Source organism: Nelumbo nucifera, chromosome 1, assembly GCF_055504915.1.
Source record: "Nelumbo nucifera cultivar China Antique chromosome 1, China Antique-T2T, whole genome shotgun sequence".
In the NCBI taxonomy this organism is placed as follows: Eukaryota; Viridiplantae; Streptophyta; class Magnoliopsida; order Proteales; family Nelumbonaceae; genus Nelumbo; species Nelumbo nucifera.
In genome coordinates, this window is record NC_142649.1 from 179,392,424 (window position 1) to 179,464,512 (window position 72,089).

Consider the following 72,089-nt stretch of genomic DNA (forward strand, 5'->3'; position numbering starts at 1 on the left):
TCTGATAGACCCCAGTTAACATTGATGCATATTGCTTCTCCTGTTCCCGGGATGTGGAAGGATTTTGTGTTGGGAGAATCACGAAATCAAGCAAACTCTAACCAAGTTCCAAAAACAGCGAAAATAATATTTTTTTCCCTCTTTGTATGAATCTATTAGGAAACAATTTAGTAGAGCTTAAAACCAAAAACAAGCACACAAGAACACAACCAAATTTACGTGGAAAAACCTTCCCGGTGTGGGAAGATAAAAAAACCACGATCACCAAAAACTTCCACTATCAAGAAAGTGATTGTACAAGTGTTCTCTCTAGATAAAACTAGAGGCATACAATCAGCAAATCATCAAAAAAATACATTCATTGGAAACTAACAAATATCTCAAGATAATGGAGAAATCTCACCCAAAATAGAGGTACTGTTTACGAACTCATATCTCACAAACCAGTGAGCCAAACCAGATCTTCACCGTTCATATTGAATAACCTTAAGTCTCGAACATGCCAGCAAAATTTCAGCTCAATCGGACCACAAACGACCTTCGATCGATGCATAAGATGAAAACTGTGCAGGCTGGAATTTGAAAAGTCTGCTCCTTTTCTCTCTCTGTTTTTACACAGGATTCTCTTCCTCTCTAATCTTTTAGCAGCCAACACCACTAAAATGTTATATTTCCTTTGACTATTTTCATTTGGGCAAAAATACCCTCATCCATGGGCTCAAAAAATACCCCATGGGCTTCTTGGGCCATCCTCCACATAAGAGGGAAACCTAACAAATCTCCCCCTTTCCCGACTAGGTGGAGGGATTCGCCAACCCGGCGACTAAGCGACAAACCTCAAGTTTTTCTCTTGGTAATGATTTTGTTAACATATCAGAGTCATTATCATTTATGTGAATTTTCTCAAATTCAAGTAATTTGTTGTTTAGAGTTTCTCTTATCCAATGGTACCTCACATCGATATGCAACCTTGCATGAAATGTTGATTTCTTAGCCAAGTGAATGTATTCTGATTATCACAGAATAAGACATACTTCTGTTGCTTGGAACCAAGCTCTCTCACGAACTGCTTCATCCATAACAATTCTTTACAAGCTTCTGTTATTGCAATAAACTCAGCCTCTGCTATAGAAAGAGCAATACACTTCTACAACCTTGACTGTCACGAAACAGCTCCACCAGAGAAAGTAATCAGATAACCCGAAGTAGACTTACAAGAATCCTCATCTCCTGCCATATCTGAATCTGTGTATCCAACTAACACTGATTTAGCACTACCAAAACTAAGTGTTAAATTTGAAGTACCTCGAAGATATCTCATTATCCACTTTACTACATCCCAATGCTTTCTTCTTGGGTTCGAAAGGAAACGATTAACAACTCCAATTGCATGAGCTATGTCTGGCCTTGTATATACCATTGCATACATCAAACTTCCTACTACTAAGCCATATGGAACCTTTTCCATATCTTCCTTCTCTTTATCTATTGAAGGGCCTTGATATGATCTTAACTTAAAGTGCTTAGATAAAGGAGAAGAAACCACTTTAGCTTTATTCATATGGAACCTTTCAAGTACCTTGTTAATGTACCGTTCTTGTGACATGTACAACTTCTTCTTTTTCCTATCTCGACAAATTCAAATGCCAAGAATTTGTTTTGCTGGTCCCAAGTCCTTCATGGCAAAGGACTTACTTAACTGCTTCTTCAGATTCTCAATCCTTGAAGAATTTCTGCCAACAATCAACATGTTACCAACGTAAAGTAATAAGATAATAAAATCATCATTAGAGAATTTCTGCACAAAAACACAATGATCAGAAGTAGTCTTCTTATAGCCATGCTCCCCCATAACTGACTCAAATTTCTTATACCATTGTCTGGGTGCTTGTCTTAAACTGTAAAGGCTTCTCTTCAACCAGCAAACATAACCCTCTTTTTCTTTCACCTCGAAACCCTCTGGTTGCTCCATATAGATCTCTTTCTCCAATTCACCATGAAGAAAGACAGTTTTCACATCCATCTACTCAATCTCTAAATCCAGGCTAGCTGCTAAGCCTAAAACAACACGTATGGAAGACATTTTCACAACAGGAGAAAATTTCATCAAAATCAATACATTTTCTCTGACTGAATCCCTTAACAACCAATCTGGCTTTGTATCGTGGTTGTGAAGTATGTTCTTCTTGCTTCACCCTGTAGACCCACTTGTTCTTCAAAGCTCTCTTACCCTTGGCAACTTTACCAGCTCAAACGTGTGATTGTCATACAAAGATTGCATCTCATCTTCCATAACACCAACCCAATGTGCCCTATTTTCATCTTCCATGGCTTCTGCATAACATTGAGGCTCTCTCTCATCTGTTAATAATACATACTCATTTGCATCATACCGTGTGGAAGGACGTCGGTCTCTTGTACACCTTCTGAGTGTAATTTCTTGTTCTGGTAGCTGATCAATAGTCTGATGATCTGTCTCGACCTACGTAGGAGCATCTACATCATCAGTACCCTGTTGTTCATCCTGGGTATTTTCCGTCTGTATTGATATAGGAATCAGATCCAAGTCAATCAAATCATCACTGTATTGATGGACAATTTTTTCTGTCTTCTCAACATCTTGTATAGTCTGATCTTATATAAATACAACATCACGACTCCTAACTAGCTTCTTCTCAACTGGATCATATAATCTGTACCCAAATTCATCTAGATCATAACCAACAAAGATGCATTGTCGTGTCTTCACATCAAGCTTAGACCTCTTGTCTTTTGGGATGTGCACAAATTCCTTGCAACCAAAAACATGCAGATGATCATAAGAAACATCTTTGCCAGTCCAAACTCTGTTTGGAATATCAAACTGAAGAGAAACACATGGTGTGAGATTAAGAACATGTACAACTGTATCCAAAGCCTCACCTCAGAAAGATCTTGGCAACTGAGCCTACGAAAGAAGACATCTTACTCTTTCAACTAGAGTCATGTTCATTCTCTCAGCCAAACCATTCAACTAAGGAGTCTTGGGAGGTGTCTTTTGATGTCGAATGCCTTGATGCCTGCAGTACTCATCAAAAGGATCTAAATACTCTCCCCCATTATTTGTTCTGATGCATCGCAATTTCTTCCTAGTCTGTCGCTCAACTAGAGCCTAAAACTGCTTGAACACGTCTAACACTTGATCTTTGCTCTTCAAAGTGTACACCCATAACTTTCTTGAATAATCATCTATGAAGGCCACAAAATAACAAGCACCACCCAGAGTTCTTGTCTTCATAGGACCACACACATCTGAATGTACTAGATCAAGTATACCGCATTTTCTTGAAGAATGGGAACTACTGAAAGAAACTCTATTCTGCTTCCCTGCCAAGTAATGAGTACACTTTTTCAAATGTGGATCATTCATACTAGAAAGAAGATTCTTCTTACCCAATACTGTCAAGCCTTTCTCGCTTATGTGAGCAAGTCTCTTATGCCACAACTCTGATGTAAGCTTATCTTTCACAGCATTGATAGCGTCTTGTGAGAGTCCTGCTTGTAGTATATACAAACTAGAATGCTTGTTTCCATGAGCAACAATCATAGCACCTCTAGTAAGCTTCCACTGACCATTACTGAAGGTGTTGCAATATCCTTCATCATCAAGTTTACCTGTAGAGATCAAATTCAAACGAATGTCAGGAATATGCTTTACCCCTCTAAGAAGTAGTTTCGTGCCATTGTTCATCTCTAAGCACACATCTCCAATACCAATGACTTTGGCTAAGCTATCATTTCCCATATTTACTGTACCAAAGTCACTTGCCGTATAGGATGTAATGAAGTCCTTTCGAGATGTGGCATGAATGGAGGCTCCACTATCAATAACCCAACTGGTCTCATGACATGCCACGTTAACAACATCATTATCATAAACAACAAGAAAGTCTTCAGTAGAAGTGGTAGCAACTCTATCATTTTCCTTGTTATCACCACCCTCTTGTTCTTTGCCTTTCTTCTTGTTCTCCCATTTCAACTGTCTACAATATTTCTTGATGTGTCCTTTCATGCCGTGGTGATGACACTCAACATTAACAAACCTGTTGGACTTACTTCTTCCTTTATCTTTGTTCTTGGAATCTTTGCTCTTACTCCGCCCTCTTCTTTCTGTAACCAAAATCTCTGATTGCTGAGAAGACCCATGTGATTTTCTTCTCGTTTCTTCATTTAAAATACTGCTCTTAGCCAGATCAATATTGATTATACCATTCGGAGCTGAGTTACTTAATGACATTCTGAATGTCTCCCAAGAGTCTAGCAATGTACCCAGTAAACACAACCCCTGAATTTCATCATCAAACTTGATACCCATTCTAACTAGCTGATTAATTATACCTTAGAACGCATTCAAGTGATCTGCCAACGGAGTTCCATCTCGATACCTCAAAACCATCAACTACTTGATGAGAATCATTTTATTATTTCTCGTTTTCCGAGCATACAACTCTTCAAGTTTATTCCAGAGTGTTCGTGCATGTGTTTCTCCACTAATATGATTCAAAACATTATCATCTACCCACTACCTTATATACCCACAAACCTATCGATGTAACAAGGTCCATTGTTCCTCAGACATATTTTCTGGCTTCTCAATGGCAAACACCGGTAAATGAAATTGTTTAACATGAATGAGATCTTCCATTTTTCCTTTCCAAGTATGGTAATTTTCACCATTCAAAGTAATCATTCTACTCAAATTAGCTTCCATATTCAACACAAGATATTCAATAACAATAACTACAAGCTTTGATACCACTTTGTTGGGAGAATCACGAAATCAAGCAAACTCTAACCAAGTTCCAAAAACAGCAGAAATAATATTTTTCTCCCTCTTTGTGTGAATCTATTAGGAAACAATTTAGTAGAGCTTAAAACCAAAAACAAGCACACAAGAACACAACCAAATTTACGTGGAAAAACCTTCCCGATGTGAGAATAAAAAAACCACGGCCACCAAAAACTTCCACTATCAAGAAAGTGATTGTACAAGTGTTCTCTCTAGATAAAACTAGAGCCATACAGTCAACAAATCTTTAAAATAGAAGTACTGTTCACGAACTCAGATCTCACAAACCATTGAGCCAAACCAGATCTCCACTGTTCAGATTGAAAAACCTTAAGTCGCGAACATGCCTGCAAAATTTCAGCTCAATCGGACCACAAACGACCTTCAATCAAAGTACAAGATGAAAACTGTGTAGGCTAGAATATGAAAAGTCTACTCCTTTTCTCTTTGTTTTTACACGGGATTCTCTTCCTTCCTCTCTAATCTTTTAGCAGCCAACACCACTAAAAGGTTATATTTCCTTTGACTATTTTCATTTGAGCAAAAATACCCTCATCTATGGGCTCAAAAAATACCACATGGGCTTCTTAGGCCATCCTCCACATAAGAGGGAAATCCAACACTTTGTTACTCCTTGAATTACAGAACCATCCCTTCCAAGAGATAATGAACACGATTCTGGGTTAAGGCCTGATACTTGGGGTAATTCTTGGCAAACATCAAGGACTAGTGGACTAAACTATGACCCAATAAACAAATTTGGGGATATTCTTCTGGTAATCCTAAAGGCCTTGTAATGATAATGGTGGTGGTAGCTTTATGCAAAGCACAAGTTCATTGGGAAGTACTGATATTGGACCAAGCTCTCGGTAGATTAATCATGCAAAAAAGAAGACCCAAAACCGTGAACAAGCAAAGCAAAACTCAACATACAAAATAGAACACAAAATCTCAATTGTTAAAGGAAAAAAATTGAAGGTAAAAGTAGAAGAGAAATCTTTGAAATGAAGATAAAAGGGATGCATTACCTTCTTTGGTAGTCTCCTCATCATCAAGGTTAAGAACAATAATAGGAATTGAAGCAGGATTTTGTCTCTGAGCTCTGTGTTTTCTAAGAAACTGGGAAAAATCAACTAAAGATCTAATCTACAAGGGACATGATAAAAGGATGGAAAAAGAAAAGAAAAGAAAAGAAAAGAAAATGACTTTCCTTCTCAAAGTGGTTTATGGGGACTTAAACCGCAAATGGGCACATTTCTTATCTTTGGATTCTTTGTCTGGCATGTCTTCGACAATGAGTGGCCGGTAGAAGTGCTTCTCCATCCCAACTGGCCATCACCGCCACAATTCGGAATCTAGGACTCATGAAGTTTTCTATGTTTCCTCGATTTTCGACGTTGACGGGTTCTTTTGTTGGGACTTCTATGTTTGGGGGGCTCTCATCGTCTTCCGTAGTCATTCTTTGTTTTTTCTTAACTTCTGCAAGTAGAAGCATAGTATGGGTCGGAAATTGAATAGAGGGAAGACCGAAAAAGTGATTTTTTTTTGCAACAGTGAATATTTTTTAACTGGGGTCTTGCTATCTTTTCCATCAGCTATAACACCTATAATATCAAAGTATGGGAGGAGAAGACAATGAATAGGAAACGAGTGAGGTGGGTCTTGCTATGTACCTTGAGACTTAACTGACTTGTTATGAACCAAAGGGCATTTTTATCCTTTTACAAGATATTTAACGTTTGTTAATGGTTTTGGACCAACTTGACACTTTTTGAAAGTTTGGGTACTGCAGTGACATTTGAAAGTTCTGGTACTAACTTGACACTACCCCAAAGTTTAGGATACTAAAGTGAAATTATCCCTAAAAAAAATAGAATAATTCAATATGAAAATAGATGATATCAATTACAAAGAGTTACAAAACTATACATGGAAGTGTTCAAGTCTAGGATTGTACATAGAAAATTTGAAATGGGAGCTTCTCAACTTAAAAATGAAAGTTGTGAGAAATGAATCCACTAACAATGAGGACCCCAAAAATAAGAGCAAGAATATATTCTTGGAGGAAATTAATGTTTCCTCGCACTTGACATTTGTTTGAAGACTTTGCTTAGTTTTTCTTGTGTTTGTTTTATGGTTGTTGTTAAAGTCAATGGTACTATTAGTGTGATGTTCTATATTTCTTTAACAAGGTTGTTAATGTTCTAGGACAATATTTCATACTAGAATTCCATGTAAAAAGGTTCTTCAAGTTCATTTTGTATAAACTAAAAATGTTATCTTAAGAACAATAATGAATAATAAGTTTTATGGTTTTTCCCATGATGAGTGGGGTGGGGGATGAAGATCAAGAATACGATAATCACATAAAGAGGTTTTGCTATTTTTCTCTATTCTCTAAGCAAATTTTTAGATTCGATTCCCTTTAGTTCTAAAATGATTAGGGGTGTCAACGGTATTCAAAAATCCGATTTTGAATTCAATATTTGATATAATCGAATCAAATTCAGATAATTCGAATATCTAATCGAATCAAATTTGGATATCCTATTCATATCGAATAGTTAATCGGATTTGAATTCGGGTATGACCTGATTTGATTCGATAAAGTAATTTATATATATATATATATAATAGTTAAGTTATATAAAAAATTTATATATTTATATACTTTATATCAATAAAATATTTATTAATTATCTAAAATAATTAATTAGTCGAATTAGAATCGAATCGAATACTCGAATATTTAATCGGATTCGAATTCAGATATTAATTTTCAATATCCATCGGATATCAAATCGAATTTGGATGTTGAATTTTCTAATTGGATTCGAATTCGAGTACTGCCTGATCCGATTTGAATTCGATCCGTTTACACCTCTACAAATGATACAATGTCAAGAAAGAAACCTTAACAACTAATCAATTCTCCATACGAAAGAAAGGAAGCATGTACTATTTGAAGCAAGAAGAAAAAATGAAGCATGCACTATTTTGTTCCAAACTGAATTGAAAAAAAAGAAGCATGCACTATTTTGTTCCAAACTGAATTGAAAAAAAAGAAGCATGCACTATTTCTATCCACTTTTCAAGCTTCTCCAATTGTTTCCATACCCGAGGGATCATAAATATCCTTTGGAATGCGTTTATCATAATCTAGAATAATTAATTGTTATGTTCTTCGTAGATTAAACTGTTTTATTTGGATTAGTAAAATGTTATTCATGCAGCTTTTGTGTTTTTACATTTTCTCAATATTAAGACTGGCCTGAAGTTGATACGACTGCATAGTCATTTTGTCTTATAATGACAACGACCTTCAAAATGTATAATATTCAGCTAAAGTAATAAATCCAAACACTAGAGGCTGTCTATCTAATTATGTAGCTAGTTTTATCCTTTGAAGCAAATATTCTAATAGTAAAATGAATAGGGCTGTCAGCAAACTTGAAAAGTTCCAAACACGATCCCACGTCCAATTTAAATTTCAATTTGGATTCAAATGATCCATTTAATTGAAATCCAAAGTCCAGTTATTTAATAATAAATTCAATATTTCATTTATATTAATTTATTATGTATAAACTAAAAGTAATTATTTTGTTACTTTTTTAAAAATATAAAATGGGGTCGAATTAAATATGGATTTGAACCAATTAAGATCTCCAAATCCAATCGAATTTCAGTGAATTCGAATGTTGCTAAATTCGATCCAAATCCAACCCAATTAAAGGTGAAAAATCTCATACCATGGTATGACTGACTCCTTACGATACTTTTCTCTACCCTTTCCCCCCTTACCTGGCTAAATTAAAGCTGCGTTCGAGAGTGGTTGACCTTATTTTGCCTTAAGGTGGAGAGAGAGAGAGAGACAGAGAGAGATTCACTTTGTATAGCTAAAAAAAGTTATCCATAAGCAGTGCTTATAAATGGATAACAAGGACAGAAAGAACGAACTGACAAATTTAGGTTTTGGTAGTATTTAGGAGACTAGTCATTTTAAAGTACTAATAAAAAATGACTTCTGCTTATTTATAAAATTGCTGAAAAGTGAAAACTATCCATAAGGAGAAGCTAAACCTAAATCCGATGTTACGTACCAAACAGTTCCCTTTGAGGAAGCGTGTCTTGAAAATTCTTGGTCTCCTCGTCGCTCTGACTTTCTTATAAGGGCGCACTGCGCACTGCGCACTTCGCACGAGCGAGCTTTGAAGCTTGAAGGAGACTGGGTCAGCACTCTCTCTCACTATCTACTTGGCATGACTGGAGACCCGTCTCTGGTCTACTCGCTGTTGTTGGTCAAACTTTTCCCTTCCTCTTCTCTTATATTCCTCCTCCTCTCACCTTGTCCTTCGATTCAAAGAAGACATCCTCTCCTTTAAATATAACCCCTCCACCTCTCGCGTCCTTCAGGCTTTAACATCCCTTGTTCGTTTATCACTCTTCACCTCCTCTTTCTTGCACTCTCTTACCTGTAAACGTTCGAACTGAAAAGAAGACAGATACCCAATTCCTCGAATTCAAATTTTTGGGCCTTTTGTTTCGTCTTAGCCCATAATTTTGATTCTCTTTTCTCTGAGTTTATTTACTAGGCTCTGCAGCTAAACTCTTATGGAATTTTAGCGCTTATACCTTGTGTTTGGTAGCCCTGCTCAAGATTGTTCGTCTCATAGCGCAAAAAGAAAACAATAGGAAAGGGAAGTTGGAAGGTTTCTCCTTCTTCGTGTAATCTTGAGCAGAGCAGCTACTTTCATGTCCGTAGCTTCTGATTGCGCGTGCCCTACAGGCTGCAGCTTCATCCCCTTCTTACTTGTTCTTCTTCTTGCCAATTTGTCAAATTCTGCTTCTTTCACATCTCAACGTGTCTGAGTATTCTCCTTCATTCGTAACATGAATTAAGCATTTTTAACAGTTTATCGGCGATCCTCCCTGCTCCTGATAGGTAGCGCTGAAAAATTCGAAACGGTTTAGCAATGGAGAAGGTGGGAGAATGGGATAAAAATGGTTTGCTCAATGAGCTGATGCAAGGGAGGGAGATAGCGAGGCAGCTCCACATCCTACTGGACCCATCTTCCTCGGCGGAGAAGCGCCAGTTTTTAGTACAAAAGGCACAATCTTGTTTTGAGAGAGCACTGGCGATATTGAAATGGAATGGGGTGGTGGAGACAAAGCCCCAGTCAGTGGGAATTGTGGCCGCCATGTCCGACTCCCCGCGCTCTGACAGCGGAAGTCACAGGAGCAATGATTCGGACCAGGAGCGCAGAGACATGAGTAAGAAGAGGTACGCTAGTCTAATTTGTTGCGTCTCAAAACTCAAAAGAGAAATTCAAGGTTTTTCGTTTCTTGTTCATGAAGTTGTGCATTGATCAGATTCAGGGCTGATCTTAACTTTTCGTGATTTGCAGAAAGATGGAACCCCGATGGACGGAACAGGTACGCGTTTGTTCAGGAACAAGACTCGAAGGGCCTGTAGACGATGGTTATAGCTGGAGGAAGTATGGACAGAAAGACATCCTTGGAGCTAAACATCCAAGGTCAGACAACTGAGAAATAGACTGTAGAAAATACCTCAACTCACTACACACACATACGTACATCTGAACCACACACTCTGATCAGTCTTGTGTCTTTCTCTGACTCCTTGAGCTGAGCCTTTGGGTCCAAGTGCAACCTTTGTCTATGTGTGTCAGTAGTGGGTGAATCTCAGGGTCCTAGCCACCTGACCTGAGAGTTAGTTGTGGCCCAATTTTGACTGCCTTTGTGGTCCCTTGGATTTAAATTGTTGGTTGCCCAGGATACCACTTTTTTAGCTTTAGTTTAATTAATTAATCAGAAATCAGAAAGAGAAAGCCATGGGATGAGATGAGAGTGGTACCAAACCAAATTCCTAGTTATCCTCTTTGAGTCTTGCCATTGCCAACCACCATGACCAGCCCAGAACTGTGTTTCTGGACTGAAATTTTTAGTATCCCTTCACCTATTCTGAATTCTGAAGCTCATCAACAACCTCGCTGATATAAATTTTAATATTCCTTCACAGCTCACCCTCCACATGGTCTTTGCCTGACAACACACAATTGAAATAGATGCAATGCATGCTTCTGTAATAATGTTTCCATTTTCTCGCTCCATTATTGAGCCATTGTTCTAATTATAGATTTATTTTGATTACAATTGCAGAGGCTATTACCGGTGCGCTTACCGTAACCTCCAAGGCTGTTTGGCCATAAAGCAAGTTCAGAGATCAGATGAAGACCCATCTGTCTTCCACATCACCTACAGAGGAAAGCACACTTGTAACCAGGCATCCCATCTAGTTCCAGCCTCGGCATCTTCAGAGAAACCAGAGCCAAAACAGAATCAACAACATCATCTTCATCAACCCCAACAACAACAACCTAACCCACAAAATCATTCACAGGGAATCCTCAACTTTCGGACGGGACTCAAGGTCCAAACCGAGGACCTGGACAATGGGGAGTTGATATCTTCTTCCTTTTCCTTCCCTTCGGAAACCATTGGATTTGGATTCGCAACAACTGAAGACCACATCTTCTCGCCTTCGACACTCGACAACAACTTCGTCGGCAGCTTTTCCCCTCCTTTCATATCCCCAACAACATCTGAATCCAACTACTTCCCCGTGTCTCCCTTCCGAGTGAACGGCCTCGGAGGGGGACATAACTTTCATACTTCGGAATCTGATCTCACTCGATTAATCTCCGCTGCCACTTCCACAACTAGTTCTCCAATCATGGACTTAGATTTCTCACTTGATCCTGCGGATTTCGACACTAATTTCCCACTTGACTCTCCAGGCTTTTTCTATTAACAGTTAACACCACTAAGTAACAGCAACAGGAATTTTGCTTATTAGCATTTGTAACAAAAAGTCATTTTCATTTTTCCTCCACCCTTTGCTCTAATTGCAATTGTGGTTTTTCTTTCTTTCCTACCTTTTCTTGGTTTTGTTGAAAGAGTGTACGCAACCTGTGGATCATGGAAAAAAAAAAAACAGTTGAATAATTATTGTTTTACTGCATTCATCCTTTTGCTTTGCTCGACCGATTTTAGATATGGGCGACCGAACCCCCATTAACTGGGGATTCATGAGATCCATGGTATGGTTACTCCGCATATATGCTCTACATGTGGTATCTGAGTAATAATTATAGTCCCTGTTCTTTTTGGGGATTTTGAGAGGAAAGAAAATTGGTCAATGCGAGATTTTGGTTCTCATTTACTAAGATATTTATGCTCTTTTTTTCAAATTTATGTGGGATTTATGAAAATTTTATTTTTTTTGGATATCGTTTATCTGGATAAATAATACCCATCTCCATAGGTAAGTAGCTTTTCCACAAAGAAAGCTGCTAATTGATGGTGCGCGATTTGAAAGCTCCTAGTTGGAGGTTCTTTGGCCCTGAACTATTGTGCTTCGAGGTGCCTTTATGCCGAGATGACTTTATGCTGAGGTGCTCAAGCTCTCGAGCTGCTGACAAGGCTCCCTTTCTGAGTTGTCATCCTACTGGCTGATCGCATCCACGTGTACCTCGGTCGCTAGGTCGGGCCAAATCACCCCTCATCACCAAAAATTCATTGAACAAAATTGTCCCTTTGAATAATGGCTTTTAGTGTCTCAAATGATAATTTTTTTTATTTACCTGAAAATACCCATAAAAAGGAACAAAATTGTCCCTTTTAAAAACTGTTTGTATATCCATTTGGGATTTTTTTTTATTCTTAAAATACCCATAAAAAGTCTTATATCGCCCTTTTGGAAACCAAACCATCCCCACACATTATTTTATTCTAAAAAAATAAAACAAAGAGTATTAAGTGTTGTTGCGTGATCTGACTACTCCCAGTTGTAGGGCAATTTGGCTTCCAATCGAGCAACGAGTTGGATCTATTTGTAAGACAATGGATCAGAGAACCCAGGGTGGCTAACCCGGCGAGGTCGCTCCGATGCTTAAGTTAGTGTATTGCAATGCGAGCTGAATGCTTGAGAATTTGAGAGCTTAAGAGCTAGAGAGTAGAGTAATCACGCGTACCTTTTGCCTTGAGGTTCCGGTCTTTATATACTAGAGTAGTCGTGGGACTCACGAAAGAGCTTCAGGATCTCCGTGGGTGTGGAGATAGAGTTCATTCCGCTTTCGAAGGAGCAGTATGTAGATAAGGCTTATCGTTCCACTTCCGACTCAGGCGGAGCTGGGATAAGTTCTCATCGTGATCTCGAAAAAGTCAGGATCTGTTAGCTCATCGTGATCTCGAGAGATTCAGGATCTGCTGGAGAAACTTCTGGAGTCGGTTATGTGGCGATTCAGGTTATTAGCCTCGAACTGATACTTCGGTTCTTTAGTTCCGAACTGGATTGGATGTCGAGGTGCCCCAACATCGAGGTGAGTTTTGGGCCGAGGTGGCTTAATACTCGAGTTCGAACATTGCGAACTAGGCTTGCTAGGCTGAGCTGTCATCCCTTAGTCAGGTTGTGTCCACATGTCCTCTTCTCGCTAGGTCAGGCCAAATCACCCTTCATCAATTGCCCCCCACTCCCCGAGCTAGGAATCTCAACCCGGTGCGGGGAGTTCATGACGAGTCTAGGTGGATTTGGCATGAGGTCTACGCGGCTTGACGGACGAATCATTGGTCAGACCTGTTCGGCTGCCCGACTCAACCAGGAATGACCCAGGTCACGTCTAATTTACGCGTGGACGTCATGCCGTTTTATAAACTCCGTGGACGTCAAAACACGCGCTAAATCGATTTCAACCTCTAGGGTCGTGCAACCGATTTTCCTAGGAGTCGTTGGCTCGTGTTGATCTCGACCGTTGATTCCTAGATACACTAGTTATAAATAGGGGCCAAGGGGCTCATTTTCTTCGCCACAAGTCCGCGGATCCGCAATCTGATGTCGCGTTCGAGTCTTTCAGTTCAGTGTCTTTCCGAGATCGCCTTCCTTTCTTCGGTCTTTCTTTGGTGAGTCCCCCTTTGCTTTTCTTTTCAATTCCGTGTCTATCATGTCTAGTTTCAGTTTCAATAGTCTCTTAAACGGGAGCAGTGAATCCGCTGGAGCCGAGGTGGACCTCGATAGTCCCCCACTAGCTGCCGTTCCAGAGCCCAACCAGCTATCAATTGCCGATCAACCTCCAGTAATAGATCTGGTTGAGGACTCGGGCAAGCTCTCCCCGCCCTGCATGCCCGAGGAGGCTACATCTTCGGAGCCCGCCCCGGCAGTTGCCGCTTCTTCAGGCAGCAACGACGTAGCTCAGAGTATTTTGACTCCGAAATTTGGCCTCCTCAAGAGCAAGGGTGTGGTATTTGCTGAGGACGTTGCTAGCTAGGCTGAATTGTTGGTTGCTCAGCTTGGATCCCGAGCGGCTACTCACTGCATGGTGGTAAATTCTCGGACTTGTCTTCTTCAATCTGTCTTGTACTTGCCTTTTTATATACTGATGCTTGTTTTCTTCTCTTGGCAGGTAAATTCCACCATCCACACCTTGGCTTATCAGTCCGATGTGAACTTGAAGCAGGCCCTCGTAACCGAGGAGTTTTCTCGGAAAGATCGCGCCGAGTTGAACTTAGCCCGCAACAAAAATAACCAGCAGAAGAATGACGTGAGAGCTAAGAAGGAGCTACTCACATTGCTGATGTAGGAGAAGAAGGAGCTCGAGGAGCGTGAGGCGGCCTTGAAGAGGGAGCTCGAGGAGCGAGAGGCGGCTTTGAAGAGGGAGGTGGAAAACCTCGAGGCTCATGTAAAGGAGCGAACCAAGATACTTTTTCAGGCAATGGAGGAGGCCAAGGCTAAGGCTGTCGAGGAGTACAAGTCTTCGGCAAAGTACCGGAAAGAGATGGTCGAGGTAAGGACGGCGAGCTACCGCAAAGGTTTCAAGCTTAGCAGGTGGCTGACCCGACGTGAGTTCCCCCAGCTCGACCTCAGTGTCATAACCACTTCGAGGATCACAGAGGAGATGGCCATCGAAGCTGCCCAAGATCCGGACTCCGAAGTAGAAAGTGACGGCGACCTGCTCGATGAAGATGAGGAGACCGGTGCTGGTGAGAGTCGCATGGAGACGAATCCTCCTACTGAATCCTCCAATAAGGACGAAGATCCTCGAAGTGACTAGATGCCTCTTTTCTTGGACCCCCTTCTATAGTACACCGAACTTGGTGCATTGTAATTTTTATTTTTTGTATCCAAAACTCTATATCAATGAAATACAAATGTTTTTTGCAATCTTTGTACAAGAATTCCTTTTTTCTTCTAAGTGTAGATAACTCCCAAACTGGCGAACTAAACCAAATAGGAGTAGATTTTTTTTCTAAGTATAGGTTACCCCAAATTGTTGAGCTAACGAGCTGGACTCCAAGTAGAGATAACTTCGTATCGTTGTACGCTGAGGTGGGCGGACATTATAGGGTATATACCCAACCTGTCTGAACACAAGCTACTCATTTAGGTGTTGGTTATCCTTTAGTGCCGAGCCATCGGGCTTGACTTCAAATGGGATTAACCTATTATTATGCGCCGAGGTGGGATAGACGTCGTAGAGTTTGTACCTGAAATGTCTATGCCTCAGGCGTGAGAACCGGTCTGCCTATGCCGAAGAGGCGAATAGGACTTGACTGCCTATGCCGAAGAGGTAACTAGGACTTGTCTGCCTATGCCAAAGAGGCAACTAGAGGCAACTATGACTTATCTGCCTATGCCGAAGAGGCGACTATGTCTTATCTGCCTATGTCGAAGAGGCGACTAGGACTTATCGTAGTGCCGAGGTCTTATGTCAGCTCGGCACCATGGCCCTTAGGCTTCTGGGAGTGACTGTAGTCCTCTCTCCAGCTCGTTGATCCTTCTTGACCAGTTCGGTGGTCGCAAGTAGTACATTCTTAGGTTGTCGATATTCCAAGCTTGAGGTACTTGCTTCCCTTCCAAAGTCTCGAGCTCGTACGTGCCTTCCCCGAACACCCGTCTTACTCGGTACAGGCCTTCCCAATTCGGTTTGAGCTTACCAATGCTGGGCTCAGGTACCATAACCTTCCAAAGGATTAGGTCGCCGACGCGGAAGTGTCATTTTTTGACCCAGGCGTTATAGTACCGAGCTACTCTCTGTTGGTAAGCTATAGTCCGGATGTAAGCCAAGTCTCATACCTCTTCTACCAGGTCTAGGTTGGTACGGAGCTCATCATCATTCGTCTCCTCGCCATAAGCCTCCAAGCGTAGTGTGGGCACCTCGATTTCCGCTGGGATCACTGCTTTTGTACCGTAAGTGAGGTTGAAAGAGGTTTCACCTGGGGCGGTCTTAATGGTAGTTTGGTAGGCCCAGAGGACACTGGGCAGTTCGTCTACCCATAACCCCTTGGCTCGAGCTAAGCGAGCTTTCAGTCCGCGAAGTATCGCTCTGTTAGTGACTTCTGCTTGCCCATTCGCCTGGGGGTGTGCTACCGAGGTGAAATTTTGTTGAATTCCCATTTCGGCACACCAATTTTGAAACTTGATATCCTCGAACTGCTTCCTATTATCGGATATAAGTACCTGAGGTAGCCCGAAGCAACATACTATGTTTTTCCAAAAGAAGTTTTGTATGTTGCGGTCTGTGATCGTCACCAAGGGTTCGGCTTCCACCCACTTCGTAAAGTAGTCTACTGCTACGACCGGAAACCTCCTCTGTCTTGTTGCTGGCAAGAATGAGCCAAGAATGTCGATTCCCCATTGCGCGAAGGGCCATGGGCTAATGAGGTATTTCAGATCAACAACAGGTCGATGGTGGATGTTGGCATGCCTCTGACACCTGTCGCACTTCTTGACGATCTCGAGTGCATCTACCTTCATCGTGGGCCAATAATAGCCTTTGCCGCAATGCCTTCTGTGCGAGAGCCCTGCCCCCCAAGTGTTCGCCGCACAAGCCTTCATGGGTGTCGCGGAGTACATGCTCGGCCTCTGAGGGTCGCAAGCAGCATAGGTAGGGGAGTGTAAAGGACCTTCTGTACAGTTGTCTGTCTATAAGGACATTCTTAGCTGGCTGGAGCTCTACCCTTTGGGCCGCATTGCGTTCTGCAGGTAGGGTCCCGTGAAGCAGGTAACTTACGAGTGGGTCGATCCAGCTCAGTTCCACTTGTGCTACGGGAGCGACCTCCTGCCCCCCCACCCCCCTCCCCCGAGAATGCTAGGCCAAGGTAAGTCCTCTATATACACGGTATGCATGGTGTTACTACTTGTGCTGACTAATCGGGACAAGGCGTCGGCCTTATCGTTCTCGGACCTTGAAATCTTTCTAATGAAGTAGGAAATAAAGCCGCACAGGATCTCTCTAACTTTGGCCAAGTAAGCAGCCATAGTGGGGTCACGGGCTTCATACTCACCGGTGACTTGGTTGACTACGAGCTGTGAGTCGCTACATATGATGAGGTGCTTTGCCTTCATTTCCCTTGCTAAGGTTAACCCATCGACCAATGCTTCCTACTCTGCTTCATTGTTTGATGCCGCGAATCTGAACCGGAGTGCGTATTACAGCTTTACCTCGCTTGGGCCGTACAGAATCAGTCCTGCACCACTTCCCTACTGGTTGGACGAGCCGTCAACATGGAGAATCCAGGGCTCCTCGTCCCAGGTCGGACCTGCTCTGACCGGGACCGGCGCCACACTGGTTGAAGCTTTTGTCGTGTGTTTGAACTCGACCATCTCAGGAGTTGTGGTATTGAATGTGCATTCCGCCACAAAATCGGCCAAGGCTTGAGCTTTGATTGCTATCCGAGGTTCATACCAGATATCGTACTCGCTTAATTTGATAGACCAATTCGTCAGTCTGCCAGATACCTTGGGTTTGAGCAGAATTTGCCTTAGAGGTTTGTTGGTGAGGACGACGATAGTGTGGGCCTAAAAGGACGGGCGAAGCTTGCGAGTTACTATGATTAGCACGTACTCTAATTTCTCGATCTTCGGGTACCTGATTTTTGCATCCTGCAAAACTTTACTAACATAGTAGATGGGTCGTTGGACCCGATCTACTTCTTTGATTAGTACCGAACTGACCACCTCGTCACTCGTGGAGAGGTACAAGTTTAATACATCCCCTTCCTCGAATCGAATTAAAACTGGGGCAGTACCTAGGTATTTTTTCAGCTCGTCGAAGGTGAGCTGTCATTCTTCAGTCCATTCGAAGTCCTTACTCTTTTTTATGGCTTTAAAAAAGAGTAGGCAACGATCTACCAACTTGGACATGAAGCGACTCAGGGTGACTATCCGACCAATCAGCCTCTGAACCTCTTTTATTTTGCGAGGTGGTCTCATATCTAGGATGACCATTATTTTTTCTAGGTTGGCTTCGATGCCACGTCGGTTGACTATATAGCCTAGGAATTTACCCGAGGTAACTCTGAAGACACACTTGCTTGGATTTAATTTCATATTGTATTTTAGCAAAATTTGAAAAACACTTTGTAAATCATTCAACAAGAAATTTGAAAACTGGGTCTTCACGACCATGTCATCTACATAACATTCAATTTTATTGCCGATTAACAGCTCAAAAATTTTATTTACAAGGCGTTGAAAGGTTTCCCCGACATTTTTTAGTCCGAAGGGCATGACCTTGTAACAGTACAACCCGAGCTCAGTTACAAAGCAGTTTTCTCTTTGTCGGTAGGGTCCATCCTAATCTGGTTGTAATCGGAATAGGCATCCAGGAAGCTCAGCAACTCATGCCCTGAGGTCGCGTCCACTAGGCGGTCGATCTTGAGCAGCGGGAAGCAATCTTTCGGGTAGGCTCTATTTAGGTCGGTGTAATCGACACACATGCGCCACTTGCCATTGGCCTTTTTTTACCAGAACTGGGTTAGCCACCCAACTCGGGTAATGGACTTCCCTGATGAAGTATGCTGCTAGGAGTTTTCCGACCTCTTCATCGACTACCCTCCAACATTCCGGGGCAAGGTTGCGCTTCTTTTGTCTTACTGGCCTAACTAAGGGGTCGATATTCAATTTATGAGTTAGAATCTTAGAGTCAATTCCGGGCATTTCTGCCGTAGACCAAGCAAAAATATCTAAGTTTTTAAGTAAGAAACTTACTAGTTGGGAGCGAAGTGGCTCTTTGATCGAGGCACTGATCTGGAGAGTCTTGGTCGGGCTGTCGACTGAGACCGAGATGTGGACCGTCTCCCTTGTCGGGGCAGCTCGATCGTCGGCATATTTCGCTGATCGCTTAAGCTCGACATCATCCGCTAGCTTTGCTTACCCTTTGAGAGAAACTACATAGCACTTGCAAGATTCGAGCTGGTCACTCGCACAACTCCTACTCCATAGTCCGTTGGGAACTTCATCGCCAGATAGTAGGTGGATACTATTACACGTATGACATGCGTAATGGGTCGACCTACTATGGTGTTATAGGGAGAGGGAGTCGCGACCACCAGGAATGTGTGCTCAAACGTTACGATATTTGGCCATGTGCCGACATCTATGGGTACCGCGACTCGTCCGAGGGGTCTGACTTCCTTGCCGCTGAAGCCTACTAGGGGAGTGTGCCGGTTTTAAATCGCTCAGATGTAGTTGTAGCTTGTCAAAAGTTTCCTTGAACAGTATATCCGCCGAGCTACCTGAGTCCACCAGGATGCGCTTGACTTCGAAGTCGTTGATCCTCAATTTTACCACTAGGGCACCGTCATAAGGATATTGGATCCCGCGTGCATCGTCCTCTGTGAAGTATATTGGTTCTTTAAGCCGAGGTCGCTTTGGCGGGTTTTCCTCTTCATTTTCTAGCTCGCAAACAGAGGTTCTTCCGGCTACCAATGTATACCCCGCAATGAGGGATCCGCCAGTAATCATGTTAATTACTCCGCGAATCGGTCTTTCCTCGGGCAATTGTCTCGACGGTTTCTCATTCTACCTGCTGGTCTCGGAGGCATTCCTTCTCTGGTCCCCCTATCGATCTGCTTGGCCTCTCTTCTCGATGTATGAAGTTTTTTAAGTATCCGTAGCAGATAAGCTCCTCGATCTCGTCGCGGAGGTTCCTGTAATTTTCTGTGTTGTGCTCGTAGTCTCTGTGGAAATGACAGTAGACATTTCGGTTCCTTGTTGCAGGATCTCCCCTTAACTTGGGAGGCCATTTGACGAAGGAGGAGTCCTTAATGGCCATTAGGATCTCTCCTCTCTTAGCGTTCAATGGCATGTAGTTCGTTCTTTCGACAGGTGGGGTATTGGAGCGCTGACCTGATTTGCGAGTTCGCGAGGGAGATCGGCTTCTGGATTTGTTTCTTCCCCTACTCAGGGACTTGCTATTCCTTCTTTTTTGTCTGCCATTACCTGTTTCTTCATTGTCTCTTTTCCTTTTTTCTATTGGGTTATTAGCCTTCTGATTGATTTCCTCTTCGGCACCGATGAACTAATCGGCTAGCTTGAAAAATTCGGTGATGTCCTTTGGTTTGTTGGCCATCTCATGCCATTTAAATTTCCTGTGGGTTATTCCTTTCTTAGCTGCCGTGAGTTTTACCACCGGGTCTAGGTCTAGTATCTGTAGGCAGGTGTCATCGAAGCGCTTAATATAGCTTCTGATCGATTCTCCTTTCCTCTGAACTACGTTGAGAAGGCTTTATTGTGACTTCAGGCACTTCTTGCTAGTGATGAAGTGCGAGGCAGGTGGAGTAAGCTGACCGTCTCTTCTCCCACGGGGTGAGACCTGACTCCTGAGAGGAATCGAGACTTGGGAGGTCTCTTCGCCCCGGTGGGGAGATTGATTGATATTCTGGTTAATTCGAGGCCGGTTCTGATTCTGGTGGGTCCCTGGGTGCCGAGGTGGAACCAGCTGCTGGTTTTGCGGCAGTGGAGGGAACTGATTCTAGTACTACTGGTAGAAAAAATGCTACTAGTGTTGTTGAAATTGCTAGACCTGTTGCATCTGGACCTGAAATGCTATTGGTACTGAGAGGAATCGAGACTTGGGGGGTCTCTTCACCCCAGTGGGGAGATCGATTGATATTCTGGTTAATCTGAGGCCGGTTCTGATTCTGGTGGAACCTTGGGTGCCGAGGTGGAACCGACTGCTGGTTCTGCGGCAGTGGAGGGAACTGATGTTGGTACTGGTAGTAGAAAAAATGCTACTGGTACTGTTGAAATTGCTAGACCTGTTGCATCTGAACCTGGATAGCCTAGACACACTGAACCAGGTTGTTGAACTAGGACTGCCCGACTCCGGGGGGAACCACAGAAGGCTCAGAAAAAGTTGCGCCTACCACTAGGGGGAAGTGGGGCGCTCACCTGTGTGGTGTTTGGTGGTGCAGTCAGCATTGGAACTCCAGACGCAGTAAATGGGATGGTGAAGTGGCCGATGCACACCATAGGGAGTTGGGATTGTCCCCCGAAGATGTTCATCTCGCTACTTTTCCCGATATGACTGGAAGATGCCATTGATGTAGAAATAAGGTTGGTATCTGTAAAGAATAGAGATGACCTTTTGATCGGTTCCCACAGACGACGCCAATTGTTGTTGCGCGATCTAATTAATCCCAGTTGTAGGGCGATCTAGCTTCCAATCGAGCAGCGAGCTGGATCTATCTGCTAGACAGTGGATCAGAGAACCCAAGGTGGCTAACCCGACAAGATTGCTCCGATGCTTAAGTTAGTATACTGTAATGCGAGCTGAATGCTTGAGAATTTGAGAGCTTGAGAGCTAGAGAGTAGAGTAATCACGCGTACCTTTTACCTTGAGGTTTCGGTCTTTATATACTAGAGTAGTCGTGGGACTCACGAAAGAGCTTCGGGATCTCCGGGGTGTGGAGATAGAGTTTGTTCCGGTTCCGAAGGAGTAGTATGTAGATAAGGCTTATCGTTCCACTTCTGAATCTGGTGAATCTAGGATAAGTTCTCATGGTGATCTCAAAAAAGTTGGGATCTATTAGCTCATTGTGATCTTGAGAGATTTGGGATCTGCTGGAGAAACTTCTGGAGTCGGTTATGTGGCGATTCGGGTTATTAGCCCCAAGTTGATACTTCGGTTCTTTAGTTCTGAATTGGATTGGATGTCGAGGTGCCCCGACGCCGAGGTGAGTTTTTGGCCGAGGTGGCTGAATACCCGAGCTCGAACGTTGCGAACTAGGCTTGCTAAGCTGAGCTGTCATCCCTTAGTCAGGTCGTGTCCACATGTCCCCTTCTTGCTAGGTCGGGCCAAATCACCCTTCATCATTAAGAAAAAACAAAATTTAAAGCAAAATTAGAGAAAGATGAGAAAAAAATAAAAGTAAATTAGGCAATAATAGAAAATATTTTTATTTTCTATTTTATTATGTTAACTTCCTTTATTTTCTATTTTACTTTTTGTTTTTTGTTAGTTTAAATCAACATTTCAGTTATTTTTTGGGTAAATTTCATGTTAGTACCAGGAAAAGTGGCAATCCCCCTAAACTTGTATTTGCAACAAAGACCTCAAATGACGGAAGAAATAAACCAGAATACCTACTCTACAAACTTCTATAAGATGGAAATTGTAACAAAATAAATCAAGAAGTTTTGTGAAAGCATGGAATTCCAACAAACACAACATGTAATTAATATCAACTAATTCACTAACAAATAGAAATCGAAAATACGTTAAAAAATTGTTGGAAAAAGGGTAATTTGGGTATTTAAATAATCACATGAGACTTCTTTCAAAGTTAAGTAATGAAATTCTAATGGAGGGGGTCTTTGTCAAAGTTCAGGGGCCTTTATCACAAATGAAGTTTAGAGGGGTAATGGACACACCCCCAAAATACAGGATAGTTATCTGTAAGTTATCCTATTTCTTTTCTTTTATTTATTTTGGTCGGGTTAAAAAGTAAAGGGGGTATCTTAGTAATACACACACCATAAGGTATCTTAGTAAATGACCCATAAAAAAAAATATAATTATCTGAAATCAATCACTATATATAGAATCTTTCATACCTAGGCAGAGGATTTCTTCTCTTTGATCCTCGAAGCAACTCAGAGATGACTTCTTTTGCGTGTATCCTTTGCTTTTTCTCAGAGCTTGCCTCAACTCAACCCCAGCATTATGAACGAGTGAAGGCTCAGCTCCACCATGTAGCCAGCCAACATTAGACAAGGATGCTTTTCTAATAAATGAAAGAAGCATTTATCTCTTACCTAGAGTAAATAAACAGCTAATTAATGTCAAAACCAGCAAAAATTTATCAACATTTCCAGGAAAATCATGGAATCACTCTAGCAATTTTCTTGCACAAATTTAACAAAAACCATATATAAAAATCTAATTGAATCCAGAACTTCCAGGTGATAAAAGAAAATACCAGAAAATTAAGATGTAAATCAAAGAAAAAATTAAGACATTTTATTGAAATAAGCAATAAAGCAATTGAAATAAGAATCAGCAGGCAATTGGCTTAATTAGTATGAAATAGTGTCCATGTTTTCCCCCCCACTTGAGGTTCTTAGATGCAGGGGGTGTAATTCTTCTTATAATTCATCATTAATAATTATCTTTTTTTATCATAATTCACGGAAAACAAACACATGATGTTTGAATGCTTACATTCTACCTATATGTATGAAAACAACTACTTATCTATATACAACCATAAGTAAAACTACAAATGTAAAGCATCCTTTAAATAGTTGAAATCTCCCTTGTTCTTTGAGTAAATAGCACTTGTTCATAATAAACAGTCCTGTTTTGTTCTTTGAGTAAATGGACGTAAAATTTTTCAGATTGAGAAACTTTTTCTAATTTGTTTTGAAGTAGTGAATCAAAGTTTACATAAAAATTATGGCACAAATATTTCATCCATTTTACGTTGAAATAAACGGAGTAAAAAAAAAAAATCTTTCCTACATTACAAATCTCCTGAAAACAATGGAAAATGGAAATGGTTAATTATAGTTTTCTTATATTCTCAACAGCAGTCCGCAAGACCATATCAGAAGAAACCCCTGCATTTTATTCAGGGAAGAAAAACTCCAAAAATATGAAATGAATGTTGAACGAAAGGAGCATACTTGTAAGTTGTAACCCCCCACAAAAGTAAGCAAGAAGTAGAATCCAAGACTGTAAGCTGAGACTCTATGCTCTGGGTTGATGATGAAATATTAGGAGCCTATGTAGGAAAAAAGAAAAGAGTCATAGAGCTGTGAAAGTGTGAAGCTATGCTCTGAGAATCAATGGACGGTGGCCATGATCAAGTGGTAGAAACCCCCAAAAGATTCCCCCTTTCTATGTAATCTTCTGATTCTGACAATCTCAAATGCCTGCTTTTACCTAATGAACTTCCACTTCCATGGAAAAAGAATAGTTAGATGCCTTTAATTAAGTAGAACTGAAAAAAAAAATAATAATAATAATAAAACGCAAAGTAATCATGCATGAAGCCCTTGGGCTGGAGGCCCATTCCAGCAGAGAAAATGGCCCCAGGATTAAGGGTGTTAATGGACCGGTCTTGGACTGGACTTGGTCCAAACCATCATCAATTTGGATGGATTAGATGGGCCAATAAGACATATTGGATTAGATTGGACCTGGTCCTTCCATAATGAATTTATATTGAATTGAGTTTGATTGAGCTAATATCTGGTCCATAATATAGGTGTAGTGGACCAGGTCAAGGTTAGAATTAGTCTAAATTAAAACAAATTTGAACATATTGGATGATCTAAACATTGAATTGGATTGAACCTAATCCATTTGTAATGGACTCACATTGGATTGGATCGGATTGGACAATCCAGTCCAACAAAGGTAGGTGAAGCGTGAGCCGAAATGTTGGTAATAATATATACAAATTCAGGTTAACATCTTCATATTTTATGGATGTTTTTTCTTTGGAAATGTTGTTTTAGCAGTAAAATATATATATATAGGGAACTTCTTCCTTTCTCTTCTGTCTGCGAAGCCAATTTTGTGAGTAATAATAGAATAGAGGCAAATGTAGATTGAATTACAGCAATAACGTCTTCTTACTCCCTTGTACATTGAAGGTTTCATTTTTCTATGTTAAAGATTGTTTCACTCAAATACTACCAATCCATGATTACAGAACATGAAAATGGGACAAGATGAACTCAATCACGAATAGAGGAGAAAATGACACAAAGTATTCAACTTTTCTAGCTTCGTACCACGCTGGTACATTGATAATGCCAATCTTGATGAGGATTTAGGGCAACAGCATACCTGCGACACCCACCATGACCCACCTCCCATTTTGAATCTCCACCTGGACAAACATTTTCAGGTTGTCGGGGTCTTGTGCGAGTCCCAAAGGATCAAATTCATTGTCTCCTGGAGTCTGTCATCAATATCAATTTGTTAGAAGTAGAAGACGTTGAGGTTCATTGACCATTGGCATTGGTTAAGTCTCAAATAACAACAACCCAATCTATAAGGAAGCTTTAGGGAAAGCATAGCACACAGATGACTGAATCTTGTAGAGATTGCCTGCCAGATATGAAGGCGAGGCCAAACAGGCAACCACTCGCCCTTCTTGGCTTCGATCTTAAAGGAATTGGGGGACGAAGAAGTTGACGTTTTGACGGAGATAACTCTAGTGAGCTTGCTGCAAGAGCCAATTAGGAACCTCGATCTTGAGGTTTCACCCTCCCCTTCTCTATTTACTGTTGCTCCTGTGGTCACCGGAGATGGCTGTGGTGGATGAAACCTTCTCTGTTTTGAATTGACTTTTTCTATTTGTACATCCCCTGTTCTATGTTGCCGGACGGGGAGTACCTCCGATGTATATGCTAGAACAATCGTCGACGTCAGATTTTTGGGCAAAATTGGATGGGGGAGGAGGTGGAGGGGTTCGAGTTTCAGAGGACAAGTCGAAAGGAGTGAGACCGAGAGTATGAGCGGGAAAGGGGGAAGATCGAGTTTTTGGTGATTTTTTTTTTTTTTTTTTGAGTTTCGGGTGAAATTATAACTAACGGGACAAAGCTAATGAGACCGGATCTGCTCCACACTCCTGGCGCCTCGCACGCACGTCCCATTGGGAACATCTTCAATTATTATTAACAGGAGGTGTTCCCAATGCATGATATATGTGCCAGTGAGGCGCCCATTTGTATGGAGTAGATTCCGTTACCGAGCTAATGGCCCCATTAGCTCCCCACGAGTGCATGCGTGTGGGAGGACATGCGGCCGCTTCTAATTGCGTGGGACATTTTTAGGGCGCCAGCCAGTGGGGCGCAGATTTGAACTGCCCTCACCAGATACTATTATGTTGTATTTACAAACTAGTTCATGGGTAGATGAGTTTGCAGAGATCTACTTATATGAGTTACATATATATTATCAAAAAAAAGTTAACTGATTCCTGACTTTCTCTTAGGATGCAAATAGATCGGACCGGATTCAAATCAAGGTATTTCCGAATTTGATCCAGAACAATTAATTATAGATCTGATCTAATAGACATGAATCTAAATTTGAATCTGATTGGGAAGTCGGATATTCAGATCTGATCCAATCTTATTTGTTTTCTTTAAAAATTAATAAATTATTAAAAGAAAAAATAAAGCATACCAATTTAAATAAAAGAAAAACAAAAAATACGAATATTTTTTTAATTATTTTTTATATATATATACATATTTTTTATAAAAAATAAATAATATAACAAATTAAAAAAACAATATAAATAATATATTGTACCCCTACTTCCAAACTGATGTGATCCAAATTCAACCAAATAGAATCGGATCATGATCCAATCAATTTGCACCCCTACTTCCTCTTACCTCCTCCTCCTCCTGAATATGCTTTACATTCCAATCTACTATTGCTTCATCTTCTATCATATTTACAACACCTGTTGCGTCACAAAAAACGATCAGAGTCTTGATCCCGAACTCGTGGCTTTCTTCAGTCCCTCAACGAGGAGCCACCATTCTGCTTTGAACTGCGGTAGTGGCATGAATTCTTCTGCTTTCTGTATGTACAATATTCAAATCTTTAGATAGCAATACAAATCATGAACAAATAGGAGGTGATTGATGGGAGGCCGTTGGGCTTGGTTTAAATTAGGGGTGTAAATGGACCAAGTTCGAATGGGATCAAGTAATATCCGAATACAAATCTGATTAGAAAACTTGACATCCAAATTTGATTTGATATCTGATGGATATTAAAAATTTATATTCGAATTCAAATCCAATTAAATATTCAAATATTTGATTCAATTCAAATTTGACAAATTAATTATTTTAGTTAATTAATAAATATATAAAATAAATATTTTATTTATATAAAATATATAAATTATTTATATAATTTAATTATTATATATAAGTTATATAAGGCATTTAAATATTATTAAATTCGGATATTTATTGAATTGAATCAGGTCATACCCGAATTCGAATCCGATTAACTATATAGGATATCTTAATTCGACCGATTAGATATTCGAATTATTTGAGTTCAATTCGATTATGTCAAATCTCGAATTCGAAATCAGATTTTCGAATACCATTGATACGCTAGTTTGAATCATGGAAGCCAGTAAGTTTCAGCTTTTTCCTCCAGTTGGCTTGGTTCCAAATGGCTTTGCTATGTGCTTTTTGATTTCACTTCTTTTGACAGAGCTTAGTTTTGAAGTAATCCGGATGGAAACGAAAATACAAAGTTGGTTGGGATCCTTGAGTTTCTTCTGGGTTAATTCCTAATTGGGCTGCAAACAAGATTGCTCTGGTATAATGGCACTCGAAAAATAGGTGTTGTCAAGTTTCCATCTCTGCACTGCATATGGTAGACTCTATCTTGATTTTCAAGAAAAGACAATTTGTCTTTGGTTTTCACCCCATCCACCAAGCCTTCTGACTAGTGAAATACTTGTATCCATACTTCACACTGTACTTAAAATTTTATGATCTCTTCCAACTACAAAATTTGAGGCCTAGTGAGTGCTGATTCAGTTAATCCCCCACTGATCTCTTGGTATGCAAGAAATCCTCCTATATCAAAGCAGCACACATAAACTGTAAACCTGCATTTCGATTTATAGATTTCAAAGGTGGCATCCAACAATTGGAGAGACAGTTACACTCCAACCCCCAGCAACACCGTGGAGAGATGATGGCTATTTGAATTTCTAACTCTAGCAATCACATGGAGTTTGAAGCTTCCGACCTTCCGTCCACTTCCTCACTAACCAAACAAACTTTGAAGTCAAAACGAAGGCGCTCTTGAAGAGTAAGAGGTGACAACGAATATGTTAATATCTCCTTCACAAATAGGCTAGAAATGACAACTGTTTCTTCAAGAACTTGCTCTTATTTTCCAGCGGTATCCACTCCAAACATTTGGTGGAGTTTTTTGCCTAACATACTGCTGAGCTAGGTTCTTTACATTTTCAATTGAATGGGACAAAGCCATTGAAATATATTGAATGGGAAAGAGGTTCTACGAGGTGGACACAAGGGCAGCTTGTTCATGCCATACACCGTTGAGATTAGACTGCCACAATCTGACTACCCCGTCACTTCCTGTTGTTGCCAGAGTCATTCCACTCATGTCCCACTCCATTTGCCAAACCTAAACAAAAACAAGCATCATTACCAGTAGACTAATTAACGATCTACACTTGAATTATCTATGGCAATTAATGATAGAATGATACAGCAGGCTACGAGTTCAAGTTTATACTTCCACACCTATTTTGTTGGTCCAAAATGCATACCTCGCCTTCATGACCAGAGAGCAATGCAACCTTCTCAACAGAAAGCCTTCCCTCTGTGTCAGCGTTCAATCCCAGATGCCATAGTGCAATCCCCTTGCATGTTGCAACAGCTATGACCTCATATGGCCTAGAGACAAGTTTTAAAAACTTTATTATCATAACATATTATTTTTTTCCTATTCCTAACCCAATACAAGATAAATGATACGTGCCTTACGAGAACTCACCCCTAAAAGCTAGCTGTTAGAGGGAGGGAACCCAAGCACATATATACCACACAACAGTATCCCACACTACCAATGTGGGATATCTCACATTAGCATCCCATACTACCAACATGGGACAAATGGATTGTAACTTTTCACCACACTCCATAATCCCGGCACCCATGCAGGCTGGCTTTGCACTAGTCCACCTAGCCCCGACCAAACACTGCAATACCGATGTCACCACCCATGCCGCACGATTGCAACTGGGAGGCATGGAGGCATGGTGTAGGCCCTGATACCATTTGATACATGCCTTGGGAGAACTCACCCCTAAATAGAGGGAGGGAACCCAAGCACATATATACCACAACAGTATCCCATACTACCGATGTGGGATATCTCACATTAGCATCCCATACTAGCAACGTGGGACAAATGGATTGTAACAATAAATTACCGAGGTCATAATCAACTCATAGCATATGTTATATGTCAAAGGTCACCAATACATGTAAGACTTTCATTTATCCCATACTACCGATGTGGGATATCTCACATTAGCATCCCATACTAGCAACGTGGGACAAATGGATTGTAACAATAAATTACTGAGGTCATAATCAACTTAAACATAGCATATGTTATATGTCAAAGGTCACCAATACATGTAAGACCTTCATTTTTAACAAGCAACCACACACACAGTGCATTTAGATCCCACAAATTTACAGGAACATTTGTGTGTGTGTTGCAAATTTACCAGACTAGATCCTTACCTCCCAATATTGGGTGCCCATGCAACTGCATAAACCTGATCACCCTTGTCTCCAGGCAAAGCTAACTCTGCAACTGGCAGCCACCGTTGATGAGCCTCATCAAATTCCCAAACCTGTGTGGTATATATTTATGAGAACGAGATAATCTTTTCATTTGTTTCACTTGCACTTACCGGAACTTGTCTTCAAAGCAAACCTGGGATACGGATGTGCAATATTCTTCTTTGTTTTTTTTTTTTTCTTTTTGTAATCTGGTTTTGAAAACACAAAAGATAAATCCTGGACATGGACCTCAAAACTTAACATTGCAATACCTACTCTTACAAGTATGAAGAAATTCTGCATTTGAAAAAGCTAGCTACTTTACTGAAGCACCCACCAGGCCACCACTAACCTTATTCATTTCGTACAAATAAAAATAGAGTTAACAAATGACTGGACAATGTCCCAAATCCAACTAAGTTGCACTATTACCTTAAGTGGTCAAAAACATGGGATCTACCACTTGGATTGGCCCAAAGAGTATGCATCATGTACACCTGGTTTAACTACGTATTTTCAACAAAAAAAATGGGTCTAAGAAAATACCATTAATAGTTTTTAAAATCAATAAAATGAGGTTATTTATCAAGAAAAAAAGAAAGAAGATACCATTACTTGGTTTATCAAGGATCACACACAGACACACATATGGCTAGAATCCATTTGGATCAAATTTGACTATACACAGATCCAATCCATTTACAAACCTACATGAGAAGACACATCCACTATTCTACCAGATTTTGGGAGCATCAATTTAATGCATTTCCTTTAAAAAAGAAAACTCAACGAAAAAGGAAGATTGTGTAGAGAATTATATACCTTGGACGAGTTGAATTGTGGTAGATCTGAATTAAAACCCAGAACAAAACTTGAATGATGGCTTTCACTTATTTGAGGATTCCAAGAGATGGATGCAGACAAACATGACGCCTTCCCACACATGGCTACTGAATCAATTACATTCTGGAATTCCGCCTGGCAAAAGATAAAAAGAATATATTGTAAAGGTTTGTGCATAACGTTAGCATCTGAAAGTCTAATAGACATTTCATATTTCTTTCTCCTTTAAAGTAGGGTGGATCTAAAGGTGCATCCCTCACATAACAACACACCTTTTACCTGCCATTCATGAATCTCCATAACTTGACTGAAATATCCCAAGTTGAGAAGTGTGGTTTTGTCATTGTTCACCACCTTAAATTAGACCTCTTCTACAAGAATTTCTTCCTGGTTACTTGGTTTTACCCTACTCTCACTTTTCTCCTTTAGATCCACCCTTTCCCATCCATACGGTAATCATGGAAGTAGACCAATGACACAAGATTTCTTATTCAATCAGTCCTACTGATGCCATTATTAACTTATGAGATCCTAATATATAGTAGCCATGATCAATTACTTAAAGGGACTCTTTGAGATCCTCCACAAGGTACTGTCACTAGATCCTTAGTACATGTATCAAATCTACATGGGGCTCAACAATGGCCAAGCAATGAATATTTTCAGCCTTGTAAACAACCAGGAGGGGGGGGGCTGGGGGATGAGTCATTTTGGAGTACCAAAAAGTTTCTCTACCTAATAATGCCAAAAATCATATAGTGGGGGACAGGAGGTGGCTAGTTCCTCTGCTTAATCATGCCAAAATTCCCAAGATGAATCATTTTGGAATACCATCATAAGCATCCAATTGAGCAGCCACTATTTGCATTGACTAGTTGTTCTGTGCCATTACTAGACCACTAGCAGGGAGACCATGTTAAGCACAAGCGTGTAAAAATGAAAACAAGATTTTACATTAAATTAAATTTTATTGATCCTTCCTATCTTACATAAATCCTATCAATGTTAGGGGCTGTTTGATAATGGTCGAAGATGCTGAACTAAACAATTTATTGCTTTGTCTTTTAGTGGATAAAATAATTACATAAAAAAATACACAAGGGGTATAGTAAATTAGTAATCTACTCAACTTCATCTTCAGCATTAAGGAGCCCACGGCCTCATCAAAAACTTACCAAAAGACAAAAAGCAATAAGCTTTTCAGTTCAGCCACTTCAGCTGTTATCAAACAACCTTTTAGCAATTCATCAAAAAAGAAAAGAAAAACAGCCTCTCAACAATCTAACCTACAAGATTCTGAAATAGAACCTAATACAATGACAAGATAGAATCAGTTAACATGATTTACCTGAAGTTGCCATTTATTAAGTAACAATGGGTCCAGCAGCTCATAAACCTTAACATGGCCATCTGAATATGCAACAACCTATATCAGTGGGAAATGAAACAGTAAATATAAACCCACTATATGTTTTTGTTCCCAATCTCATGTATTATAATCTTTAATATTTTTTATTACAAATTTAACATGTATCATTTTTCCATGGAAATAAATAAGTTTCATTTTACTAAATAACCAACAAATAAATCTTTTACTGCACCAACTTGAGGGCCTCGGTAATTGTAAATTCTATTGGAAGAGGAAACAATGCATCGAGACGATACCATTGACAGTAACATCACTGCCTTCATCCATTTGAGAAATATATGTCCTTCAATATGATCTCCAAAAATACAAAATTATGCATATAAAATGCATACTTAGAATGATTCTAAACAAGCGTACATGATCTCCAAATTGTAATTAACTTTTAAAAGATGGCATCACCTTACATATTGAAAATTTGCTGTCCTAAAACGGAACCGTCTAAGGTTGGCCAAGTTCATAATTTTCCCAAAATAACAGAAAAGTTTAAATATATACACATACAGAATTCAAACAGTTTTTATTCAGCAATAGAAACAATAATTTTTTTGAGAAATAGAAACTTTCATTAAACAAAGTCGAGGGAGGATGTACATGAATGATGTACAAAAGGGCTTAGCAACAAAAAGAAAAAGCCCAGTCAATCAAAGTAATCTATTAGCACTATACAATATATCCCTTCCCATCCCTGATTTAGGTTTCTTGGAATCCATCTGAACTTGCAGTTTATAGTAGCTGTGATTTCTGCTATTTCATGGATAAAAATGAGAGAACCTCCAAGGCTCTTCTGCCATCGAAGTGCAAAAATAAAGGTGTTGGAATGTCTAGGAGACAGAGGAGGGCTGATCTGACCAGCAGCAGGAGATGATTGCAAAATCTCCAAGAGTCAGCATCCAAGAATTGACCAAGATCACAGCACATCTTCTCAGATTTTCCAGGTTAGTGCATTTATTCTCAAAAATTCTTCTGTTCCGCTCTTATGCACCCCATGACAGCATGAATAACTGCCTTCCAATAGAGTTCACCCCTTTCCAAGCTTGCTGCTCTGCCATTGATGAATAAAATCACAGATAAAATTGGGTGGAGCCCAGAAAAAGCTACCATCTCTTATCAGGTCCTGAGAGGAAAAAGCTTGACATAAGCTATGAGCCACTTGGAAATTAATATGTAGATGGCTAATGGATTCACACTCCTGAAGGCAGGAAACACAAGCATGACCATAAATGCTAATCTTGCCGCAAGCTATTTCCCATAGAAAGCAAATCTGGAAGAAAACAGACAGAGACAGATTTTTCTGTCCGGAAAAGAGTTGGAAGTGGAAGCAGCAATCAGCCCTTCAAAGTAGGATTTGATTGTGAAAATACTTTTAGGAGTGAATGACCAAATTATCTTGTCTAGGAGGGTAGGAGAAAGATAGACTTCAGAAATTTGAGAATTTAGGTAGGAGATCTCTATCTGTGAGGTCTCTATGGAAGTTGAAGTTATATGCTATCCCAGTCCGTCTCTGATGAGGGTTGAGGACACCAAGGCTTTTTTGCCTAGGACAAGACGAAAGAGTTTAGGGTATGACACACAAAAAGGTTGAGTTTCCCACTAAAGACCAGTCCAAATTTTGATTAGGTTTAGGTCACCTAGACTGAATATAAGGAGGAGAAGATAAGATGCATAAGGGTTATGCCTTTCCAATGATTTGCCGAAAAGAATCTATTCAGAGATTGAGTTCTGCCCGTGCCTAATCTGCTACCTCCACATTTGCTGCGAATCACAGAAGCCCAAAGAGAGTTATTCTTGGATTACCATAACCACTTGCCTAGGAGAACAATATTCTTTTCAGAAAAGTGAGCCAACCCTAAGCCTCCCTCTTTCTTGTTCTTGCAGGCCTCCTTCCAAGTTCCAACTAACCAAATGATCCCTCTTATAGTATTCTCCCCTCCTCCATCCCAAAGAAAATCATGTTGAAGCTTCTCCACCTGATTTCTCGTCTTGGCTGGCATCTTGAACACAAAAGGAAATAAGTTGGAAGGATAGGGAGTGTAGCCTTAAGAAGGGTAAGCCAACCTCCCTTATAAAACAATAATTTTATTAATGTGTAAAACAATGGTGTACAGAGTGGAACGGTGGAATACAATTCACGTAGACAACCCCATATAGTTGGGACAAGGCTTAGACCAAGAATCATTAAAATGAAAAAAAAAAATATGGCAGATAAAAAGTTTGTTAAACCAAGAATCAACATTCATCTGAAAATTACCTAGTTTGATGGAATAAAAATAATTAAAAGAAAAAACTGATCAAAATTGTTAGAAGCTGCATTGACCATTTTCAAACTTGTAAGGGAAATTCCGAATTGGACATCCAGCACCTGAGTTGCATTGCTTTCAAAGAGCTTGCACAGCTTCCATTTTAGAAGTTGTGGGCCTAAAATATAGACAAAAAGGAAAGAAAAGGAGAGGTCACTTTATTGTCAAATGTGTAGCTATAGAAAAGATCTATATTTAAGTACTAAATGTAAAGAATATCTAGAAAAAAATGTTAAGTTAAAAGATACAAATAAAGGGTTGATAATTGATTAAAAAAAGGAAAAAAATGATGAGGGATACTTTTGGCAATTATGTTTTATCACAAGGAAACAAGTCAGTTTTCTGAATATAGACATTATCATGTATCACTAATCAGATGAAAAACAGTGCCTTCAAAGCATCAACTAGTCAGTTGAGGGCCAGATGACTGCATCACTAGCTAGTCAGTTGATACTCATGCCTAGGATGACTAAGCATCGAGTAGGTCAGCTAGTCAATAAGTCAATTTAACAACTAGTCATCCTAGTTAACCACAAAGTAATTTTAAAGCTTTTTTATTTTCTTTTATCTCTAATTATTTGAAATAATATAGAATATATTTGTGCTGTTGCTTTAAAAACTTGTGATGGGACATGCTTGGGTATTGGTTCAAAAATAGAAAGAAAGCATAAAAAAAGAGAAGGCAGTGGAAGAATTTTTTCAAGTTTTCTTCCAACAATGATATGCTGGTAAAAGGTTTCTACAAAGGGCATATTAAACAGTCAAGGTTCCCCAATTTCGTTGGGTAACAAAGGCTGTAACTCCCTAGTCCCTACCTAGCCAAGGATCAAAAATATTGATACAATATACCACATATCGGGCATATTGTATTCGTATCCACATTGGTAGTCAAGGAGACATGTGGATACACCAATACACACAGGGTTGGGGGGTTTGAAACTTTGAGATGATAGAAGGCATCCCTCTCATGCTGATAAAAAAAAAAAAAAGCAAGAGTATCATTGATACACACCAATACCAATTGTTGGTATCAGGCATATCAATATTTTGATCCTTGATCCTAGTCTATCCAGCATAACTTCTTTATGTTTGGAAAACAAAACTTACAAACTAAATGTTCAGCGTCATTCTTTTCCTGCATAATTACAGTCTAATTTAACTTGTTTAAGAGATTGCATCAATATCTTAAATTTAGAATATATCTTCTTGTCATCACTTATTCAGTATCTTTGCAGGAACTAGTCATTTAACTAGAGAGGCCAAAATGATAGGCCATCACCTCACCACATTGATAACATTAATGGAAAAGAGACAAAAATCTTGCAAACTGAAGATATACAAAGTTGAACCAAAGGAGTTCTTCCTGATTTGAGAACCAAATAACCCTATACCTTCCTCAACTTCCTCCCATAGCAATAATGTTCCATCTGCACAAATGCATGCAACTGCATCACCATACTCTGGAGGAACCCAAATAACTTTTGTAATACTTGCTCCATGTGCCTATAAGAAAGTTAAATGAAAAAATATTGGGAAAATTTAGAACATTGTTGTGCATGAAAGATTTTTTTATAATAAGTAAAATAGAAAAAAAATTATTGATTGTAAAAAGAAAAATTTTGTTCTCGGACACGAAAGCTTTGAAGGATGAATTTGCAGAATTTACTTCTTGTAGCTCAATGCTGTTGTTAAAGGGTCAAATACAAAACTTCAAAACAAAATTATAGTCCCCTTAAATAGAAATTAAGGGATGCATGATGTCACATGCGTCTCTTTTCTAATTTTTTTTTTATAAATATCTCTTTTCCAATTCAAAGTACAAATATACACATACCCAATTTCTCTTCCTCTTTCATGCATTCAACCCTAAGGTTTCTATTTTGTGCTTTTAAATAGAAATGAAAAGGACAAAAAAACAAAATGTATGCAAAAGTCAAAAGTGACATTTCAACCAGAAATTGAATATTGGAACATGAGCATTAATCCTTACTAATGGGCCCTAAAGAAGCAGAAAGGCTGTCTTCCAAACTGTATCTTGCAAGGATATGACTATGGATTCCACCTTGGTTCATAAGTTCTCATAGGTCACAAAATTTTCATTGCAAGAAGAAAATAGCATACAAGGTATTAGCATAATACTCAAAAAGCATAAAAAAAGGCTTTTGTACAAATACCATCCATTTACGATACAAACAAGGCAGCTGTGGCCAGAGTTCTCTCTATTTCAAAACAAAAAAGGACCTGGCTCAAAATGGTATTTATTTACCCCATCAAATTCTTTGAGATTCAAAATTTAAAAAAAAAAAATGATGAATAAGAATTGAGCACATAGATCCAACCAAGAATCAAAATTTTGCAATGTATCGGCCAATATGTATCGTATTGGTGACCCACCGATACACAAAATACAGGGAGTTTCGGGGTTAACCTATTTCAGGGGGTAGCCAGACCCCCTGAACATGTTTGGAGAAAAAACTAAAAGTAAAAAATAAAAGAATGTTATTTTAAAGTCCAATGCTCCCTATTCGGTGTATTGGACTGTATCAATACTTTAAACCTTGGATCCAACTATTTCCTCATGGGATGCTACTTCTTCACCATGAAGATCCTAAAATTTCTCTCCCCCCAAATGCCTCAATACAATACAAAAGGCATGCCACTTCAAACAGGCTAGGCCTTATCAAGAACCACAGGTCAGCGCTCACAAAGATAATTCATATTTGCTGGGATGAACCAAGATTTTGAAGAGAAAAACAGAAAAAAGAAGAAATTTCAATGGTCTAAATCTGACTCACAAGTGACAAACATGTTTGTAATCATTTTCTCTGCTTCATTACGCATAAGGCATACAATTACTTGTGAGTAGTATTTAGACTAATGCTACCACAGACAGCAGCAATTGCAGTAACAAATAAAAGTTTTGGCAATTTATTGAGGGCTTTGCATGACCGGTTCAATTGCATACAGTGACTCAACAAGCTGAATTCATTTAGGTATATAGTCCACCAGAAAGTCTCCATTTCGGGTCATCCATGGACTGATCTCAAGAAAAATGATAACTTTACTATATTACCCCTCAGTAATGAGGTCGTTGAGGAGAGAAGATGTTGAGCACAACCTTAGAGGTATGTGATCTGATTCCTTCAGATAGAACATGAGCAACTACTAATATACGAATGCTACTTTTTTTAAAGCTTAAAACATGGAAAAAGCCATGTAAGTCGACCAGAGTAAATATGAAAGTTGAAACTATAATAATTCAAAAAACTAACGGTGCTTAAATTAATAATTAGAAAAATTCTCAAACTGGAAGAAAATTACTCCACAAGAGAACCACATTGCACCAAGAACGGACAGATTATACCGATTTTCAGTTGTGTCTTCCATCAAGAGAAGCGGAAGCTTTAACAAAGTTTTTGGTCTATTATATTTACAACTTCGCTATAAAGAAAAAAAAAAATAGAAAGAAGAGATAAGACCAACTAACGAACCTTAGTTCTTGACGTGCAGGTGAAGGTCGAGGAATCTGGTTCGAGAGAATCAAAAATCACAAGTGTTCCATCCAACAATCCCGTCGCCAATCTCTGGCCACAGTAGTTCCAGGAAGAACAATTTGTGCCCTTATCGAGCATTACAAGAGGCTTTTCCATGGCTGTCCCTCCAACTCTCCAACGAAAATGCTTCTGCTTTCACTCCGCACTCGTCAGTCGTCACCCCAGTCTCCCCAGTCTCCCCAAAATCACTGACGAAGACGAAAGTTTTCCTTCGAAAATACAGACAACAGTGTCTAAAAACCGGACCGGATAGGAATACAAGACCGGGTTACACTAAAATTGACCGATAACCACACATTTGGTCAAGTGACAATTTAGTCCTCAAATTTTTAAATGCGACAATTCATTGCTCGAACTTTTAAAATGTTACAATCCAGTACTTGTTATAATGTTATTAATCAGTTCCTTAATTAAGTGATATTTGAAAAATCAAAAATGTCCATTTGAATGTCATTTAATTCTCTTTATTAACCATTTAAACATTGAGAAAAAACTAAACAGTCCCAAATCATAGCTTCTTTTATTCAAAAAAGTTGGTGATTATGTAGGAGAATCTAGAATTTGGGATTATTCATTTTGTTGTCAATGATATTTGGATGGTTGATAAAAAGAATTAGAAGACATTTTTTGACTTTTCAAATGTCACTTAATGACTGATTAACGATAGATACTAGATTATCACATTTTAAAAGTTCAAGTACGAATTGTCACATTTTGAAAGTTTGGATACTGAATTATCACATTTTAAAGTTTGGGGACCAAATTATCACTTGAATCAAAATAGAGGGGTACTGATCAAAAATTTTTCCAAAATTTTATCATTTTCTATGTAACTCAATACATTCTTTTCTCTCTAGCTATAACGTTTTCTGCATTAGGGTTTAAATGTCCGCAGCAGTACAAGTTTGAACTCCAAGATCAAATTTTCAGGAAGGCCTTGCTCTACCTGTTCTCGACCAAAATGATCGAAGGCGTGAATAACTAATACTTTCTTCCTTATAAACCAACCACCATCCATCTCTTAGTCTTTCTTCCTTTAATAATTAAATAAATAACAAACAGTGGATTTATTAATAATGGTTTACAGGGAAAGTATCATGGGACGTTCGATTTCATATTTGTTGACGCGGACAAGGACAACTATCTCAACTACCACAAGAAGCTAATAGAGCTGGTGAAGGTCGGGGGTGTAATTGGGTACGACAACATCCTCTGGAATGGGTCGGTGGTGGCTCCGCCAGTCCATCGGTCGCACTCCTCTGCAAGTACGTCAGGTATTACAGAGATTTCATGTTGGAGCTTAACAGTACTAAGCATCAATATCTTCCGGCTCCCCGTCGGTGACGGTATCACCCTCTTCCACATCAGCAGATCTCAAATCTCAACCTGAACCCCACTTCACTATTCATCACCAGAATTTAAGGATCAGTTTGGAAGGAGTACAAATGCCAATATGTAAAGTGCAAAACCTTATATTTTGTATATTTTTATACTTTATATGTATTTATACCGTACATATTTGCATTTGTATTGTTCGAAACTGAGTTTAAGGCTGTGTTTATTTCCAATGCAAATACCATGCATTTTTGGACTCATCCCGGTTCGTGAGTGCAAAATCGGTTTAAAAGTTAGTATGGTTTTTGCACTCTTCTCGTTTGTTTGGAATTTATATAAATCTGAGCACAAATTTACTATCGTTTGTTTGAGATCGATGCAAACTATGAGAGTAAACACAAATGTTCTAATTACCTAGTGTGCTTTTTCCAATAATAACCACCAGTTCAGTGCAAGAAATTTGGACTGTCCATTGTTACAACTATAGTGATAGAAAATGTGCATTGAGCTCGGCCGAATATTGTTTGAGGCCAAATTGGTTACAGTCCTGAGTCCACAATTCAGCTAGTGGTGGCTAATCCATACCAATCTTTCATATACGAGAGGTTTCTTCTGGTGGAAATTGGCTTAAATTAGTGTGAAGGAATCCTTACAATTTTCATGCAGGAGAGAGAAATTTTCTTAATTCTATTGCAACCCTACACAAGAGCTTGCTTAAACAGTTAGAAGTTCCACACCATCATCGATATTCTTTGAATTCAAGCTCGTACATAGACTTGTTTTCTCATCTATTATCCAATTCTGCATCGATTACATCTGTGGGCAGATTAAGATGATGGGTTGGATCTCCCTCAGATTAAGATGATGTAGACCATATGGGCATACCCATATTTTGTTGAATATCAGTCCATATATTTGCTCATCTGATAACAAATATGAGAATGATAATTATATCACTCTATATCTGCTCATCTGTTGGATCTCCTTCCCATTCCTATTCAATCCATTCACATTTCATTCAAACATGAGATATTCTAACACACCCTAAACAATCCATCCACATTTCCTACTCAATCCACTTATATTTCATTGAAGGTATCGTCAGCCTTCAAACAATGATACCTGATAACAGTTTGCATTCACAATTACTAATCAATCCATTTACAAATCATTGAATGCCATTTCAGCCTTCAAACAATGAGGCCTGATAAATATAAGTGACCTGCTAACAACTAATAAATATACAATGATGAGATCAGTTTATCTGATCCGGTAATGAACACAAAGGATAGCTACATGAAAACAGATGATGAAATGTGGTTCTTGCTATAAGTGATCCATAATAGATGATAAAATCAGATATGATAATGATAATGATAAGTGATCCAACATGGGGTTCCTGCTCAATATAAGTGACCTGCTAATGATAATGTGACAACAAACACATCTCCCTTTCCCTCACACATCTCCTGCTCAACAGAAGACAACAAACACACACACCTAGTGTTTAGTTTAATTGCATTTGAACCATCCATATCTCTCTCTTTCCCTCACACATCTCCCTATCTCTCTCTATCTATCTATTTATCAATCTCTCTCTTCCTCCCTCCCTCTCTCTCTCTCTCATATATATATATAACCTTCCAAATGATTTGGCTAATTAAACAACCCCCATGCCACAATCCCAGTGAAGAATCCAATGATGCCTCCTATCAGATATGGCCTAATTGTTGATGTGGATGACTCTGCAACCAACTTCTCAAAGGAATATGTTGTATCCAGCTGTACTTCACAATACTTATAGTATACATCTTCAACTTCTTCTCGACTGTTATATGAACAATAAGAATTCGATCTGAACCCAACAACTTGCTTTTGACACTAAGGCCATGAATCATACACACCTGGCTTTCTCCCTTGAACACAACATAGGATTTTTTCATCCTACACACCTCATCATTTTGACAAGCTTATGTTAGTACATTGCAAAGCAACAGACAAATTATGACATACTACAAACAAAGAGATATAACAAGAAAGTTCCATTATATCAACAAGTCAAAAGTATCAATGTATAAGTAAGTACTAAAAAGAGTGTTAAAAGCTACTATAGTTGCCACCAACTAATTAATATGTTTTATCAGCAAGTGCATCAACCTAAGTTATAACAAAAAAGGGTAGAAGTGTTAAAGCTCCATTGTCTAAACTTCATAATAAGAGAAGAGGTACTACTGCATTCCACCAAAACCAGTCATCTTAGATATGATGGATAGGACCATCTGAGCCCTAAATGCTTGTCCCTCGCAAGAAAAATCTTTGTTTTCGTCTCATGTTCACTTAAGTACCCAAAGACAATGTTATGGACTTGGATGTCATATCCTTTCAAGTCCATAACTTCTTTCCATAAATGATTTAAGAAATCCATCTCAGTTTCCACTGTAAGTGCATATGCAATTTTTGACATTGTAATATTCATTATGTCAATTGCATCAATAAAGTCCTAGTTGGGCTTCGGTTTTGATCCATACACTCTTTTTTTTTAGCTTGAGGAACCTGCCCTCCGGTTGTTGTTGGAGACTGATTGGGTGCCATTTTCACAGATGAATTCATCAACAGCCAGTGGGGGTTGTTGCATCATCATTGAACTCAGGGTCATCCTCTTCAGCACCATCAACATCAGCATTACACTCAGTCATGTTCTCAAACCCTACCATAGCCTTGTCACTCATAGGCTGATCATTTCCCAAAACTGTTTGCATTTCCTTAAACATCTCCATCACCCTACGGTGCAAGTGGATTGGCCTGCATTGTAGATGGCATCATTACCAGTTGCTAATTTTTAAACATTAATTAAAAAAACCAAATATGCCACATTTACCTTGATTTAATCATCCCAAACAATTGGGTCAACTATGATTTGATTCTTGGATTCATTCTAGCCGAAGCCACTAGTCCCGAGCAGCTTCTTGGCTTCCATGTATATGGGTTTTAATGTTCTCATTCTACTCTTAATATGGGGTGTTTTCATATTAATATTGAAGCGGGCAGTCATCTCCTTGCATACTGATGTGTATGCAGATGTCTGAAACCCCTTATCAATCTTATTGCTCAATGCTACTTGATCAACAAGTAGCTCAATCAATGCCTTGTCCATGGCATCATTCCATCTTATTTTTTGACTTCGATCACCCTTGTTGGACATAGTTTGAGAGATAGACAACACATCCTTTCCCTTATTTCCATCTTTTCTATTACTGATAGATGTTCCTATTGTATCTCTACTAGATACCATCCCTGGCCAAAAGTATTCCATTTCATGCAGTAAATAAATAACACATAGACATGTACATACATTATCATAAAGAAATATTGAAAATACCTCTAGTAATCAACAACGTAAAAATAAGCATGTGCAATACATAAATATGGTGTTTAAACAATATTGCTGATATATTAAATTGTCTAACAAGTAAGTCATGGATATCTAATAAAACAAATAAATTGGATGTTTTAAACATTATAAGAACTGCAATCAACACAAATTGGTTCTAACAATGATGATGTGCAATTAATCCATATACTATAACTCCTAATCATCTTCACAGTCTCCTCTAGTCCCAAAATATGTTTGACCCAATCTGGTCCCTAAATGTGGACCACCTTGCTAGTTCATTTCTTTGTAGCCTTGGTGCAAGAGAATCTACATGGGATCAACTCCCATGAATTCCTTCTCGGGTGTACCGGTCCTGTGGATCAACTCCCATGATATGGTTGTGAAGCACACAACAAGCTATCACAATCTTGACTGTGTCAAAGTCAAAATGTTGTGTTGCATCAAGAATTGCCCAAAGCTTCTTCAAAACACCCAAAGCACATTCCACTACATTTCTCAATGATGAATGTTTGTGATTGAAAATCTCCCGAGGGGACTCCGGCAATCGCCCTTGTATCTCATTGAGGTGGCATTTGGTGCCTCGATAAGGTGCTAGGAAGCTTGGCATGTTTCTATATCCAGCATCTACTAAGTAGTATTTTCCTATATTTCGTTGAGTGGTCATTGGTAACAAGCAATTAGTTAAGACAATAAAGTCCACTGTTCGAGTATTAGAAAGGACGAAGTATCAATTTAAGTTACCTTCTGGGACGTGGAGTTTGCATTCCCTTCGTAAGGAATCATATAGGACTGTGGCATCAGTGGCCGAACCCTCCCACCAGCCAATACATAAGTGAATTTTAAATCGAATGTTACTGCACCCATTACATTTTGTGTTGTTTTCCCCTTCCTACCACAAAACTTGCCTTACTCCTCAATAGGCACTTTGCATGGGATATGGGTCCCATCAATTGCAACTATACAGTCCTACATTTAACTAAATTATGTTAATTTCATGATCTGGGGAGGTGTTAAGGTAAAAAGTGTAGTAATCTGTTACATACCTTAAAATATAGCATAAACCGGGAGTCATTCCTAATCTCCGGTGGTACTTGTTCTCCAGTAGGTTGTATAACCAACAAAAGGTACAATCTAAGTACAGCATGCAGGACTTTGTGGAAACACCAACTTACGGTCTCTTGTGAATGCCCGAATGTAACATGTATGACACTATTCCTTTCATTATGCCCTATAGTGTGCAAAAGCATTACAACTTGCTATTCGACAGACATGTTAATGGTTAGCTGAAGTCCACTATGGGTAACAAGTAAATGACAGAGGGGATCAAAACATGGATTTCTCATCTTAATCTAAGATAAACAAGATTACTCACTACTAAATACAATGTTAAGAAACACTCCCTTCCCTAGGCTTCTGACCTCCTGCACCCTTCGACTCACAGATTCAGTATACTGTTTGACGATGACAACCACTGCAAGATATGTCATAATGGAACTAATGGCCACACTAATCCGCCTACGCTTGGCCATAGTGTCATGTGTTACATCCATGCTTGACTGACAAGTGAAAAAAGTCCATGAGAATTATCTAATATATTTATGAAAGGAATGGGTCATTATAAAAGGAAAAAGCAATGTTTAGAGTGCTATTACAATGAAAGCACTATTTAGAGCTGTAAACTTTGCACATTCAAGATGTTAATCTTGCATCATGAGGTATCCCCATTGCTAGATTCATGAAACCCTACCAAATTTGTGATATATTTTATGAATTGTCAGATAAAGTTCAAAACAATTATAAACTGCAATTTCAGGTTGAAGCTTATTAGCCACTCCAAGAGTAGCCAACTAAGTTGGCTAAAGTCGATCAGATATAAACCTTAAAATTGGTGTGGGCCTGTGCAAATTGGCTTTATATAGGTTAGGGTTAGTTTCGCCCTAGTTCTATCTAATCTTTACTGTGAGGGGAAAATTGAGTCATGCAACACTTATCCACTACATCTGATAAGTTAATGCTTATGTAGAAGTCTAACCATATATGATCAACCTCTATCCTCTAGAAGTAGAGTTATTTTTCAATTTGTTGTTGATTCTTCACTTGTAAATTGTATGATGTATGCAATATGGATAAACCCATATCAATAGGATCTCAGCCTATACCCTAAGAATAACCCTGTTAAAAAAGACACAATCATAGACAACAGAGTAGGTCCCCTAAGAATAACCCTATTAAAAAATTGGATCTACCACAACTAGCTTCAGTAGTAAGGAATTTTTACAAAGATAAAACTAGAGGCAAATGGGGAGTTCAGTTTAATCTTTGTCTTGCTTCCAGCTTGGCCTAAGAAGCAGGACAACTACAGATTGTGTCTTGGGCCTATTTTGGTCCATTACCAAGCTATCAAATTTAAGTATCATAGAATTTGAGTTTTTCGGTTATTGCTATCATGGCTACTATTATATTTTCAATATTCAAGTGAAGGTGCCAACAGTTACCTGGGTACCAGTGGACCCTTACTTCAGGTCCTTCAATCCTAAAATCTTCGAGATATAGATATCTTGGGACATATCTGTGTTGGGACCTTAATTTGTTAGGACATTTCTGTGTAATGTTCCAACAAACAACAAGAATTGGCTCTATCTATGCCTCCCCTAGCCAAATTGGCAAGAAGTGGAACAAGATGTTTACATCAGCAGCCAACCCACTCTAAACCTCCCATTCCTTAATACTTCACCTTCATACACTAGATCCAAACATCAAAATCATATGAAGATAGAAAGGGACTTTTTTGATGCAATGGAATGGTATTAAAAAATGCATCTTATTTGGTAGGGGCTAGAATGTTTAGCTTTATAAAAATGCATCAGTTTCTCTGTCAGGGAGGTAAAGGAAGAAGAAAAGAGTAAATTGGTTGGTAATGTTTTCAATAGTGTTGCTCCAAACTATGATATGATGAATGATTTAATGAGTGTTGGATTACATAGATTGTGGAAAGATAGGTTAGATCCTTTATGAAGACCTAGATATGCATCATAAGTCCTTAATTTATAGTGGTGTATCCATTAGTTTGTTTGCATATTTTTATATTTCTTTCTTAATTTTTTTCTAGGTTGGTTTCCAAACTCAGTCCATTTCCTGGAATGGAATGGACTAGATGTTGCTGGTGGGGCAGGTTAGCTTTGTGCAGCCATTTTGGTAGACAAATTAAAAGATTTATACAAAGCTACAAAGAACATGCAGAGGAAAAAAAACTATTCTTTGGGTTGTAGTGAAACAAAACATTGAACAAATTCTCAATTACCTTCCTAAAGTAACTCATGGGTAATGTTGCTACCAAATATGAGGTTGAGGGCAACAAGGGAATTTCGCTGGTGTCCGAAGCCAACAGGTCCAACTTGTGAACAAAAGAAGAGTACACATTAGAGGCTCCGAGTGTTATCCCAGGGGCGGAGACTCTGACGACCAATTTAGTTGAGTGCTTAAGAGGGGTTGGACCAAGCTAGATACGAGGGCTCAGAGCTTTGTCATTTTAATAGCCAAGAATTATTCTTTTGGGATTTTGAATGCAAGTCAATAAGTGTCTTTACCTTGAGATGAGCACCCCCTTTTATAGCTGACATTTCCTTGGAGTGGTTGGAAGCAGTTGGTGATGTGCGGCCAGGATTTGATTTGGCCAATGCCACGTGGTGCGATTCGAGGCCCGCCAAGTATCCCTACATCAGATAAAATTGTCCAAAAAATATCAACAAAGGTAATTTTGGCATTTTCTAATTATTTAATCCGCACATAGTGTCACATGATGTTGGCTGATAATTCGTTAATGGGAGGTACCAGATTGTCGCATTTTAAAAGTTCGGGTATTGGATTATCGCATTTTAAAGTTTGGGGACCAAATTGTCACTAGAGGCAAAGTATGGGGTACTAATCGGGAATGTTCCCTTCAATTAATACAATGGAAGTGTTTTGAAAACAAACCGGAATCATCCCATTCCATTGATCCTTGATCCAATTATAGTTTTTTTTTTTTTTTGAAAAAGATCCAATTATAGGGTTGTAATGTAATCGCAATGGGTCAATTTATACAAGGGAGAATTCCTTTTTTTTTATTTGGCACAATAAATGAACTAGAATTCAGTACTTACAAGGCTGTGCTCACACCATCTTCACAACCACTTGCAGCTCTACATCAGAAATATCTCCCCATGAATAAAAACATATAAATATTGAGATATTCTTAATACATGGTTGCAAGTGGCTATAAGTACAGTGTGAGCGTGATCTTGTGAGGACCAAATCTGATCTTCCAATAAATAGAGTTGTAATTGTGATGAATTTGAATGGGATTCAATTGCATCTGAATTCAAAAATGATTATTAAAATTCCAGTGGGACTTTCATCCAAGGATTGAAATATTTAACGCGTAGTAACCATATAAGTGCATCCAAATGTCTAGATATCCTTGGATACATCAATACAAAAGTTTTTTTTAAATTCTTTAAAACTTTAAAATATCATATGAGACCTTCTAATACTTATAAAATTAAAAAATAAAAATCAAAGGGTATGGTCATATCAATATGCAATTAGCAATTATATCTAAGACATATCAATATTTTAATCCTTGTTCTAATCCAAATCCTATATTTCGGATTTTGGATTGAATGTAGATTTAATCTAACCTTTCTATACTATCATTGCAATAAATAGTGTTTTCAATCCATCATTGATCTAACTATTTGAACCATTCAAACCATCACTTGGTCATGGTTCTAGGTTTGATTCTCCTAAAACCTAAACTTGGTAAAAAATTGTCTAACCCAAGTGGTTAAACCATTGATCTATACTTCCCAAGGCACTTTGCCCCACTATTTTTGTCAAAAAAACCTACCTTGTCTTCAAATTGTAATTTTTAATATTTTATATTAAAAAATATAAATTAAAAACACACACATATACATTATTATATGGATTAGGACTACTAGTTAGTTTTTAAAACATTAATTGAATCAAATATTGGATTTTCAGAGTCCACTGACACTCCTACTGCTAATATATTTATTAGTATCGAAGATGATGAGGGGAGTTGGATAAAGGATCCACTTGAAATCTCTAAGCAGTTCCATAGTAAATTTTTTCAACGTTTCCATACTAGGGGCTCAAGAAATATTGAAAAGGCCATTAGTGTTATTGAAAATTGTATAAGTAAATAGCCGAATTTTGACATTGGTAGAGATGTCTCGAATGAGGAAATCCTGAATGCCCTTCGTTCAATGAAAGACCTCAAAGCCCTTGGGCCTGATGGCCTTAATGCTTTTTTCTTTAAAAGATATTGGTCCATTATAGGTGAATCAATATGTAGGGCTGTGAAAGCTTTCTTCTACTCGAGGAAGTTATGTAATATTCTCAATAAAACATTTATAGCCCTTGTTCTAGAAAAGAAAAACCTAGAAACTGTTGAAAATTATAGGCCCATAAGTCTCTGCAATGTCATATATAAAATCATTTCTAAGATTCTTATCAACAGAGTTAAACCTTTATTGGACAACATGATCTCTCCATTTCAAAGTGCATTTGTTCCTAATAGGCAAATCAATGATAATATTTTGATTGCCAATGAAATGATCCATTCTATGGGAAAAAAGAAGGGTAAGAGGGGAATGGTGGCTTGTAAAATTGATATGGAAAAGGCTTATGACATACTGTAATGGGATTTTATTGAGAATGTGTTAAAAAAGATATGGTTTCCATGAAAGATGGGTTGGATGGGTCATGGAGTGTATTAGATATGCATCATATCAGATTCTGATCAATGGAAAGCCTTTTGATGAAATTGTTCCAATGAGAGTCATAAGGCAAGGTGAGCCCCTCTCTCCGTACATATTTGTTCTATGTGCTGAGGCCCTTGCCAAAAGACTTGAACAAGAATCTAGTGAGTTGGAAAGCACTATTGCAGTAAAAAATTTCTAAGGATGGGCCCAAGATTCCTATTTTACAGTTTGTTGATAATTGTTTTATATTTATTGAATTCTTGAAGAATATACGATTGCTTCCAGTCAATGCCCTAATTTTGCTAAATCTATAGTCATGTTTTCAAAAAATATGCCTGTGAGATGTGGAAAAATTCTTGCTAAAATTTTAAAAAACTCTGAGAGGTCAACCCTATATCTTATTTAGGAGTTCCCATAATTAATGGTAGAGTTTCAAGAGATACCTTTAAGGACCTAAGAGAAAAAGTTGTTAGTAAATTGGTTAGTTGGAAGAAAACACTCTTTCTATAGTGGGTAGAATCACCTTGATTAATTCTACGGTAAATATGATCCCTCATTACATTATGAGGTCTTTCAAAGTTCCCAAAAATGTGATAGATAACATAGATAAATGTCAAATGAATTTCTTGTGGACCAACTCAAAGGATAGAAAATGGATTCACCTCTTGAGCTAGGAAAGGGTCTGTACCCCTAAGAGTCAAGGTGGTATGGGTCTTAAAAACCTATTGTGGGTAAGTGAAACTAATTTAGCTAAATTGGGATGATAAATTCTCATTGAAGAGGATAACTTGTGGGTTAAAGTTGTTAAAAATGAGTACATCAAGCAAAAAAATTGCAAGGACTTAAAAATTAAAAAAGGGGATTCATGGGCTTGGAAAGGAATATCCTTAAGTCTAGGGACCTCCAAAACAAGGGTATTGGATGGGAGATTGGTGATGGTAAATCAATGAGCTTTTGGAATGATAGATGGAAGGGGGATAGGGCGCTATTCGAAATGATCCCTCAAGCAACCATTGAAAATGAGAGGCTGATGGTTTGTGATGTGCTTGACCAAGATACAAAGATTTGGAATAGGGAGAAAATCTGTAGTCTTGTTCCAAATGACATTTGGTTAAAGATTAAGGCTACTTTTGTCCCTTCTAGTCTTGAGAATGATCGCATGATTTGGTGGTATAATACTAATGGAAAGTTCTCCCCCAAATCTGCTTACCATCTCAAGTGTAAGCATGTTGTGAATCCGATGAGTGGGTTCAATTGGAATAATAATCTTTGGAATCTTAAGTGCCCACCGAAATTACAGGTTTTTCTGTACCTTTTGCTAAATTACAGGCTCCCCTCAAAATCTCTTCATAGAAATAAAGGTGTCAATGTTGATGGTGATTGTAAGTTTTGCGGGAAGAAAAAAATGTTAATCACATATTTAGAAGTTGTGATTGTGCTAAACAAGTTCAATTGATGGTAAATCCATCTATTCAAGGTTTAGATGATCAAGAGAAATCATTTAGGGACTGGTGGTTAGAAATTTCAGGGAACCAATCATATGAACAAGGGAATTTAAGAGAGAAATACGTTTTCTTGTTGTGGCATCTTTGGAAAAGAAGGAATCTAAGAGTATTTAAGGACATTTCAATCCCCATATCCAAGGTTGAATTTTGATGCATCCTGTGGGAATGGGGGCTTGTGCACCCATTAATAAGGTTGAATTAGAAACCATCTTGGTGAGGTGTTGAATTAGAAAGCCTATAAACAGGGTATCATATCCATTAATAAGGTTGAGGCATAGGTTGTGCGGGAAGCCCATAAATTGGCTATGAATTTCAAGGATTTCCTTATAGTTATTGAAGGCAATTCCAAGCTCGTGATCTCTTGCCTTAACCGTGTGACAACGGTCCCATGGAACCTTAGGAAGATCATTCTCGACTATTGGGAGCTGAATGAGAAATGCAAAGAAGGTATCACCTACAAGCATGTCTACCACAAAGCGAATCAAGCTGTTGATTAGTTGACTCATAAAGCCCATAAAGCTAAAACGTTTGACCTAGATTTTGTTTTAATTAATCTCTGTAAGTTTCCCCCTGTTTTATGTAGCCCCATTTGGTTTTATAAGGAAAAAGCTCATATGGTTTAAATGGCCCAATCCAATATAACAGAGGTTCGTTTTGGACATTATCAGTGGGAGGGCACTTGCCATGCTCATAGCATGTGAAAATTAAGATGAAAAATATTAGACATTATACAATGCCATTAAAATATTATGATTAATATTTGTGACATTCACGTAAAGCCAATGCAAGTATTAGCATTTACTAACTCTATTAATAAGAGTCTAAATTTCTTAAACTATCTTTATGGTTTAACTAATTGATTAAGTGTATCTTTCTAACAATTGACTAAGTGTATCCTTAACTGTTGAGCGTTGACTATGGATGAAAAAGGTTAAATGCCTATATGGCACACAGATTTTATCATAGTTACAAACTTCCAGTTTCAGATCTGGTAGAGCGAAAAAGAAAAGGAGCTATAGAAACGAATTGTTGAGAGAGGGATTCCTTGTTGAATCTGTTCCTCTCTCGTCCTCCCCTCTTCACTGCCCTACAGAAACGAATTAATAAATGGCACCCAGATTTTATCATAGCTCCAGGCTTCCAGTTTCAGATCTGGTAGAGTGAAAAAGAAAAGGAGCTCTTCTTTAACCAATCCTCGCTTAGTTTTCCCATTTTTTTTCGATTCTTAAGCTATAAAATTTCTTTCAGATCGAACCTGTAAACCCAGTCGATCAGATCAGAAGCTCAATCGGAAAACAGGGTTATCGATTTTTTTAGTTTTAGCACGTTCGTTTTATTATATCACAAGAGTGTGTTTGCTTCGGTCCGGTTTTTGGTTTTTCGGGAGAGACGAACTTGTGGTGTCTCCGGGCCCTGGGAAGTAAAAGTCTTACTGTGACGATCTTTCTTGCTGGATCTCTTCCGTAGTATCTGCTGTTCAAGGGAGCTGCGACCAGCGTTGTTGTTTGTGTTCGAGGCATTGACATCGTCGATCGGTTTGTTGTTAGACATTATGGTTGTCGTACTTGTGGGTGGCTACGACAGCAATCACAGGATCTGGTATGATGGTGTTGGGACAAAAAGGCAGCTCGTAGTGGCATTGAAAAAACATGCTACTATTGTTGTCATCGTCTTGGATATTGTTGCAGCAGTCAATAAAGAAAGGAGGAAAGTTGAAGAAAGAGGAGGGAGTAGTCTCCTGTTTGGAGTTAAAGTCACCGGTCAAGTTTCTCCACTCCCCCAACATGGCATGGTCGGTGAACGAAACGGCGTTACCAATAACATTGTTGAAGGAAGCAGGAAACATCTGCACCTCCTCCAGTTTGTATGGACGAACGTGGCTAAGGATCGATTTCTCTGTTTCAAGTAGATTAATCCAATAAAACAAAACCACTTGGATGTTGCATCTCATTCACCATAACCCATTACATAGAGACTGCCTTCTCCCTTCTCTGCCGAATCGACTTTCGGTATTTGTAGAGACCGCTGTCGGTGACGATGGCGATGGCAGTCCCTTCTCTGTGGAATCCCGTTTAAGTTAAAAACAGGGATAAAAATGTAATTTCACATAGGGGTATAATGGGTATTTTATCTTTTCTGCACTCGGTACCCTTGGTCAATTTTTAAATAGTAAGGATAGAGTTAGTCAATTAATTAAATCATATGATTAGTTTAAGAAATTTACCCTTATATAACATTTTTAGTTACAGGCAAAATCTTCATTTTTTGAACATTATGGGAGGTAATATTTCCATGATTTTGTTTCAATTAAATTTGATGCATGAATACAATAACCAATGTTCCAAATGACATTCATCTTATTCCTAGTTACAGAAACAATAAACAATAAACCATGGTTTTTAATACTATGAAAGAGATTCAACTATGATGCTGGAAATACATGATAATCGAAAGACTTATAATCAATTAACCAATATTATAAAAATGGTAACCAATCAGTTATTGGGTTTTTTATCAAAATTCACAAGGGGGTAAACTTGGTGCGATCGCTCGGGAATTGAGACAGTTGAATTTTATTAAAATAGTTTCATTAGCCCCTGAGGTATTATAAATACTAATAGATGAGACCATTATAACTGAAAACTGAAAAAAAATCAATTAAAAATGAATTAGTAGATTGTGTCTTATGCATATACCTTTAAAATTCATAAAAAAAAACACAGAGCATGTTGATTATATCGAAACTCGGAGACACCAATAATTATAGTTTGTTATGGATAGGAACACTATTGCCGACATAATAACTTTCATATAAAATGTTGACATGGATAAAAAAATAACGATTCGAATAACATCTACTAATAAAAAATTTTAATTGGATTCCCCATCCCGACTATCCAATCTAATTCAAGACTCAGTCAGTAGACACTACGCTAGTAGTGTAAGGGATTCAAGAAGTCTTGATAGCCTTTCCTATACTATAATCTTTCCTTGGATCCTAGGCGCAAGGATTTACAGCCCTTTATAGAATAGAACCTCCAGATTCGCTGAAATAAGAAAGGCCAATGAGATAGAAATAATGGATCATAAATAGAGTTCAGGTTCGAATTCCATAGATAATATAGATGGGATTGTCTATAAAACACTTCTTCATGATTCTTATTCATCTACTTACTATTTTTCTATTTTTGAAATAAGTTAGCTGAACCTGAAAATTCACTCATTGAATGAGTAAACAATTGAATTGGATTCGGTTGGATGGTACCAACGAAATCGAGTGCTATCTTCCGTTTCTTATTGAATTAACCGATCAACTTGCTACCGGACATTTATTTTCGATTCGGTAATTTTCGCAAAAAATTTCGACATATTTTATTTTTATTATATTATGAGAATGAATCCTACTACTTCTGGTCCTGCGGTTTCTGCACTTGAAGAAAAAAACCTGAATAGCTGTCTCGAATTCAAGTTGATTATGTTTTGTTTAGAAAGACGGTCAAATCCTTTTTTAATATCATCTATTTCTGGCATCACAGTTTGTGTAAGTGTTTCTCAGTTTTTGCCTACCTAGGTAAGTTAGATTTTAGGGTTCTTGTGCAATAGACATTACCCAGGTAAAGAGAGAGGCTGGAGGAAGAGCATATTATTGGCATGTGGGTAAGTTACTTACCCACCTTGTAGGAGGGTATTAGGTACCATATGAGCACAAGGATTATGATCAATTGTTCACTTAACCAGCTTAGCCCCCGCTGAATAACATCAAACGAATGTGGCCTATATGCTTGAACGCATATTATGTGTATTGTTTACATGTCATATCTTATTCTTAATATAGTATATCTTTTATCATAGGGTAAATTACTGGAACCTCCCTTAGAGTTTGGTGATTGCAATCACCTCCCCACAACTTTTTGACATAGTTGCAAGTAGAGCCTCTTTGTTAAAATTGTCTATAGAAAAAAACATTACAAACTTCATGAACAACCACAACAAAGAGAGTTTAATTAAAGTTGTAGTTTTACATTTGAGTGATTGATACGAAAGAAAATTTAAAAATAAATCAATTTAGGAAAAATAAATTGGAAAGACTTAGGGTAGTGATTGATATGAATAAAAAATTTTAAAAAATAAATATTTTGGTCAAAAGTAATATTTTGGAAATTTTTGTGGGTCTTGTTAGAAGATTCTACAATTTACCCTTTAACATATTGGAAGCATTCGTTTTTCGTGAAGTGAAGGGGGAACCAACTTACCCATGTTCGGATTTTAATAATAAGTGGGATCCATAGTAAATTTCATTTTCCTGCGTATCACTCACCTAGGTAAACGATACCCTTCCCTACTCGGGTAAGTTTGGTTGACCGAGCGGAGGGTGAATGGAAATGGGTGAAAATGTCAAAATTACCCCTAAAACATAAGGTTTACTAGTTCGATAGTTTCTCCGCTTCTGCTATTTTCTCCCAAAAATCACTGATGCAATGTTGCCAAAGAGTTTCTATCCGTCGTCTTCAGCGTTCTCGTTTATCCTCTCACTTGCCACTACTGCTCCACATAGTTACACCGCTGCTCCGCCTAGTCACTATCGTTCGTTTATCTAGCTGCCGTTGATTTTCCTTTGGTAAGAATCATTGTTCCTACTCTGTTGCTCCTCTGTCTCCTGCACTCTGTCATCTTGCTGCCATTGATTCTCTCGATTTTTGCCGCTGCTTGATCTAGTCATTGTTGTTGCTCCATTTTGTCATCGTCAATGCTGAAGAGTTTATCCTCATACAATCTATCCTCTTCATCATCCCTCTGTTGCCGGCACCATTGATCCTCCTAGTTGCCGCTGTTGCTCAACGTTTTTTCCTCCATTGAAACAGTAAGAATCGCTATTCCTCTTCCTGCTGATATGTTGTTCCTATATGATGCACACAATACATCTTAATTTTTTTATCCCATTCAAAAATGTTTTTGCTTCTTCTAGCAACTTTTCTCAAGTTTTTGATTATTGTCATTAAACTGGAATTTTTTGGATACAGAATTAAATAGATACAAAACTGTAACTTTTTGGATGTTTGAACTTTTTCTTCAGGTTTTAAAGCTATGGCAGATGGAAGCTTTGGTGCTTTGGGTGACAGTGGTTTTGGTTTTTGGTTGTCAAGTGTTTCAGGCTCTTTTTTGGTTGTTGTTTGTGGACCCTGTTGAGATATTTCAGGCTCTTTTATCTTCACAGTTCAATGATGGTTCAAGGAAGCTGTTTGATCATGGAAGTCTAGTTTTGAAGCCATTTCAGGCTCTTTATTTTGCTATGTTTTGGAGGCACAATTTTTTCGAAGTATACTTTTTCTCTTGTAGTAGATACTTAATATGTGTTTTTTGAAGCCAGGTAGCAAAGGCTCCGGATGGAAATGGAGGAGTTTACTTAGGTATCATCTTTAGGTTATAACAACATCTTAATCCCATGGTTTCCTCCTGTTTGGTGAGTAAATACTGATTCTTTTTTTTATTGAACTTATTAATCATCTCTAAAATATTCAAGATTGTTGGAGGATATGACCATGAGAGGTGTGAGATATTTGGATTGCTATGGAGTTGATAATGCATTGGTAAGACTCTTTCTTCTGTTACTCATTGCTAAGGTTTCCAACTACATGTGGCTCGATAGTAGATGAAGTGGAAGGGGCCCCTACAGATTTGGTATTGCTAGAACTTGCCAAATCCAGTTTTATAATACGAGGCAGTTGTTTGTTTATAAAGGGTGGTGATTCTCGAGTCTTCATATTTGAACTATCTGTTCTGACCAAATCAGTATCCTGTTGTTACATTGGAGGTGTTCATCCTTGGGGTTAGTATGGGTGATGAGCATTTCAGATACACATTTCTAAATAGCAATTGATTGTGGGCAAATTTAAATAGCTCCTTTTACCAAATAAATAAATAGTCCCATGTTTGATTTTTTTTATTATTTTAATTAAAAAACCACAAAATTTTAAGGGTCTTGGGAAGCAATGTGAAGTAAGTTGACATAGAAAACTGATTTATAAGTATATAGTATAGATAGATACATTTTTGGGAGAATGACTAATCAGCCCAGATCAGAATTTTATAGCCCCAAAGTACAGGGGGAATGCATCCTGACCGTGAATTGATGCCAAATTCACGGGCAAGATGTGGTTTATAGGGGGGAGAGGGCTAGTAGTAGGGGGGGCTGGAATTCAGAATTCTGCATCGTGTGTATGCATACTTTTCCGTACATTTTTTGCTTTGATAAATTTAATACAAAATGCATACCTGATTTAACACTGTACTATAAAATATTAGGATATTAAATAAATAATAAGCCAAAATAATGAATACATACCTCACTTTTTGTTTATATCTTGCATTTTTGCATCTTTTTGTCTTCCAGTTTTATATCAAGGAAATATTAGAAAGTTTTTGAAGGTACAATCCACCAAAAAGGAGAAAATAAATAAGAGTTAAAAAAGTCAACTCATCCACACACTTGAATCCCTAACTATAAGTAGGTACATACTGCAGGATAAATCAAAGAAGGCAACTTGAATACTTGTGTCCTGTCATAGTGAGTCTTCACCACAAATAAGAAATTTCTTAACATCTTTATTTTTTTTCTCTCCAATAATGTTTTTGGTCCTTAATCTTTGATGATCAGCAGGTTGGAGTAGGTTTGGTGGTTTTTCAACAGTTTGGTGGAATCAATGGCATCTATTTTTATGTAAGCCATATTTTTGAGGCTTCAGGTAAACTACCCTACTTAAGAATGTTTTGGTTGAGTACACTACACTAAGAAGAATATATTTCTCACCATTTCTGTCTTTATGATCTCTCAGGGTTTCCTTCCAACATTGGAACCACAATTTATGCTTGCATTCAAGTTTTCAGTTGCCCCACTCAAACTCATGAAACCCAAATATTTTCTTGTCTTGATGTTGATGCAAATGATCCTTTTTGCAGTTCCCTAAAATAGAGTTGAAGATTTGGAAAGAATAGTCAGGCTCAATAATGAATGCATCGGCCTTAATCTTATTTATAATGAGGAGTTTTACAAGAATGAGAATTCCATCAAAGATGGAGTTTTATAGAGATAAGAAACCAAAAGAATACATCACATTAGGATAACAATTATCCTAATCCTTAGGATAAGTGTTATGCTAAGCATAGAGATCTAAACGAACAAGGAGTACACGTGGAGGTGTATCTCCAATATGCCCCCTCAAGCTCCATGCTCATCGAGTACATGGAGCTTGTCTCGTAAGGAATGGAATGTCAGCAATCTAATCGCCGGTGTGCAAGAACTAGGTCTCGTAGGAAGTGGAAGTCAACCTTGACATGCCGAGTGCGAGCATGAAAAACAGGGTTGGCAGTAAGATAGGTAGTGCCTATGTTATCACACCAAATAGTAGGAGCCTCGGAGAGAGTGACACCAAGGTCCCTAAGGAGAGAGGTAATCCAAAGAACTTCGGTGGTTGTGGTGGCACATGCACGGAATTCTGATTCTGTGCTAGAGCGTGCAACTGTAGCTTGTTTGCAGGAACTCCAAGCAATCAAGTTGAGACTTAGATAAATAGCATTGTTGCGGCACTACAAGCATTTTTATGTGGACCGAACGCCACTTAAAATGGCCTTGTAGGCCACTTTTGATAGTAGGAAGGGACACTCACTTCGTGAGCTATTGTTGCGCTTCGCTATGCTCACTTCGCTCCCTCTCCCTATTTGCTCACTCCGCTCGCTTAACTATGTGCGCTACGCTCACCGCGCTCGGGAGCACCCAACCCTCTTGTAGACCACCGATCATCTAGACAATCGACCCAATCAGTGTTAGAATACACACGAAGAGAGAGAGAGAGAGAGAAGAAGGAGAATCTCAAGACAAGTTCAGGCCATGCATGACAATGTGTTTAAGGTAACGCAAGATCCGCTTAACTACCATCCAATGTTCATCTGTTGGAGACTGAAGAAACTGAGATGCTTTGCTAACTGCAAAGGAGATGTCTAGACGAGTGATGGCCACATATTGGACAACACCTACGATGTTTCTATACTTAGTAGGATCATCAAGAGGGTGGCCACTATATTGAGAAAGTTTAGTGTTGACTTCCATAGGAGAAGAGATGGGTTTAGCAGATTCCATATGAGCACGTTGAAGAATATCGGTGATGTATTGTTGCTGACTGAGAAGAATCCCATGAGGGTGCCGAATGAACTCAATATCAAGAAAGAAGTTAGTAGGCCTCAGATCCTTGAGGGAGAAATGGCGAGAGAGCTCCATAATGTAGTAGTTGATGGCATTCTTAGAGTTCTCGACAAGTAGGATGCCGTCCACATATATGAGAAGATAAAGTGTGATGGTTTTTGAGTAGTACACAAACAAGGATGTATCAACCATAGAAGCCCAAAAACCCATCTTGATTAGTTGACAAGTGAGACGAGCGTACCAGACCCGAGGTTCTTGTCGAAGCCCATATAAAGCTTTGTTTAACTTGTAGACATGATCCGGTTTGGAGGGATCTTCGAAGCCCTTGGGTTGTTTGACATATATATCCTCTCGAAGTTCCCCATTAAGAAAGGCATTGTCAAAATCAATGATGAATACACCATTGTTGGGAGACCGCAAGAGAGAGGATGGTATGGATGGTTACTGGTTTCACAACTGGGTTGAAAGTAGCAGTAAAATCAACACCAGGGATTTAAGTAAAACCTTGTGCAACCAAACGGGCCTTGTATCTATCAATGGTGCCATTTGTCTTCCGTTTTACCTTAAAGACCCATTTGGTTCCCACCACATGCATGTGAGAGGAGTATGGTACAAGACTCCAAGTACTGTTATTGACGAGAGCATTGAACTCTTTTGTCATAGCCTCACACCAATGAATAGATCTTACCGCTTTGGAATAACTGGATGGTTTAGCAGTATCATCATGTGATTGAGCTAACAATGATTGTGGTAAGGGGTACTTGGTAGTTGGATGAGAGCAAGGAGGAAGAGAGTGGTCCATAGACCGAGTAACCATAGTGTGTTGGCGAGAAACTACAAAATTTTGAGGTGCTATAGGAATCGTATTATCAATAATATCTTGAAGAGGACATGTTCCATGTGGTCCACCATCGAGGAAGGTGGACCCATCTGGAGAAGCCGATGTGTTGCTAGGATCGTCAGGAGTCATGGAATAAGTAGTAGATTCAATTCGTAGTGAAGAAGAGGGAACCAAGGATGGAGGTGCGCTGGGAGCAGTGCTAGATGAGATGGGAGACTGTAAATAAATCCCGGTTGGCTGAACCCGATCTGATGAAGAAACCATAGGTATTTTGGGAAAATTATGTTCATCAAAGATGACATGACATGAAATATACTCCCTTCCAGTAGCAGGACGCAAACACCAATAACCCTTGTGTTTGTCTCTATAACCGAGGAAAATGCACTACTTCGAGTGATAGTCAAACTTGTGTTGGTTGTATGGTCGAAGCAATGGGTAGCAAGCGCACCCAAAAATTTTAAGAAATTGATAATCCGGAGGAGAACCAAAAAGAAATTCATAGGGAGACTTGTGACGGAGAGCGCTGGTGGGGAGCCGATTAATTAAGTAAACAACTGTAAGAGTGACATCCGCCTAGAAGGAAAAGGGGAGTGATGAGGAGGCCAGTAGAGACAAAGTTGCTTCTGTGACATGGCGATGTTTCCGTTTAGCATTGCCATTCTGTTTATGTGTGTGAGGACAAGCAACCCGGTGAGTGATGCCGATGGAGTCCAAGTAAGTAGAAAGCTTCCGATATTCTCCACCCCAATTAGATTGCAAGTTCTTGATTTTAGTATTAAATGAAACTTCAACATGATGCTTAAAAGACAAAAAAACATCAAAAACATTCGACTTCCTTTGCAAAGGAAACAACCAAGAAAATTTTCTATAAGCATCAATGAAAATTACATAATAACAAAACCCTACATTTGGACAAAATTGGGGCTGATCCCCATACATCTGAAAAAAACCAAATCTAACGGACTAGAAATAACTGTAGACGAAGGGGGGAGAGATAACATATGACTTTTGCTTACTTGACATGACTCACATACTATATTGGTGCTGAAATTAAGTTGACTTCCGTATGGTAACCTGAACTGGGACACAACTTGCCTCACAACATGCATAGTCGGATGCCCAAGCCACTTGTGCCAACCGCTGACAGAAACTTGTTCACTGGCCAAGGCTGAAGGCTTATTTGTACTAGTCATGCTTCCTGGAAATTGATAGAGACCATCTCTAATGGCTCCTTGCAGTAGTATGTTCCCCATATAATCCTTCACAAGAAAATAGTCACCATGAAATTCAAAATATAAATTGTTATCACGAGCAAACTTCAACGGATAACAAGTTTTTAGATAAATCCAATACATGAAAACTATTATTTAAAGCAAATTAATGAGTAGCGTGTTAATAACTAAAGAACCAATATTCTTAATTGCCAAACCTGAACCGTTCCCCCACTTTAACTTGGTTGGTTCCTCCATACTCGGACCGAATCTGCAAATTATCAATATTGGGTGTCATGTGATGCATGGCACCGCTATCTGGATACCAGGTTGGTTCGAAAGATGATTGGGTGGAAGCAATGCTGTTGTTGTAGGCAGATGGTTTTGTCTCTTCATTCTTGTAATTCAGATCATAGTACCAACAACATTTCACAGCACCATGTACCAGTTTTTTGCATAATTGACAAATAATTGAATTTTCGCGTCCTTTGTCTCCATTATTTGTGTGGTTGTCTGAAGAACCATGCCCCTGCCTTTGCTGCATTTATTCCTAGGAGCAGTGTATTGGTTGTTCAGATTTTTATTCTTAAAATTGGCAATCTGGAGTGGGAATAGTTGGCGAAGGACTTAGCGAGGGCATTCCAAACATCGCGAGATGATCGATGTCCTACTACTTGTGCAAACACGTTCCCTGTGAGAGACACAATAATCCAAGATAGCACCAACTGATCTTTCTCAAACCAATATGAATATGTTGGATTGAGGATCATCCAACTGCCTTTAGTCGAATCTTGTATATATTGTGGTGGTGCAACAATTGATCCATCTACATACCCCATCAATTGGTTAGTGTAGAGGATCGACAGAAGTTGGGCCTTCTAGATCAAGTAATTATCATTGTTGAGCTTGATGGGAAGATAGTGTATACCACCCAACTGGGTTGAGTTCGAACCTGATGTGTTGTTGGTGGCCGAGACACTCGTTGAGTGTTGAGATTCAAAGATGAAGCCACTGGAAGCCATGAGAGTTGAAGAAGGCTCTGATACCAATATAGAGTCGAAGATTCATAAAGAATAGTCAGGCTCGATAATGAATGCATCAGCCTTAATCTTATTTATAATGAGGAGTTTTACAACAATGAGAAGATGGAGTTTTACAGAGATAAGCCACCAAAAGTATACATCATGTTAGGATAACAATTATCCTAAGGATAGATATCTAAACGAACAAGGAGTACACGTGGAGGTGTATCTCCAATACCCTATAACTGGATTTGGTGCATTGTTAATCAACCGGGCCGGAAGAAGACCTCTTCTATTTGTAAACCCTTATAGTATGGGGTATAGCTGTTCACGGGTCGGGTTAGGTTGGTTTAGTAGTGTTTTTTTAACTGACCTGACCTGGTTGGGTTACCTATAGACCAAATCGAAACCGACCTGGTCGGTTTGGGTTTCAACCAACTCCAAGCTTGCACAATGCACATGAAGTCAAAGTGCTAATATCATATATAATATTTTAGAATATATTTTCAGGAAATATATATTTAAAACCAAAACATATATACAAATATATCAAAATATATGTTTTCTAATTTCTGGAAATATATATTTCAGAAATATATATCTGATATATTTCATAATATATATTTTTTCAGATATATATTTATTATTTAAAACTAAAATCTTTGAAGGGATGAGAGATCCATCATATGGATGGCTGAACCCTGTAGGAAGGTTGGGTGAAATTACAAAAATTTTTCTCTCTCCCATCTGGGAATTGCATTCTCTGTTTTAGAAAATTGCATTTTCAAGGGTCAATCTTGAACTAAACCGGATCAGATCTGAAACCAAAAGGGAGGAGAGGGATATACCTGATATGGAGTAACAGTAAGTCCCAATGAAGGTGTTCACGCCCAAAGAGAAAACAAAAAACTGCTTCCACTGAACATGACACAGTGAGAGGTGAAGCAAAATCAACAGGATGGCTCTTTAGCAAGAACCGAATTCTTTAGCAAGAATGGGATAGAGGGCTGGTGAGCACGACTTCAAATTGCTTCTTCAACCAAGAAGCAATATCAAGAACAATTCTTGATCACTCCCACAAGTGGAGATCGAACTGGGTAGGGGCGGCAAGAACAGGGAAGAACTCTGCAGACTACTGTAATGTTTGTTGTGTGTTTGCATGTCCGCCTTGCTCTCTTATTTATAGTCTTAAAGAGAGAATCTCCTAATCCCATTAGGAGTTTCCTAATCAAAATATTTTATTTGGATTTGGACTCTCTTTAAGTGATAAGGATAATCTCTTATCTTATCTATAGATAAAGATCAGTCTTCCTAATCAAATTATGAGTTCCTTTGATCCAAATTTTTATTTGGATCTGGACTCTTTAAGTGGATAAGAATAATTCCTTATCTTATCTTCTGATCCAAATCCCAAATCTGCCCCTATTTAATTAATCTTATTAACCCAGTTCGAATTGGGCTTTAGGCCCATTAAGTTTATGTGCTCACTTAACCTCTTAACCTGCTGCCCAGTTGGCTCTCCTTGTATGGCATGGGACTCAAATATTGATCTACACATCAGCCACATGGGTTCAGCCCAGCCTTTGTTACAAGGCCTGGCCGAATTCACTATAGGAGACAGTGAACCCCTGAGCCCATCACCATGGGCTCTTAATTGGCCCAACATTTACACTAAATGGTCATTGGGTCCAACCACCTTATGAAAACCCAATGACTGACTGTGGGCAGATGCAAGATTAGACCATCAAGTATCACCCTCAATGGTCTTACACTTAACCTCTTAGCCCATAATGATCAAACACTGCCCGACAAGAGAGGACCTCTCCCTCGGCTGCAAGGTATAGTGCTGCATTCTCTACTCACATGGATCCTAGGAATTAAAACCATTTGCAAACATTTTGAAACCATAATATATATATGTATATCTTTATATAAATATGTTTTGCAATAACAAATTTCAACGGTTGAAATCAACTGCCAGCAGTTTAGGTTTCCATCAGGGAGAGTGCATCCCCGATCATTCACTTTGTTCGACAAAGGGATTGATCATTTCACTATGATGACTCACTTAGATGAATTCTCGGACTGTCCCAACATACCCAGGTTTTGACCCCCTGTAAGGATCTCATTGATTGGCATATCAATGACAGCCCAATCCGGCACCTAGTGCAGTACTATAATTAAGTCTAGGGGTCAGGTGTAACATTCTAGTTTTGCCCATCTATCTCTAAGGTCTAGGGCAATAGTGGAATTTTGGTTCGGTTCAAGGTTTTAAGAAAACCCACACTGCATATACCTCAGGTCTCACCCTGACAGCTGAGACAAGCCACCCCAACTAACTTGGTGGTACATCAGTGTTAGTCTTGGCAAAATAAATCTCCCTAGATCTATCCAATGGCTGTGAACATTCTAAACTAACACGAGTCTCATAAATGTCCAGTTTAAGGGTATTATATAGAAACACACCACAATGATATGAATCAATTATGTACTTTATTCATTTACAATAAATGTCAAAAGGTGCATCAATCTGATTGGAGCTAAGGGCATAACTGTCTAACAATATCTATATTTAACAAATATTTTTTTAGAATATATATTTTTTTCACATAACTCGGTTCGGTTCAGTTTCGATTTTCACATATGAAAACCAAAACCGAACCGAATTATCGATTTGTTCATTTCTGCAACCCGAAACCGACCGATAGTGAAGAAAAACTGGCCAACTCGGATTGAGTCGAGCTGGGTTGGTCGGTTTAGTCGGTTTGAATTTATTTGTGAACAGCCCTAGTATGGGGATTGTTCAGCTCTAGTAGTCCAATTTAATTTTCTGTACTACTCCTAAACAACTACTTTATATTGATTCAGCCCATGCATGCATGAGTTGCTGAATCTCAGACCTTGAAGAAGTGTTAGAAGTTATGGAATGAAAGCTAATAAGACTCAGCACATGCATATTCATTCTTATATCTATGTCATTTCAAAAACTGTCTTTACCTAACTCCTACGTACCATAACTTCAGGCATGTCTGGGTAGTTTAGATCTAGTTGTTAACAGAATAGGTCCTCAATCCAATTCTGTATGCTGTAGACATCAAGTCATTCCAGAAGGAAATTACAGTTCAAGAACTGATATAGACATCAAGTCATTCCAGAAGGAAATTACAGTTCAAGAACTGATAGATAAATGTAACATCTGCACACAATATACTAGCAAAGTCAACTAGTTTCCTTAGATGAAGTATTTATTGTATGAAAATTTTGTTTGAGTTATGATGTTTTAAGAAACTTGGTATGCTAATACTTTTTGATTGCTGAGAATTAGATAGTGAAAAAGTACTGAAGCCTTAAATTAATGAATGCAATATTAATTCATCTAAACATAGGATGGTATTACGATGTGCTGGTCCTTAGCATTGTTCACTAGACTGGACCCCTTTCATGACAATCCGAAAAGTTAAGCTGGTGATCCTCCTCACGGAAGTCCAAAAGATTACAGGATTTGTAAAGATTAATTTTGTCTAAGCAAAAGCAGGAGTTGAATGCCCAAAAGTTGTGGTTTATTTAGTTAATAGTAACCACAATTAGACTTCAATTAGTAGCCTTCATTGTTTGTAAGTTGACCTGCCAAGTAGATCCGATTTTGATAACTATGAAGAGAATGGACTTGATTTAGTCTCTTAAATTAAATAATAAATTTATATATAAAAAATATCATATAAAATAATCACCTAAGTTTACATCATAAAAAATGGGTGTCAAACAAAAGTTATGAGAGTACATGAATAAAAAAAAAACAAGATAACCAATTTGGCTTTATGCCAAGGATATCAACCATGAAAGTTATATTTTCTTTTGAGATGATTGATAGAAAAGTTCAAAGAGAAGAAGAAAGACCTCTATTTTGTGTTCATTAATCTAGAAAAAATGTATGATAAAATTCCTAAAGAGACAATACGGTGGGTCTTGAGAAAGAAAAGGATTCAAAATAATTAGTATATAAACCTAATTAAGGATATGTATGAAGTGGCAACAACCAATGTTAGAAAATCAATGGGAGATATTTTAGATTTTATAGTTAATATGGGCTTTCAAATAACATTGTTTCAATTGATAAAATTAATGAAGGATGAAATGCAAAATTAAGCTTATAGATAAATGACTTAGAAACAAGAGGCTTCAAAATAAGTAGGACTAAAATAGAGCACATGACATGTAAATTTAGTAATAATAGGGGTGTAAATCAAGATACACTTAAGATTGGAGAACAAGAGATAACTCAATGTGGCCATTTTCCCGTATCTTTATTCAATAATTCATAACAAGGGAGAGATTTAGTAGGATGTCACCCAAAGAATTAGAGAAGGATGGGAAAAACAGAGGGGTGCATTTGGACTTTTATATGATAGGCAAATACCACTTAGGCCATGTTCACTATTCGAAAAGTTACTTACCCACGTAAGTGTTTCTTGGGAAATATTTCAACTAAATACATTTACCCTTGTCCTTTTATTTCCTAGGTAACTTTTAGTCATAAAAAAAAAGCTATTATTGAAAGAGGCAGTGTTGTCCCATCCAAGTATTGGCAACTTTTTCCTAAGTAGGAAAGTTGCTTACCCACCTAGGAGATTGGTATCACTTACCCCCAGAGAAAATAAAATTTTTGTGAATCCCACATAAATCTAAAAAAAAGAACATGTATATCTTAGTCAATGGAAACCAAAATCCCATTGATCAACTTGCCCCCTCTAATCCTAAAAAAGAATGGGCCCTTAGATTAAAAGAAAAATTCTATAAAATAGTTGCAAGGACAACTATGTTGTATGAATGGAGTGTTGGGCAATCAAAAAACATGTCCAGAAAAATTGATGTGGTAAAAATGTGAATGCTAAGATGGATGAATGAAATAAACTAGACAATATATATAGAATTATGGATTAAGTTATCCATAGGAACATAGAAATAGCTCTAATAGGTGATAAAATGAGAGAGAATAGACTAAGATGGTTTGGGCACATGTATAAAAAAACCACTAGCTACACCAGTTAGAACTTAGAAAAAGTGATTTGTTACACATTGAAGGGGCTAGAAGAGCCGTGAATAGACCAAAAAGGGTACAGATAGAAGTAATAAGAAATTATTTAAGTACTAATAATTTAATAATGGATATGATTTTAAATGGAACGAATTAGAAAAACGGGATTCATATAATCGACCTCATATAATTGAGATAAGGCATGGATGATGACAATAATCCCATACTTAACCAATCAAGAATGAACACGAGAGTGATCTATACACCCTATTTCTACAAATCAGTGGCATTCACTTTTGAATGGTTACATAACCCGTTGGATATTGTATATGTCTTTATTTATGGCAGATACCAGGAAATTCTACAGACTACAATATGCAAAAGCTGTTTCTTCCTTCTTTACCAAATCCCATTCGTTCAATTTATCGGGTTGCAAATGACAAAAAAAAAAAAGAAAAAGAAAAGAAAAGAAAAGAAAAAAAAAACACTGAGCCGAGAAAAAGTAAAATTTTCTTCACTAGACAATCAAGTCGGTTTTGAATGGAAATACAATTAATACATACACAGAGGTTGTAGCTGGAAAGTTCTCAATTAGAACTGTGGCACTAACATCTGTAGGGCATCGTCAATGAAGAAATTATATTTATTCCAGAATTAGACGTTAGAGAGACTGATCGGAGAGAAAGAGAGAGATATTAGAGTGGTACAGAATAGTCTAAAACTTGAGCAGAGAATTAGCAGAACGTTTGCTGAATTTCATGTGCAAGCTCCTCCGCACTGAGTTCGCATTCAATTCCGATCTATAAGGAAAGAGGAAGACAAGGTACAGAGCCATCATTAATAAATAATACTGCTTAAAATAAATAGCAGGTGCTTTTTTGCTTCTTAATTCATAGCAAACAATCACCATAATAAATTACTGATACCTTTCTTTCCGTAGAAACTAGAAAGAATAAACCGGTACCTTTAAATAATTGCTAGGGGTGCAAGTAGGGCGGGTTGGGTTGGGTTTATGGTCAACCTAGGCCCGACCTTAAAATTTGGGCTTAAGGCCTGAGTTTGGCCCGAGCCCGAGGTCAAGTCCAATTCTCCCAACTTGAGCCCAGCCCGCCCTGTAATTTGATGCACTCGGGTTGAGTTCGGGTCAGGACCGGGCTCGGGTTGGTCAATAAACCCACTCTAAAATTATACATATATAAATATGTATTTATGCAAATATATATACAAATGTTATATATGCAAATTTGTGTATATATATATATATATATATATATAATTGGGCCGGGATCGGACCGGGTTTAGGCTACCTAGGGGCTAGACCCAGCCGAGAACCGAAAATCCAAGCCCGATCTATGTAAAATTCTAGGTTGGGCCGGTTTGGGCTCAGGCTGGATCCGCCCAAGTTGCATCCCTAATAATTGAGCCATTTATGGGCAGACCCAAAAGGATTACATAAATGCTTTCAAGGATCTAACAAAAAGGTGGATGAAATATATCCTTGGCTCTTGGTCCCTAATGAAAAATTTCCCAAACTTCCAATAATCTTCCATTGTTTTATAAATATTTTGAAGCATCCAAATATCCTGATTTATATTATTTAATAGGGTTCGACTATGTTATGAAAAAGATATGGTATTTGAAAAATAATTGACAAATAAACCAACATTTAAGTCCATGATTCTTACCATTTTGTCACTTCTCTTGGGGTATGTTTGGTTTAAAGGAAAAATTAGGGAAAGGAAGAGAAAGACAGGAAAACCAATATAAAGATTATAAAGATTTTCTTACCTTTTTCTTCCTTTCCCTATATTTTCCTTTAAACCAAACATAGCCTTAAAGGACAGGGCGGCTGTCTTTATAAAAAAATACGTTGACCGGACAGACTTTATCTTTTTTTCTTTTTTTTTTAATTGATTGGAAGAAAAATGTTTTTTTAGTATTATTGATTTAGGTTCCTGAGTCAATTTAATGCTAAAGTCTAGGAGTGACCCCCTACATTGAAGGTGTATGTTTCCAAGTGAAGCTACAAATCTTTGGATAAGAATCTAAAGCAAGAGGAGGCTGGAGACCAACTGAATTGACCAACCAGTTTTGGAAATATATTTATGATTCCATGTGCAGTGAAAAACAACGGTTTTTATTAGCCTTAATTAAGAAAGTGATTATTGAGTTATTTCATTTATTTAAACTTCGTGTAAATTTTATAAGTGAAGATCACTTGTTTTTCCTTGTTCTAGTACTTAGTATGGATGATCCAAAAGAAAAAACTAAAACAAGGGTCAATTTCATCATGAGCTGTTTTGCAAAACAATTCGTATACTGAGAAAAATAAAAAAAGAAAATGGAACAACTTGTTTAGGTATTTGAGTTGAGCCCCCAAAAAAACATAACATATTTTGGCTTTGTCTGGCTGCATTTAAAACAAAGGGAATATGAACATTTTCCCTGAAAATAGCCACTTTTACAGTAGGAAGTAGGAACTAGCTCTATAGGAAAATAACAAGTCATTTTCAGGAACAAAGGTTGGCCCTCTCCTTGCATATCTTGCAACACAATATAGGGTATTTCTCAAACTCAGACCATTCAGGTCATTTGTTTTAATTAGGTTAGAAGTGGGACTATTTTGGTGGCTTCAAGGAATAATGGAAAAGATAGAAATGAAAACAGAAGCTTCAAAATATATATATTAGTCGGTATATATCTACCTTGATGGTGAAGGAATTAAGCATGGTGTCGTCGATGGTGCTGATGCTCACATGAAGAATTTCGAGTGATAGGCTTTCAAGGGCTGCAACAATCTTCAGTGCTTGACCTGGAATCCGAGGTGATATCGTCTTTAGAAGAACATTTGGGCCAGAAAACTTAACCTCCACATCTGCAATTGCCGATTTTGAGTTTGCGCCTAACTCCTTATTAGGATTATCAAAGGAGGAACAAGTCAAAGTGGAGGAGGATTCGTGTGAAGTAGCAATATTGGTGGGTGATGGTGATGGGTAACCCTGTTGCAGCCTGGGCTGCTTGTAAGGGCTGCCTGGTTGGGGTGTCCTTGGACTTATGGGTAAGCTTACCCTAGGACTTAGAGGTGGTTTCCTCGGGCTTAGTGGGGAGGGTCTTGGACTTGAGACTAGCCTAGGGCTGAGAACTTCACTGTACACCTTCCGTTGCTTCTTTGCCTCCAGTGACTGTAGAACTTGCTGTAACTCTTTGATATAATCCACAACTCCCCCTATTATGGATGCTTGGTCTCCCTAGATTGAAACAGAAATAACAGAGATCGATGTTGCAGACTACCTCATGAATGAAGATTATATGCAAAGACGCAATAATGCATGGTATGTTCATATGTAGCAACAAGTACAAAGAACACCACTAAATTAATTAGCCTCAGTGAAGTTTAGATTAGATCCAAGGAGATGGATTACAGGATAAGAGATTATTTACTCTTTTGACATAGAAGCAAGGCATCAGCGAGCGTAGGACTGATAAGTGCTCGTTCATCTGCTTCCTCCGATTGCGTTCCACCGTTATGTGCGACATCCGTTGCTGCCCATCTTGAGGTGGTTCCTCAGAAGAAGAGGACGCAGCCGAGAGCTTAGGTCTCTTGCGAGCCGGCGACGCTTCAGCTTCAGTCTCAGTATCCTGCTGATGAACACTGGAAGAAGTTACAGACTTCTGAGAAACCAATCTAGCGTCCTCGCAGCTGCTACTGCCATTGCCGCCTTTCGGGCTAACAACAGTTTCCTCAAGCGGCGTTAATGGTGAAATCTCTGAGGCACCTTCTAGGGACTCCAATAGGCTGAAGATCTCATCCGGTGAAGTGTCTCCCATGAAGTTTGCGTCACCCAATTCCGCTTCATCAAAAAGATTGGATATACTATCACACATATTGCACCCGCCCTCTGGAATTAACCTTCACCTCCACAGGCAATCGCTTACTGGATTCAGAGTCTCAGACCCGACGAACACTGAAAGATACATATATAAAAAAAAAAACCCAAAAAGCCATGAAGACGTTAATGGTCGTGAACTCATGATCAAGAAAAAAACAAAGGTAGAAGCGCAGAAGAAGCGAGGCAAGGCAATGTGGTGAAAACGACTGAACATAGACAGATACTATTTTGTGGTGGACTCTTAGATGAACCCTTACTGTTAGATGCAATTGATCTGACGGTTACGATGAGACATGGAAACACAGAATCCCAAAACAAAGAAACAAAAGAAATGAACAACGAACCGTTTGGGCTCCCAGAGAATGGAGAAAACAAAGAAGAGGTGGAAGGTGTATATATATATATATATATATATATATATATATATATACAAGCAATGCGGGAAACTTCGAACTTGGGGGGTAAAAGAAGACCAGAGTCAGGTGGGCCTCGTAGCTTAACTTCGTTAAAAAGCCCACAAAAAAAAGGACCTTGAATTAGCAAGAAAAGATAAAAAAAAAAAAAACCAATAGATTTTGATGTTACTAAATATGAATAGCATTTATTATTCGATGGGTTCACTGCAATGGAATCAAAATCAATACAGGTTAGGATTTATTGTTTGATGGGCATGTCCTGTGTCTAGTACATAACTTGTTAATTATAATTGGTTGATAACTGGTATAGACTTTTTAGCAGTTGGCCCCACTTATTTTGGTCGGGCGAGTCACACAACTCACAACTATCTGGTGCATCATCCTATACGATCAATGAATGGACAACAGCGGACAAAACAACACTATTAATGAAATTTTGAATTTCACATAAATTTTGATGAAGAGCCAGGGATTCATATTTCATATGGCCTTTTGAGTTTTATTAACGCTCTAGTCTAGACCATTAATAAATGAGAAACTGCAAAATAGGGTTGTCTGGGGAAAAAAAGCAAACATATACTGGGTTTGGCTCGTTAATCCATGCGGTCATGGCTTCAGGCTTCAGCACTGTTTCTGTTTCTGTTTCTGTCACATATGAAGTTGATACAATACAGAGACTACAAACTAAGGTGTCACGTAGAGAGAGCCCCGCCGTGGATAGTAGAGAGACTGTTAAACCCAACGTGGAAAGACAAAAACTTGTTCCGTTCATTTTGGTGTTTATGGCGAAAGAGACAAAGGTGTCCCACACGTCAGACTGGCGTGGCGTATCGTGATTCGGTTCCTAATCGAAAAACTGAAATGATCACTGTGGACGACGTCATAGATGGAGATTGGACTAATGGAGAAGCAGAGGCGCTGTTCCACCAATGGGAATGGGTGTTGGGGTGGTAGAAATTAGAATAGAATAATATTTTTGAATGTTTTGAATTTAGGGCAAGGGTGGTAGTCCGGTAGAGTAGAATAATAAATTTGTAAGCCATCAGAAAAAAATAAATAAATAATCATTACACTATTAGGAATCTCGTACTCCTTACGTCAAGACCGTCGGATGGTTCCTTCATCATATCATTGTCTATCATCATCCAATATTGGGGTCGTGTAGTACTGATGCAAATTTGCAATTCCAACGGTCACTTTTGGGATTTGGGTGCAGTTTAGAGTAGTGTAGATTAGACACTAAACGTGTGTGATATTTAACAGTTTTGTTTTGGTAGGTTTGGAGTAGTTGCAAAGTTGCAAGTGGGATAGAGTGATCAGGACCAAACTAAAACACTACATTTGAATTGAAGTGGGGTGGAGGGCATTCAATCTTGATTCTTGAGGAATCCAGTTTATTTACCCAGAAGGCGGGTCATTCATTTGGTGGGTGTCTGTAAGATGTCTGTCCGTCCAGGTAACATTCCGAAGTAGGCTTTCAATAATGCAGGCACGGCATCTCCGTGCCATGATGATCAAACTTTAAATAAAAAGGTGTTTTGATTCTGAATTCAGGAGGGAGGGAGAGAGAGAGAGGACTGAATAATAATTTGAGCCTCTGCACGGCAGCACAGGAGTGTTGCATCATTTAAGATTGTAAGGGAGGAAACTGCCGGCCAGCCCTGGGATGGGATGGGAAATTCCAAAACTTACCCTCCGAAAATTTGACACCTTTCTGTGGTGCTTTTACTTTCACATTTACCCTACTCAACAACCCAACCCAGTCGCCTCTCTCAAACTCAAACCCATTTATCAGATTTTATGCAGTCATCAGTCAGTCTGCATCTGCCCCTCCCA

The 72,089-nt window shown here is 38.6% G+C and overlaps 3 protein-coding genes and 1 long non-coding RNA gene across 6 annotated transcripts; 1 reads left to right on the top strand and 3 right to left on the bottom strand.

Moving 5' to 3' along the window:
- Window positions 1-9,172: 9,172 nt before the first annotated feature.
- On the top strand, window positions 9,173-11,877 carry LOC104600327 (putative WRKY transcription factor 41). The gene is made up of 3 exons (XM_010263210.3): window positions 9,173-10,112; window positions 10,237-10,365; window positions 11,012-11,877. The coding sequence occupies exons 1-3, from the start codon at window positions 9,805-9,807 to the stop codon at window positions 11,661-11,663; spliced, it is 1,089 nt and encodes a 362-aa protein (XP_010261512.1). The 5' UTR covers window positions 9,173-9,804; the 3' UTR covers window positions 11,664-11,877.
- A 5,149-nt stretch (window positions 11,878-17,026) lies between these two features.
- On the bottom strand, window positions 17,027-25,705 carry LOC148804206 (uncharacterized). The gene is made up of 3 exons (XR_016080728.1): window positions 24,988-25,705; window positions 22,746-22,946; window positions 17,027-21,996 (listed from the first exon to the last, which is right to left on the bottom strand). It is a non-coding gene; the product is annotated as an uncharacterized LOC148804206 (long non-coding RNA).
- A 2,305-nt stretch (window positions 25,706-28,010) lies between these two features.
- LOC104600326 (protein SEH1-like) lies at window positions 28,011-37,915 on the bottom strand. Of its 3 annotated transcripts, none has more exons than XM_010263207.3 (8): window positions 37,577-37,915; window positions 35,477-35,588; window positions 34,103-34,203; window positions 31,708-31,785; window positions 30,339-30,494; window positions 29,475-29,587; window positions 28,490-28,616; window positions 28,011-28,344 (listed from the first exon to the last, which is right to left on the bottom strand). In XM_010263207.3, exons 1-8 carry the CDS (start codon window positions 37,733-37,735, stop codon window positions 28,213-28,215), a joined length of 978 nt encoding a protein of 325 aa, XP_010261509.1. In that variant the 5' UTR covers window positions 37,736-37,915; the 3' UTR covers window positions 28,011-28,212. The 3 variants fall into 3 exon arrangements, with proteins under 3 accessions (XP_010261509.1, XP_010261510.1, XP_010261511.1); XM_010263208.3 differs by having other exon boundaries at window positions 34,148-34,203; window positions 37,577-37,877; XM_010263209.3 differs by having other exon boundaries at window positions 28,131-28,344; window positions 28,464-28,616; window positions 37,577-37,914.
- A 28,520-nt stretch (window positions 37,916-66,435) lies between these two features.
- On the bottom strand, window positions 66,436-70,249 carry LOC104600325 (transcription factor SPEECHLESS-like). The gene is made up of 4 exons (XM_010263206.3): window positions 70,095-70,249; window positions 69,389-69,912; window positions 68,653-69,195; window positions 66,436-66,747 (listed from the first exon to the last, which is right to left on the bottom strand). The coding sequence occupies exons 2-4, from the start codon at window positions 69,830-69,832 to the stop codon at window positions 66,682-66,684; spliced, it is 1,053 nt and encodes a 350-aa protein (XP_010261508.1). The 5' UTR covers window positions 69,833-69,912; window positions 70,095-70,249; the 3' UTR covers window positions 66,436-66,681.
- Between the last annotated feature and the right edge of the window lie 1,840 nt (window positions 70,250-72,089).

What these genes read in the sequence shown, in the direction of transcription:
- LOC104600325 (XM_010263206.3), bottom strand. Translation starts at nt 69,832, where the DNA reads ATGTGTGATAGTATATCCAATCTTTTTGATGAAGCGGAATTGGGTGAC. An exon ending in CTTGCTTCTATGTCAAAAGA is followed by an intron (nt 69,196 to 69,388) that starts GTAAATAATCTC and finishes GTTTCAATCTAG; the next exon opens with GGAGACCAAGCATCCATAAT. An exon ending in TTAATTCCTTCACCATCAAG is followed by an intron (nt 66,748 to 68,652) that starts GTAGATATATAC and finishes CTTTCCTTATAG; the next exon opens with ATCGGAATTGAATGCGAACT.
- LOC104600326 (XM_010263207.3), bottom strand. Translation starts at nt 37,735, where the DNA reads ATGGAAAAGCCTCTTGTAATGCTCGATAAGGGCACAAATTGTTCTTCC. An exon ending in CCCTTACAAGTTTGAAAATG is followed by an intron (nt 31,786 to 34,102) that starts GTCAATGCAGCT and finishes CCACTGATATAG; the next exon opens with GTTGTTGCATATTCAGATGG. An exon ending in TGGGCACCCAATATTGGGAG is followed by an intron (nt 28,617 to 29,474) that starts GTAAGGATCTAG and finishes ACTTGTCTCTAG; the next exon opens with GCCATATGAGGTCATAGCTG.
- LOC104600327 (XM_010263210.3), top strand. Translation starts at nt 9,805, where the DNA reads ATGGAGAAGGTGGGAGAATGGGATAAAAATGGTTTGCTCAATGAGCTG. An exon ending in AGAGACATGAGTAAGAAGAG is followed by an intron (nt 10,113 to 10,236) that starts GTACGCTAGTCT and finishes CGTGATTTGCAG; the next exon opens with AAAGATGGAACCCCGATGGA. An exon ending in CTTGGAGCTAAACATCCAAG is followed by an intron (nt 10,366 to 11,011) that starts GTCAGACAACTG and finishes TTACAATTGCAG; the next exon opens with AGGCTATTACCGGTGCGCTT.